Source organism: Bidens hawaiensis, unplaced genomic scaffold (assembly GCF_021521415.1).
Source record: "Bidens hawaiensis isolate Kalapana, Puna unplaced genomic scaffold, B.hawaiensis_p1.1 tig00032772_1, whole genome shotgun sequence".
NCBI lineage: Eukaryota > Viridiplantae > Streptophyta > Magnoliopsida > Asterales > Asteraceae > Bidens > Bidens hawaiensis.
In genome coordinates, this window is record NW_027495593.1 from 51,304 (window position 1) to 123,392 (window position 72,089).

The 72,089-nt window shown below is 36.5% G+C and overlaps 3 protein-coding genes and 4 pseudogenes across 5 annotated transcripts; 3 read left to right on the forward strand and 4 right to left on the reverse strand.

Annotated features, from left to right (window-relative positions):
• Positions 1-18,128: 18,128 nt before the first annotated feature.
• Positions 18,129-24,429, forward strand: LOC143584028 (signal peptide peptidase-like 4). Of its 2 annotated transcripts, XM_077066180.1 has the most exons (14): positions 18,129-18,340; positions 19,810-19,968; positions 20,461-20,572; positions 20,685-20,804; positions 20,892-21,043; positions 21,160-21,342; positions 21,717-21,751; positions 22,035-22,197; positions 22,282-22,335; positions 22,454-22,546; positions 22,644-22,786; positions 23,806-23,876; positions 23,964-24,047; positions 24,142-24,424. In XM_077066180.1, exons 1-14 carry the CDS (start codon positions 18,185-18,187, stop codon positions 24,249-24,251), a joined length of 1,635 nt encoding a protein of 544 aa, XP_076922295.1. In that variant the 5' UTR covers positions 18,129-18,184; the 3' UTR covers positions 24,252-24,424. The 2 variants fall into 2 exon arrangements, with proteins under 2 accessions (XP_076922295.1, XP_076922296.1); XM_077066181.1 differs by lacking the exon at positions 18,129-18,340 and having other exon boundaries at positions 19,836-19,968; positions 20,429-20,572; positions 24,142-24,429.
• A 2,157-nt stretch (positions 24,430-26,586) lies between these two features.
• Positions 26,587-29,541, forward strand: LOC143584022 (putative glycerol-3-phosphate acyltransferase 8 pseudogene; annotated as a pseudogene). The gene is made up of 3 exons (XR_013144281.1): positions 26,587-27,042; positions 27,809-27,991; positions 29,146-29,541. The product of XR_013144281.1 is annotated as a putative glycerol-3-phosphate acyltransferase 8 pseudogene (transcript).
• A 1,516-nt stretch (positions 29,542-31,057) lies between these two features.
• On the reverse strand, positions 31,058-32,189 carry LOC143584030 (protein transport protein SEC13 homolog B pseudogene; annotated as a pseudogene).
• Positions 32,190-36,716: 4,527 nt separating this feature from the next.
• Positions 36,717-39,270, reverse strand: LOC143584031 (equilibrative nucleotide transporter 3-like). Its single transcript, XM_077066182.1, has 9 exons — positions 39,214-39,270; positions 39,010-39,114; positions 38,514-38,669; positions 38,311-38,454; positions 38,108-38,213; positions 37,852-38,027; positions 37,586-37,746; positions 36,889-37,147; positions 36,717-36,794 (listed from the first exon to the last, which is right to left on the reverse strand). The coding sequence occupies exons 1-9, from the start codon at positions 39,268-39,270 to the stop codon at positions 36,717-36,719; spliced, it is 1,242 nt and encodes a 413-aa protein (XP_076922297.1).
• A 648-nt stretch (positions 39,271-39,918) lies between these two features.
• On the reverse strand, positions 39,919-41,611 carry LOC143584023 (equilibrative nucleotide transporter 3-like; annotated as a pseudogene).
• A 4,822-nt stretch (positions 41,612-46,433) lies between these two features.
• On the reverse strand, positions 46,434-49,535 carry LOC143584024 (uncharacterized). The gene is made up of 3 exons (XM_077066178.1): positions 49,191-49,535; positions 47,870-47,998; positions 46,434-46,698 (listed from the first exon to the last, which is right to left on the reverse strand). The coding sequence occupies exons 1-3, from the start codon at positions 49,533-49,535 to the stop codon at positions 46,528-46,530; spliced, it is 645 nt and encodes a 214-aa protein (XP_076922293.1). The 3' UTR covers positions 46,434-46,527.
• Positions 49,536-69,886: 20,351 nt separating this feature from the next.
• LOC143584025 (ATP-dependent helicase BRM-like) overlaps positions 69,887-72,089 on the forward strand; it is an 8,711-nt pseudogene continuing 6,508 nt past the window's right edge.

Consider the following 72,089-nt stretch of genomic DNA (forward strand, 5'->3'; position numbering starts at 1 on the left):
GTTCTGATCGAAATAAACCTAAACCGACTGATTGTACGAACATACTAAGCATCAATACTCATAGATTAACATCAAAACAATTACAATTAGTTGTTCTAGTACATGAGAAATAAACTAAAAGATTACAAACTATACATCCCGGGTATGACTCGAAGGGTCTAGCCGCGTCTTGGCATCTCTCGGTCTTCGATTCGGATGATTTGGATCATATATATGGCCTTGAGATGAATAGGAATGAAGGTTTTCTCCTCTTGCTGCTCTAGAAACTGCTTGAAACTGAATGGGGGCATCTAAGGTCGTCAAAACAAGATATAACATCAAACCCTAACTTTCCCGTCGGTGGGGACCATCACGTAGCGCGATGGTCACCCTGATGGTCCAAGACAACTTCATATTTAGATTCCTCTCGTTGAGAAACCCAAAATTCATATATTATGGGTTCTGTAACTCATTTTCTAGCCCAGGATATGCTCGTTTTACTTCCTGGTCGCTTTTTGTGAACCCATCTTGTTCAGTTTTAGCATCGGCTTTAGGTTTCTCATCCAAACTCTTCCCGAATCCTTATAACACTTCCTAAGACTTCAATTTATGCTTCGGTCTTCCCGAGATATCATTCCATGCTTGTACAAGTCTCCAATTTAGCATCTTTAACGATCAATGATCTGAAATATAAAAGCACGTATGAAGTACCAAAGTTCTAACAATATACTAAACAAAACTACATAATTAACACACTAATATATATACAAAATACCCGAACATCACATCCCCACACTTATCTTTTGATTGCCCTCAAGCAAAACTCTAAAGCAAACATCAACCGCCATCATAGTTTAATCAATTATCACCATTAATACTAGCAAGGTAAAGTCATACCCAGTTTCCCAGACTGATACTTTCTAGATTGACAACCCACAAATAAAGTTAATGCTACCATAAAACTATAGAATCGCCCAGACAAGTATACTTTGTTTCCGGTTAGGGCATACATGTTCATACCCTTGACACTATCAACACTCCACTCGGTTCAATATCTGGACTAGCAAAAGATGTGCCCGTATATGTCTCTGCCCTCAATAAACCTAATATGAGTTAAAACTTAATATGCTTGCAGGTTAGTCTTATCTCCACCCATTAACCACCGGTTGCATAAAGACTCGGACTAGGGTTTTGCTGAGGCTTAGGTTTGGGTGCGGATTAGGCTTATTTAGTGACTCAGGTGGATGAAACCCAGTTAAACAAACCAATATACAGACTCACGAATGCAAACGAACTAATTACATAATCAACTGCTATTTACAACTGAAATACTAACTGAAACTTCTTTTTGTCTTTTTCCTGATTTTTCAATTTTTTTTTTTGCATCAATACTAACTGAAATGACTGATAATTATAACTCAGAACTTAACAACTTTACAACTCGTCTGACTAAGTACAACTCGATAACGAACTGGATTTCATCACACGGGTAAAAATAAAATAAAGGTCAAGGCTGAAATGGTATGTAATGTTCAGTTTAACAAACGAAAAAGGAATATGGTCCAAACGGGCTTTTAGGGGATAATGTCGGGTAAGGAATTTATTTAGTGAGGAAAATATGTCTGGAATGGGTTTTCTAAAGTCCTAATCTCCATACAGGTGGTGGTATTAAGATCTCGAAAAGCATGTGACAAGCAAGTTCTAATTCTGTAAAACCTACCGGTTTCCCACTCAATAAATGGTAAGACATGTTTTATATCTATTATATAATATGTGTATTAAGTATAGGGGCCAATCTCACAATATGTCTAGAAATATGGGCTACCGATATGAAACATGTATACCCGTCCCCTTAACTCGTTATCCCGGCCTAAACGATTCCATTTTCCAACTTCTCATTTTAAAAACATTTGTCGGGAAAACTATCGAGAAGCTGAAAAACCAACCATGACCAAAAACCTCTAACTTGGCATTAATAACAATAAGTGACAGTTAATAACTTAAGTTTCTGAATACTATTCGAGGTACTATCGGGCTAAAAATTTCAATTTTCCCCCATCCTCACACTTGAGATTGACATTGTCCTCAATGTTAAAATAATAAAACAATTAATAATCATTTGGGGGACGGGGTTGAACTGACAATTTGACCACTTAAAAACTCGGGGAACAAATGTGATGAACTAAAGCAAAATATACAATTACATTTCTACCAACTAAACTAAAAAAATAAAAAATACAACTACAAAATAGTTTATGAAACCGAAATCACCTGATAATAATGACAATGCAATGCTAACTCGGCCCACAACTCTCAACACACTCGTGACACACGTCTCCACCACTGACCAATTCTGTGTAACCAAATCTGCATAAATCTCGAGACATGTATAAGTAACCACTCACAAGTATAAGACTAAGGTCTTTCGAGAGTTAATATTATTATTATATTATAAAAATCATTACCGAGCTGAGTTAGTCAATTTCATAAAAAATTTTGTTAATTAATTAAAAATAATAAAAGACCTAGCTCACTTTTGTAGGAATCACGGTTGCATTTAGCATATGCAACAAGCCCTTTAAACCCCCCGGTAGCCCGGGTGGACGAGTGAGCTCTTGTGAGGGTTTATAGTGAACACATCCACAAAGTTCCAAAAGAAACGCAAACAAATATACAGATCAAATACAGCAGACAAAGTGGGAGGGTTGTTATATATAAATATTATTATATTATTATTACTTATTTATTTTAAATACTTTTTTTTTTGTATTTTTTAAGAGATTTGTGGACCCATCGCGTAGCGCGATGGGTCAGGTAAGCACATGTCGCGCTACGCGACCCAATTAATTCAAATTAGGGTTTGGACCCCATCGTATAGCGCGATGGGGTTGGTCTTGGCGTCATCGCGCTACGCGATGACGTCAGATGTCTGGGAAGTCCCAGCCACCATCGTGTAGCGCGATGGTGAGCTGTCCAGGGCCATCGTGTAGCGCGATGGTCCCCGGTGAATAGAAAATTTTTGCCGAATTGGGGTCGGGCATTTTCCGACCCAGTCACTTTTCGACATCCCGACAACACCCTGAACATACTTTCGAAGTCGGAATTTGCAATACTTACCTGGAAAGCCGTGAAATTAACCAATTACTTACCGAACCTCCAAGACGCACACTGCATCAAAAGCCTCCCCACACTTGAGATATGTTGCACAGAACTCGAGACCAAAGTCAAACAACGACACAACGAAAAGAAAAAAAAATGGAACAAACTTACAAACCCCGGTTGCCTCCCGGTCACCGCTGAATTATGTGTCTACAGCTCGACAATGCCTCGAATGCCTCAAAGTATTTTCATAAGCAGATGAGGTCACCATGGAACTCATCAATTCCTTTTCTCTCCTTCCCTTCCTTGTTGTCGGTTTCTCACAATCTTTCATTTTAATGACTCTCTCATTCCATCCTTTTCTCTTCATGCTACTTTTCAGCTCGTTCCTGTCAGTTACAAAACATCCCTCTTTTGTATGATTTGTGCATGATGGTACGCACTTGTCAACAAGAGGGTTAGTAACATTTTCAAACAATAATAACCGCTTAACACGGTTCCCACACTTAATGCCCAAAAATCCCTCAGCACAATCAATTACCGCATGTGTTGTTGCAAGGAATGGCCTACCCAGTATGACTTCAGATTGTTTAATATTACCCTTAGCATAATCAAGTACAAGGAAGTCAACTAGGTAACTAAATTCATCCACTTGAACCATTACATTAGTGACCATGCCCCGGGCTTGTGTATGAGTTTGATTCGCCAACACCACGGTGGTGTTTACACTTTCTAACGTGCCAAACTCATACTGATCATATAAACTGCCAGGCATGACACTAACACAAGCTCTAAGATCTAGAAGTGCCCGATCAGTTTTAAAATCACCAATTTGAATTGATAAAAATGACACTCCCGGGTCTTGGAGTTTACTTGAAGTGGTATTATCCTCCACCTCCTCATTTCTCGTATTAGTCAATTTGACATTTAAACATTTTTCACAAGTGTAGTTTTCACAAAAAATTAATTCATCTGTTTTTAATTTCACTTCATTTTGGAAAACTATTTCATTTTGACCAACACCTTCATTCTCATCACTAACATCATTCACCACTGCTTCAACAAACTGCGGTGGCGACTCAACTTCAACACAAGTAATTTCAAAATGAGGTAATGTAACACCCCGGCTTAAGCGGAAACGCCCGAGTGTGACGTACAGATTGCTCAAACACACGTGGCACTATTAAGTGACCATAATAACATTAATTCATTTAATAAGCCAAGTAACACAAGTTCGAAAGTAACAATACAAGTTCAAACCAAAACATAACCATAACAATAGTTCTTTTATTGAAATACCCTAAGTAATCTAAGTGTCTTCAATACTTCAACCTCTAATCACGGTACCTGTAACATATGTATAAAATATGGTCAGCTATAAATGTAGCTGGTGAGTTTCCACAGTTTAAATACGTACATAAAAACCATACAAATAGACATGTGATAAACGAGCAAGTAAGTCCTTTCCAGTTGGTACAACCAACGTACTTGGATAATCGCGCAAGTAAGGTCCTTTCCAATTGGTAACAACCAACGTACTTGGATAATGAGGCCCTTTTCCACTCGATACAAACGGACCAGAGTGCAAAGGGGGGCGTATGATCATACTTAATGAGGCTTCCCAATCGTGCAAGTAATATTCGTTCAAGTAATACAAGTAACACACAAGTCCATGTTCGAATTGTAGTTTTATAATAGAAGAAATAATACTTGAATCTTTATAAGGATACATATGCTACCCCAAAACATTAAAACATTAAAAGGGGGTGGTGAAAAACTCACCTTAGTAGTTGTAGTGAAAAAGGAATAAGAATAACTTGAAGGCATCAAAGGAAACCGAAGCGATCAATCCGTACGAACTATAAATAAGAATAAACACGACTTTTAACGGCTATTCTAACGGGATTCTAAAGTTGATTAATTGCACGAATAATTTTTAGAATTTAGTTATTATTTTATAATTTTATTACGAATCTTATGGCTCTTAGATTATTATATTATTATTTATGTTTTAACGACGACTTGGTTATTAATACAATTTAAGCACTTTAATGGCGAGAAAACAAAGTTTATATGTTCGAAAAGCTTGAGCTATTGTTTACAAGTCGAAAATATAATTGTTGCTTTAACAAAACGATTTTTAGAGAATTAAAGTTTACTTTGCGATTATTAAATGATTTTTAATAGCGGCTTATGAAAACGAGAAACTTGGTTTTTAAGGGTGAGATGGTGAGTTATATTTTATAGTTAATTTACGTAATTTTTATTTAATTTAAAAAGACTTTTATGATTTATTTATGATTTTTAATTGATTAAGAATTAATTAATATTAATAAACTGAATTTAATTAATACAAAAAAAAACATGACTGACCCGGGTTTCGAACCCGGGTCTTGGAGTTATAATCCTTGTTTTCAATCAGCTGCTCTAGACTGCATATTCGTTTATGGTTTAGTTCATAATATATAAATATAATGACTGTTTCAAAGGAATTTTATTAATAATAATATTAACAGGGCCAGTTTATTAAACAAAAAAAAATGAGCTTGACCCGGATTTCGAACCCGGGTGTCATCGTTGCGAGGAATTGAGTTTAACCGGTTGAACTAAAAGGATATTCGTTTAAGAGTTAAGAATCATTATATATATAATACTTCAGGTTCATCTTCTTCACATGAAGAACATAAACCCTAATAATTCAATCTCAGTTTCTGTTTCATGTGTGTTTAAATTAGTATAGGGTTTTTGTTTATTGGATCAAAACTAATCAAAAACATGTTACAATTACCTCAAAAGGTGTTGATTTGGTGAAGAACAAGAACTCGCCGGAGCCGAAGCTTTGCCGGATTATTACGACTATTGTAGAGAGAATTAGAGGGAAAGAAGGTTATGAGCGAGTTGTAACAAGGCTTAGGTTCCTACTTATACAACTAATCGGAGCGTATACGCGTCAATGCATTAATGTGATTTACCCGGATTTTCCGGCGATGATTACGTGGTGATTTACGGATGTTAAACGCAATTAAATAGTTGGTTAATGTTTTAGTGTTGACGGCAAATCGTTTTTATATATTTAATTTGGAAAAAAAATGTGTTTTAAGGGGGTGGCGGCCACCTCCGGCGCCGGATTCCGGTGGCCGGAGGCCCCGCCGGAAAAACGAACAAGGAGGGGGGGGGGGGCGGCTAGGGTTGGGTATATTAATAATATAATTTGAATTATTTTCATTTCTGGTCCCTCAAGTTTCAATAAACATTTAAAAGATAATTTAAGTTCTTTTAAGTTTTAAATAAGTATTTGAAGTTTACATTTTTAACCCAAACTTTATAATTAAATTATAAAGTTTTCGGTTTTGGATTATTTACGCGTTTTACTCACGCGGCTTGATTAACGCTAAGGTTCGGAAATTTATAAACAACGAACAACGAATAATGAACATTAAATGTCGGGAATCACTTTATTAAAATATATTTAATACATCGAAACGACCCAACGGGTCGGGTTTACAATATGAACACCAATCGAAAATTGACGAATGTCACAGCATTCCCTACTTTTGAAAATTTCGTCCCGAAATTAGGTTAAAGAATCCATATCAAACAAACGGGGATACTTAGTTCGCATTTGGTCTTCCCGCTCCCAAGTAAATTCAGCGCCTCGTTTAGATTCCCAACGAACCTTTACCAAAAGTATACGGCTACGTTTGGTCTCTTTGTCCATGCGGTCCATGATTTCCACCGGCTTCTCAACAAAGTGCATAGATTCATCGATGCGCACTTCGTCAAGTGGTATGTGGAGATTTTCCTCGGCTAAGCATTTCTTAAGGTTCGACACATGGAACGTCGGATGAATATTCGCGAGTTCTTGCGGAAGTTCAAGAGTATAGGCCACGCTACCAACACGATTGAGAATTTTGAAAGGTCCAACATATCGAGGAGACAGTTTTCCCTTCTTACCGAAACGAACAACACCCTTCCAAGGAGATACCTTGAGAAGAACACGATCACCAACATTAAACTGGAGAGGTCATCGACGATTATCCGCGTAGCTCTTTTGGCGACTACGAGCGGCTAAGAGATTTTGTCGAATTTGTGCGATTCGATCAGTGGTCTATTGGACAAGTTCGGGACCGGTGATTTGGGTTTCACCAATCTCGTTCCAACAAATCGGAGAACGACACTTACGACCATAGAGTGCTTCGAATGGAGCCATACCGATGCTCGTATGAAAACTGTTATTGTAGGAGAAATCAACCAAATGAAGATGAGAATCCCAGTTTCCACCAAAATCCAAAACACAAGACCTAAGCATATCCTCAAGCGTTTGAATCGTCCGCTCGGATTGCCCATCGGTTTGAGGGTGATAGGCGGTACTAAGGTTCAAACGAGTTCCCAACGCGGTTTGCAAAGATGACCAAAAGTGAGAAGTAAAACGACTATCACCATCGGAAATAATACGCAAGGGTACACCATGACGACACACGATACGTTGAACATAGATTTGAGCGAGTTGATCAACCGAGAATTTTTCATTGATCGGAATGAAGTGCGCGGACTTAGTCAAATGGTCAACAATAACCCAAATTCCATCGTGGCGGTTTCGAGTGGTTGGAAGTTTAAACACGAAATCCATGGTCACATCTTCCCATTTCCAAATCGGGATGTGCGGTTGCACGAGTAAACCAGATGGTCGCTTATGCTCGTCCTTAACTTTAGCGCAAGTAAGGCACCTTGCGACGTACAATGCAATGTCTTTCTTCATACCGGGCCACCAAAATGTGGACCGTAAGTCGAAATACATCTTATCCGCACCGGGATGAATAGAATATCGCGACTTATGAGCTTCGTCCATGATGAAAGTACGAAGATCGTCACGATTGGGAACCCACAAACGATTAAGGTAATACAACAAACCATTGCGCTTAGTTTCGAGTTGAAGCTCAGCGCCACAAGACATTTCGTCGTGCATATTACCCTCGGTGACCGAGACATGTTGAGCTTCAAAGATTCGGAGTTGGAGATCGGTTAGGACGGTCACACTATGAAGCAAGATAGATTTGACATGTGTTTTTCGGCTAAGGGCATCGGCTTCAACATTCGCTTTACCGGGGTAGTAGCGAATTTCGTAGTCGTAATCACTAAGTAATTCGGCCTATCGACGTTGCCGCATGTTTAAATCCTTTTGGTCAAAAATTTGTTGAAGACTCTTGTGGTCGGTGAATACCACACATTTTGTGCTATAAAGGTAATGTCTCCAAATTTTTAACGCAAAAACCACAGCACCAAGCTCGAGATCATGCGTCGTGTAATTTCTTTCATGAACTTTGAGTTGCCGTGAAGCGTAGGCGATGACTTTACCTCCAAGCTCCAAGCTTACCAAGCCTACTTGGATAATGAGGCCCCTTTGCACTCTGGTCCATTTGTATCGAGTGGAAAAGGGCCTCATTATCCAAGTACGTTGGTTGTTACCAATTGGAAAGGACCTTACTTGCGCGATTATCCAAGTACGTTGGTTGTACCAACTGGAAAGGACTTACTTGCTCGTTTATCACATGTCTATGAATTGTATGGTTTTTATGTACGTATTTAAACTGTGGAAACTCACCAGCTATATTTATACATGACCATATTTTATACATATGTTACAGGTACCGTGATTAGAGGTTGAAGTATTGAAGACACTTAGATTACTTAGGGTATTTCAATAAAAGAACTATTGTTATGGTTATGTTTTGGTTTGAACTTGTATTGTTACTTTCGAACTTGTGTTACTTGGCTTATTAAATGAATTAATGTTATTATGGTCACTTAATAGTGCCACGTGTGTTTGAGCAATCTGTACGTCACACTCGGGCGTCTCCGCTTAAGCCGGGGTGTTATAGGTAAAAGACTTACCGTGTTTATGTGCACATTATTTCCTTTCTTAGAGCTTGAGCTAGCATGTTGTGGGTTTACTGTGGTATCGCTTGGTAGTTGACCCGCGTTCTTCTGAAATCTTGCCACGTCTGCTGCGAGCTGACCAATCTGCTTTGACATTGCTTCTGTTGACTTGTCTTTCAACTCGAACTGTCTCTGAGTTTCCTTCTGATTATCTGTCACAAGCTTCAACAATGCATCAAGTTTTGAATGAACTGACTCGTCTGAATTTCCCGAACTACCCTTCTACTGGTCCTGATTCTGATAACTCGACGAACTGTTACCCCGGTAACCATCTCTGTTATATCCCCAACTGTTATACTGACTGTTCAAACCACCCTGACGGTAGCTGTTTTGCTGTCGGTTCTGACTGGTTCGACGCGTTCCCGTATTTGAAATTCGGGTGATTCCTTAGGCCCGGGTGATAAGTGTTCGAATTAAACCCTTGGCCCTTGGACTCCCCGTACGCGTAACTGACTTCCTCCTCATCGGTATACTCGTCATCGTCGAACCCGGGGAAATCTTCAACCTTATGCCCCAATCCACCACAATCTGAACAAACCGGGAATTTCACCCCGAGTTTACCAACCTCCTTCTTTTTCTCTTTTCGATAACCCGTGAGTTCCCGTTCCAACTCTGCAATTCTGTTTGACTCGCTCGATGCTGATTTAACTGTTCGGGTGACCCTGACTTTTCGTCTTCGTTTAGCTGCTGCTTCTGACTTGGAATCCTCACTCATAAACTCAAGGAAATCCCAATCATCTTCCTCGGGTTGGTTTAACAGTTAACCATTACATGATGCCTTCAAATACTTCCTATCCTCGTAAGTCAACCCGTCAACGAAACATTTCACTAACTCCCACAACTCAATCTGGTTCTGCGGGCATTTCCTGATCATCTCCTTATAACGAATAAATGCCTCATGAAATAACTCACCCGGTGACTGTGAAAAATGTCGAATCTCCATTCGGGCTTCGTTAGTCTTCGTCTGCGAATAATACTCGTTAAGGAAAACCTGCTGCATCTAGGCCCAGCTCTCAATATTATGCATCGATAGCGAGTTGAACCAGTGTTTTGCCTTGTCTTTTAATGAAAACTGGAACAACCGCAACCAAACCACATCCTGATCATAAGTACCATCACCAATAGACCCGCAAATAGCTGAAAAATCTGACAAGTGTGAATACGGGTCTTCTGATCCCAGTCCGTGAAAATGGGGAACTATGTTGATGTAAGACGGACGAGATTTAAATGTCGGTTGTCCCTGAACACGCACCTGTGGGACAATCGGTGATGCACCATCTGAAATAGCCGGTCTGAACCGACTGTTAACACCCTGAACCGGAGGCCTATAATTCCTTTGTCTAGCCCTCGGTTCCTCAAAACCTCCCCGATTAACCTGAATCGGTTGTCTCTGTTCCTCCCGATACCTGCCTATACCACCTCGATCAAGATTTCTGTTCCTCCACCTGTTACCTCTCACCCTAACCGGTTCCTCAACCTCATCAACCTCTTCAACACGCAAACCCGCATTTTCATTTCTCGGGCCAAATTCCTCCTCATCTCCCTCTTCTTCATCATCAGTGTGAATACTGACATGGTCAAACTCTTGAATAATCGTTTGTCGGTGACGAGGGGTATTGTTCGGGGCTGATGGCCCGGGTCTGTCATGGTTTCGGTTTTGGTTTTTGGAGTGTCGGGCTGAATTTTGGGGTTGTTGATTGGTGTTTATTGGTGGTGGTGGATCATTGTTTGGTGGATTCAGTTTGGGTTGGAAAACGTTAATTTCGGGTAGTGGGTCTTGATTTTGGTTTTGATTCTGACCTTCCATATCTGGCTATCTGATCTGAGCTCGGTTCTGCCGAGCTAACCGTTCGATTTCTGGCTCGTAAATCAGTGGAGAATTTCTTCCTGAATAGCGGGTGTGCATAAACCTGTTACCTGCACAAATAACACACCCCGCGTAAAATGGGAAAATAAAACTAAACTAAAATAAAAATAAAAATAACAAATAAATTAAACTAAGAAATCAATTAACATAAAAACACTAAGCGCACTAACTCCCCGGCAACGGCGCCATTTTGATGCTAAACTGTCGCTATCTAGTCAAAAACAAATAAATCAAGATCCTAATCATCTAAGCTAGCTAGGGTAAGTAGGGTGTCGAACCACGAGGAGTATGTGATCAGTGTACAGTGAAATCGATTCCTAACATTATGAAGTGAATTCTATCAAAGTGCTGATCACACTAGCAATCAATTTAATTGTATAAGAAACGAACAAGTACTCAAGATTCAGTCAATCAAATAAAGCAAATCACACCCGGGAATCCAAGTAAGCAATCAAACAGCCATCTCATGCAACTTAACAGATTAACTATTTTGTGTCAACTACAGACTGACTAACCGGTTAAACCTTAGGCATCCACGCTCGCTAACACACGGCACTGGTTATCAAACGGTCCCTACCAGTGTGACTCAACTAAGGGCAAACGTATGCTTTATTGCAATTAACAGGTCAAACAACCTATGAGCAATTATTATAGCAATCGACAAACTAATCGTTCTGATCGAAATAAACTTAAACCGACTGATTGTACGAACATACTAAACATCAATACTCATAGATTAACATCAAAACAATTACAATTAGTTGTTCTAGTACATGAGAAATAAACTGAAAGATTACAAACTATACATCCCGGATATGACTCGAAGGGTCTAGCCGCGTCTTGGCATCTCTCGGTCTTCGATTCGGATGATTTGGATCATATATATGGCCTTGAGATGAATAGGAATGAAGGTTTTCTCCTCTTGCTGCTCTAGAAACTGCTTGAAACTGAATGGGGGCGTCTAAGGTCGTCAAAACAAGATATAACATCAAACCCTAACTTTCCATACAACTTCATATTTAGATTCCTCTCGTCGAGAAACCCAAAATTCATATATTATGGGTTCTGTAACTCATTTTCTAGCCCAGGATATGCTCGTTTTACTTCCTGGTCGCTTTTTGTGAACCCATCTTGTTCAGGTATAGCATCGGCTTTAGGTTTCTCATCCAAACTCTTCCCGAATCCTTATAACACTTCCTAAGACTTCAATTTATGCTTCGGTCTTCCCGAGATATCATTCCATGCTTGTACAAGTCTCCAATTTAGCATCTTTAACGATCAATGATCTGAAATACAAAAGCACGTATGAAGTACCAAAGTTCTAACAATATACTAAACAAAACTACATAATTAACACACTAATATATATATACAAAATACCCGAACATCAGCTATCAAAAAGGTAAGTTTTTTTTAACTAACCATGTTTACATAATACTCTTTATTCAAACGCTTTCTTATTACAGGAGCTTGGGCTTGAAACTGATGACAAAACAGCACTCACTGGTAAGTATTTATTAGTTGATAGTCTTTTGTTATTTATTAATGTATAGGTATCGACAATCAGTTTATTATTTGGTGCAGATAAATTTAGACAGAGAATTAATCCAAATAAGGAGAAAATACCACATCATGTTCTACAAGTTATTGAAGAAGAACCGAAAAAACTGCAACTTTTAGAAGCCAGTTCAAGTAAATTTAATGTTACACGTAACTATCTTGATTGGTTGACTGCTTTACCAGGGGGTAATTATAGGTATGCTAAAATGAGTTTAACTAAATGAGTGTTGTATTGTTATAAACTAAAAGGTTTAAGTAAAAAAATTTGTTAACTTAACTTCAGTGATGAAAACTTTGATGTTATACGGGCTCAACAAATTCTTGACGAGGATCATTATGGTTTGTCTGATGTTAAAGAAAGGATTCTTGAATTTATTGCTGTGGGAAACCTCAGAGGAACATCACAAGGTTATAATTTGTATTTTTCTTGCATATTTTTTGCATATGAGTTGGGAATTAAATGAGCTTTAATAGTTTATACAACAATCTAACGGGTGACAATTCCAACTTTCAGTTTTGGTCAGCCGGTTTCTAAATATATGAACAAAGAAGATGATGAGTTTATAGGTTTCAATGTATGACCACTTAGGAAGTGTACACACACATATATATATATATATATATATATATGGAGAGAATCAAGAGAAAACTCACATTTAGAGAGAAAACTAAAAAACTCCTAAAGATTTATTTTTAATTAAAAATAAAGAAATATTTTCAAAATTCTGTTTTAGCCATTATTCTTATATTTTCTTATATTTCACTCGAAAAATATAAAAAAAATAAAAAAAAACCCACTGTAATGCACATACGTATTACTGTGCGATACCGTTGTATTACACATGTGTATTACTATGTATTTTTGAGTTTAATAGTGTTTTATTGCATATATTCAATATTTGTGTATTGTATATGTGTAGTAGTGTTGTATTATATGGAAAAAAAATAATAATAAAATAAAAATCGATGTGGTGCACATGTGCGTTAATGTTGTATTACACATACGTACTAATATGTATTCGATGTGTGTATTAGTCTTATATTGCATATATACAATAGTGTGTATCAAATATGTGCAATGGTGTTGTATTCTATGCAATATAAACACTTTTGCATATATGCAATGCACACTATTACACATGCGCACTATACCGACAAGTTTTTTTTTTTGAACCAATAACAACTTATAAGAATAATGGTAAAAAAAGAAAATTCAAAAAAAAAAAATTTTAAAAGTTAAAAATAGTTTTTTTGAAGTTTTTATGAGTTTTTAAGTTTTCTCTTTAAGATGAGTTTTCACTATGACCCACCTCTATATATATATAATGAGGAAGCAGACCAAAGTCTTAAAAATATGTAGGAAGCAGACCAAATATGAAAAAATGTTGATGGAAAAGTTTAATTTTTTTCAAAATATTAATGGAGCATGCCATATCATTTCTTAACCTTTCTTCTCAAAATACAGTCTCCCAAGACTGTTTTTTTATGTTTCCTACCTGGGTTGTACATATTTTCAAATTCTAGGAAAATAAGCTTTTTAAAATTCGTCTTAGGAGACACATTTAAGGTATTTTCTCCTTGTTTGGATTATTTCTCTGTCTAAATTTATCCGCACCAAATAATAAAATGATTGTCGATTCATATACAATAATAAATAGCAAAAGACTATCAACTAATAAATACTTACTAGTGAGTGCCGTTTTGTCATCAGTTTCAAGCCCAAGCTCCTGTAGCAAGAAAGCGTTTGAATAAAGAGTATTATGTAAACATGGTTAGTTAAAGAAAACTTACCTTTTTGATAGCTTTATACTGCTCGTTTAACAAGTAGCGCCATTGTTCGGTACTTATCCGGGAATATTTATTTAAATTATGATACTTCTGTTTATCATCCTCTTCTTCATCTTCTTCTTCACATTAGTCGATTTACATGTAATCAAAGCTTTCTTCTTCATCAGATCTCATATAGGCTTTGCATGTTGCCCAATATAGACTTCGCTGAGCTTTGTCTTTCAATATAATAAGGAAAGAAAGTTATCAATTTAAATCTTGCCAGCGTAGACGGATAATAGTTAAATCATGTCGGTGTAGACGGAATTTATATAAATATTGCCGGAGTGGACGGAATTAAAATAAATCCAACTTATAAGAAGAAATATAATAATTGCATCTCCTAAGAACAAATGTCTCTTAAATGTGTCTCCTGAGACGAATTTTAAAAAGCCCATTTTTCTAGAATTTGAAAATATGTACGACCCAGGTAGGAAACATAAAAAAACAGTCTTGGGAGACTGTATTTTGAGAAGAAAAGTTAAGAAATAATACGGCCTGCTCCATTAATATTTTGAAAAAATTTGGACTTTTCTATCAACATTTTTTCATATTTGGTCTGCTCCCTACATATTTTTAAGACTTTGGCCTGCTTCCTTATAATTTATATATTCTCCCAATGTGTCTCCAAGTACAAATTTTTGAAAATAATCAACAATTTTGGGACTTCTCTCTCTAAAAGGGGCTATTTTGGGAATCCCCCCCCCCCTTTTAATAGTTTCGTATTCGAAACGTGACCGGGAGTATTTTCATACATTGATGGGTTTTCTTATTGATTATGTTTTTGGATGGTCAGACAAATTAAGTATGGATGATTGGCATCCCTTCTTTAGAAGGCTCAAGTTATTCTACAAAGAGAGACAAAAATGAGAAGGATGATTGTTTTTCCGGTGACTGTTTTTCGACGACTTTTTCGGTGAATTTTCCGACGAAATTTCTCTGGGATTGTTTTCCGGTGACTTTCCGACGACTTTTCCGATGGAATTTTCTGGGGAAATTTCCAGAGACTTTTCCGGCGAGGTGGTGGCGGTGGGTGACGCTTGTGGCGGCGGTGAGTAGTGGAGTGGTGGTGATTGTAGGAGATAAGTGAAGATGTAAGTTGGTTTTATGTAAGTGGATTTTGAGATTAAAGTAAGCGATGTTTAATATTAAAGTAGAAAACTAAAATACATTCATTTTTAGTTTTCTTAGAAAAATCAAACTTATTATTGAACCTAACCCAGATTTATATATAACTATAAAGAAAACTTTCAAATGCTTTCTTAATTTAGTCCCAAAATGTTAAGAAAATAATTATTTTTCTTATACATTTTATTTTCCTAAATAAAGTTATGCTTTCAAAATGGCATGATACCAAAGGGCATTTGGTCTAGCGGTATCAAGTAGGGATTAGATCGGTACCGAATATCAACAAAACTGAGTATAAAATTTATTGGTACGAGTCTTGACATGATACCTTTTTTTTTCTTTTTTGTCAAATTTCAAATAAATTTGGTACCTTTAATAGTAACAAACAAGCAATCGGTACGGGCACGGGATGAGTACCAAATTTGCAAATTAGTATGGAAAGCCAACTTGATCTAACTAACATAAAAATACGCAAGGCTAGACCTATTTTAAAGTCATTAAATGTTGAGACTTCTTACTAAAACCTCTATATAATCCAAACGGATATCAAATAATGAAATACCAAAAAAATATCTATACCTGCAACTACTGAATACAAAAATGTTAAAATCTCTGTCCGATACTAGGGATGAAAACGATACATCAACAAAAATGAGTGTCGGACGTACCAAATTGATTGGTACGGTACCCACTTTGTTTTGTTTTTTTTTTCTATTATAACTCCAATGATCTTGATACCGGTACCTGTACAAATAACAAATAAGTTAAACCGATACGAGTACCGGTACTTGATGAGTATCAGATGGCTAAATTGATACCACATTGAAATCGTTCTGATAGACTGATACTAGGGATGAGATTTGAAAAATTAAATAGTAGTGATCTATTCGGTATAAGTCCGATTATATATATAGAAAGTTTAAACGTAGGACGCAACGATTGTTGGGTGGGGAAATAGTAGTTTTGACAGTTTCCTAATTCTTTTAAATATTCAAATTCTCGTCAACGTATCATAAGAAAACCAAATGCATATTAAAAACACAAGTAAACATGATTTTTTAATGATTATTTGGGTCTTGATCTAATAATTCACCCTTAGTAGAAAACCAGTTATATGTAAGAAAACTCTAATAACTTCATTGTCCAACCAAAAGCCCCATAATTATTCATTATTTTTAGTCACGAATGAAACTTGAACCCAATATCTCTTCTTTATTAACATAAGGTCGTTAGGTGTCTCACCTCAACTAATTAAACCGTGGATTGTTGGCAACAAGTAAACATATTTTAATCATTAGTTCATCACCAGCCTCTTCATTTTCCATTAATCCCGTCAACAAACATAAAATATAAAAAACCAGCAACGATTTTAGAAGCGCGCTTACAAACCACGCGTTGCATGCGCGTGGACCAAAACCCAATAAAAGAAGCCAACAACACTAAATGCCGGTATCGAATATCAACAAAAATGAGTACCGGATACCGTATCGAATTTATTGGTAGGGTATGGTACCCGTTTTGTTTTATTTTTTTCATATCTTCAATGATCTTGATACAAGTACCTGCACAAGTAACAAATATGTAGATTGATATGAGCATCTGTACGGGAGAGCATCGAGTTGGCTAATATGATACGATTACCTGATCGAAATCATTCCGATGGACTGATACTACTGATCTGTTTGATATAAGTCCGATTATAGAAAACTTTAAATGTGGTAGTTTTGAGTTTTGACATTTCCTTATTCTTTAAATTTTCAAAATCACGTCAACGTATATAAGAACCAAATGCTTATTAAAAACACCAACTGAGCATATAATATTTAATTTAAAACCATTTAAAAAGCAATATTTTTTTAAATAGTGATAAGAGGTCTGCCCTTTCAATATGGTGACGCAGGTTCAATTTCCACTTGGGCTAGTTCGAAAGACATCTGGGTGAATGAATGAGCCAGAGCTTTAATCCTGGGTTCGAACCCAACAGGGGGCGAGGGTTTACAGATTCCATCCGGTTCCAGCATATCAGGAGGTACGGTCTCACGACGGTTGAGAAATCGACCTTGGACATAGCCCCAAGAAATAGGTTTACACGTGAGATTATCAAAAACAAATATTTTTTAATCATGAGTTCATCACCGACCACTTTATCTCCCGTTAAAATGGAGACGTAGGTTCGATTCCCACTGGGGCTAGTTCGAAAGACATCTGGGTGAATGGACGAGTCAGAGCTTTAATCATTGGTTCGAACCCGACAGGGAGCGAGGGTTTACAGATTCCATCCGGTTCCAATACAACATGGGGTACGGTCTTATGACGATTAAGAAGTCGACTTTGAACATAGCCCCAAAAGAATATGTTTACATGTTAAATTGTCTACGGTTAAAAAAAAATATTGTTAAAAACAGTATTTTTTATTGATGAGTTCATCACCGACCTCTTCATATCCCGTTAAAATATTAGCAACTAGCAACGACTTTCGAAGCGCGTTACACCCCACGCGCTGTACTCCGCGCGTGGTCCAAGAAGGCAGCAGCAGCACTAAATACCAAGTAAAGCAAGTTAAAAAATCACACCTATACATACACGCTTCCTGTACGTATACATTATTATTTCTTTCTTATTTCGTACCATGTTCATCTCCACCATCATCTAAGCACTACGATAACGAACAAACCAAACCAAACCAAACAATAAACAAAACCCTAATTTTGACTTTTCTTCCAACTCATTCTCTTATCGCCTACTAATAACCGTTTTTTTGCATCAAAATTATTCAATAATTATTCAATGCTTGCAGCAGTAACTAACCGAAGCAGAGCCGTGGTGATTCAGGTAGCTCTGTTTGCCATAATTTGCAGCTTTCCGGTGGTGTTCGCCGGAGATATAGTTCATCAGGATGACGTGGCACCTAAACGGCCTGGATGTGAGAACAATTTCGTTCTGGTATAGTTTAATTGAATCAATTTCACTGTTTTCAGCTTGATTTTAGATCATTATTATTAGGTTCTTAGGTTTCTATGTGTAGGTAGGTATTTGTGCACGAATAAACTTTGATTTGTTAGCTATGTGTTATTGTTTTTTTTTTGCTAGTTGAATTTTGAATTGAATTTTGTTGTCAGTTTGCTAGACTAGGATGTGTGGTTAGAAGTGTTGATTTATTATTAATATTTTTTGACGTTTTGGCGGTTAATTGACATTGAGATTTGTGAATTTTGTATTTATAGTTGAATTTGGTAATAAAAGTGAGGATTATTAGGTTGTGATCTGCTGATCTGTGAGGGTTGATTTTAGGAAATAGAATTTAGACTGGGATATGCGGTTAGAAGTGTTCATTTTTTGACGTTTTGGCGGTTAAATGAGGTTGAGATTTCTTGATTTTGTATTTGTAGTTGAATTTGGTAACAAGTCTACTGATCTATAACTTGGGGTTGATTTTAAGTTACAGAGTTTAGGCCATGATATGTGGTTAGAACTTAGAAGTATCAGTTTATGATTCATTTTTTGACGTTTAGCAGTTAAATGACATTGAAATTTGTTCACTTTGTGTTTACAGTTGATTTTAGTAACAGAGGTGAGGATTATTAGGTTGTGATCTACTGATGTATGATTTAGGGCTGAATTTAGGTTGTAGAGTTTGGTGAAGTATGATCTGACATGCTCTGTGATGAAATTGTGTATTCAACGCAGATTCTGTGTGTGTGTATCTTGTAGAGATTTTGCAATATGTAAACTTGATTTTCTGATGTAAATGCTATTTTAGCATTGTAGTCAAGGACTCAAGGTTTTCTTGTTCTGTGCTGATTTGTTGGAGAATAGGTCAAAGTTCCCACATGTTATTATTTTTTGCAAGTTGAAATTTTCAATTCAATTTTGTTGTTAGTTTGCTAGACTAGGATATGTGGTTTGAAGAATTAATCTATTATTATTATTATTATTATTATTATTATTTTAATGTTTTAGCGGTTAAATGACATTGAAATTAGTTGATTTGTATTTACAGCTGATTTTAGTAACAAAAATGAGGATTATATGTCTGTGATCTACTGATCTAGATTTAGGGTTGATTTTAGGTTATAGAGTTTGGTGAAGTATGATCTAGAAATTCATTTTTAGGCGCGTTAGCGTTTAAATGACATTGTAATTTGTTGATTTTATATATACAAATTGATTTTAGTAACAAAAATGAAGATTATTAGGTTAAAATATAAGATTTAGGCGTGATTTTAGGTTATAGAGTTTGGTGAAGTGTAATCTGGAAATTCTCTGTGATGGAAGCTGCTTATTCAATGTAGATGATGTATGTGTATCTTGTAGAGGCTATTGCAATATGAAAACTTGATTTTCTGATGTAAATGTTATTTCATCATTGTAGTCAAGGTTTTCTTGTTCTGTGCTGACTTGTTGCATAACAGGTCAAAGTTCCTACCTGGATTGGTGATAATGAAGAAGAAGAATTTGTAGGTGTTGGTGCCCGGTTTGGTCCTACTTTGGAATCAAAGGAGAAGGATGCTAATAAAAGCAGAGTCGCTCTTGCAGACCCTCCGGACTGTTGTAGTACGCCTAAAAACAAGGTTCACGTCTCCCTCTCTCTCTCTCTCTCTCTCTCTCTCTCTCACACACACACACACACACACACAGTTAGAGCATTCTCAACCCATCCCTTATAATTATGTGAGGGAAATTTGTAAATTATAAGGTGGGATTGTGAGTGTAAATTATAGGGTGGAAAGAGAAAAAGTAATGATTTTTTGTAAATTTGGGGATACTCTGTTTGCCCTTATTTATTTTTTAATATTTGTTGAAGTGGTTGGGAGTATAGGAGAGAGAAAACTGTAATGATAAAGGTATAAAAAGTATTATTTAATTGAACAGGAGAGAGAAATATAGTGTTATTTAGCGTAATTAATTAATTATAGAGATGGGGATGAGGGACGGGCTGGGAATGCTTTAACACATGTAAGTCGAATACATGTCAATGGTAAGTGCGAGGATTGCTATTTGATAGCCTTTTGAGTTTGCTACTTATATCAGAACTCAGCATTCGGAGGTCTTATTGTCTGTAGCTTACCGGTGAAGTTATCTTGGTGCACCGAGGCAACTGCAGTTTTACTGCCAAGGCACATGTTGCTGAAGCTGCAGGCGCTTCAGCAATCCTTATTGTTAACAACCAAACAGGTACATGCTTTTACTTATTGTCTTTTCCTAATGGCTCCTTTTACTTATTGCATATCTATATATTTCAATAAAATCTTTCTTATCATGTGAACCTAACATGATATTTCTACAGAACTTTTCAAGATGGTGTGTGAACCAGATGAAACTGATGTGCAAATTGGCATCCCTGCAGTCATGCTTCCCCAAGATGCTGGTACAAGCTTGGAAACGGATGTACAGAATAAGTTAAATGGTATTTGAAACAATTCTGTATGTGCAATATTACCTAATTGTTCAATTTATTTATTTTTCGTTGAAGATATGCTTTTTTCCCCCTCAGTTTATGTTCAGCTATACTCTCCAAAGCGCCCTCTGGTTGATGTTGCTGAGGTGTTTTTGTGGCTTATGGCTGTTGGTACCATATTATGTGCATCTTACTGGTCTGCATGGACTGCACGAGAAGCAGCCATTGAACAGGACAAAATATTAAAGGTAATCCTAAGCTTATATACATCTATTGGACTGACTTTTAAAAGGTTTTTATGATTTACAAAGGATAAATACTGAAAAGAGTTACTGGGCTTTAATAATAACAATATTCTTGCCAGGACGCTTCTGATGAATACCTGAATACAGAATCTTCTCGATCAACTGGTGTGGTGGACATCAACACAACATCCGCAGTTCTGTTTGTTGTGATTGCATCATGTTTCTTAGTCATGCTTTACAAGTTGATGTCATACTGGTTTATTGAGGTCCTTGTTGTCTTGTTTGCCATTGGTGGTGTTGAGGTGCATTTTCTAGTCATATAATAATAATAATATGGGATAATGTAAGTGGAGGCCAACCTTATACTGAAGCTACTTTATGGACCACCCAAGTAGTTATCAAACGTGCTTAATGGGGAAAATGCCTTTAAATTTTTTGAAAAGACAAAAACAACCTTGTATCGATCTGTCAAAAAGCGAATTAATGTAATAAAACTCTGGCGTTTTGGTATTTTACAATGATTCAGCATATTTTTGCTGGATTTACTATAAACGAAACCGGATACGTATTTGGGGCCCTACTATCCTCTACATACTTTATTCCTAACTATTTCATATTTGATTGCTTTGATTATCAAGTTACTGATAGCTGAGTTTTCGCTCTTCTCAATTTTCAGGGTCTGCAAACTTGTTTGGTGGCTCTGTTATCATGGTATTCAAGTTCCTTTTTCTTAGTTATTACTCGTGTATGCAAATTTCTAACTTTATCGAGATACATAGTATTAGTAAACCGTTAATTAGATCACAATATTCACACAAAGTTTATGTAAATGGAAGACATGTAACAATAAACCATTATCAGTTATAGTTTTAATGGAGGTTGTGGTAGCTATAACTGGGCTGATAATAGTGACTGCTGCATTGGCAATATTATTACTTAATGATAGATATGGCCAAATAAGTCAACAGTCTAAGCTAACAATCAAATATTGCAGTTTCAGATGGTTTGAACATTCTTCACAAACATTCGTCAAGGTTCCATTTTTAGGTGCTGTGTCATATTTGACCATCGGCGTCTCTCCATTCTGTATAGCATTTGCTGTTGTATGGGCTGTTTATCGCAGAATTTCCTTTGCTTGGATTGGTCAAGATATACTTGTAAGATCATTTTTTTATACAATACATCAATAATACAGTTAAGTGAAAAAACGGCAAACTCATTTTGTATTCATCTTAAACCAGGGTATCGCGCTGATAATCACAGTTATCCAGATAATACGAGTGCCTAATCTCAAGGTACTTATATCAATTCATTGTCAGCTGATTGGTTAACCTGATATATTGTGTGATGGGCTTCAATTATTATTATTATTATTATTATTATTATTTATTTATTTATTTTTAATCAAATTAGGTGGGAACAGTTCTCCTCTGCTGTGCATTCTTGTATGACATTTTCTGGGTGTTTGTTTCCAAATGGTGGTTTGATGAAAGTGTGATGATAATGGTGAGGTTTTAATGTTTTATGGTTGTTGGTTGATCACCATTATAAATTTATTTGTTTTTGCTACAAATGATTATTTGCTTATTCCTTTTACGTACAGGTGGCACGCGGTGATAACAGTGGAGAAGATGGCATCCCGATGTTGCTGAAAATCCCACGAATGTTCGATCCTTGGGGTGGCTATAGCATCATTGGGTTTGGTGACATTATATTACCAGGGCTATTAGTGGCTTTTTCTTTAAGGTTTAAACACTTGGTACCTTTTATTAACTTGTCAAAACGGGTGTTTTTAGGTACGAGTCAAAATTGGTCCAGGTGGGTTGACCCGAAACACTTTCTACTAAAAAGTTTCAACGTTTTTTAATTAATAATTGGTCTGTCAAATATGATTACAAAAATTTATATTCTTTCAAAGATAAGTTATTTTTTTTTTTGAATAAAATGCTTTAGGAGGTTTTATGCGTTGAATATGAGCTTTGGGAGACTTTTGACTCGTTTGACTTTTTTCCTATCAAGCTATATAGTTTTTATTTTAGCTGGTAGATATAAAACATAGCCTGTAAATAGAGGTGTTATGGTTCGGGTTCGCAGGTTGGCAGGTCAAACCCGACATGGACCCATAAATTTTACATAAACGTGCACCCAAATAGGATACAAGATTTCATGGGTTGGCATGAGCATGGCTCGTTTAACGTGAAATTTTATTTTATCTTTTTGCATATACATATTTTAAATTTACAAATGTTAAATAAAAACTACAAATGTAAATAAAGTGATTACATTTAAACTATAAACTGGATTCTTGTTTCTATTTTATCTTGTAAATGTTGGCATAAAGTATAAGCTACCTGATCAATTTAAGTTATGGCATAAAACACATTTATTTAAAGCTAAGCGAGTCAAACTTGCAAACCCGCACGTCACACGACCCGTTTAGCTAAACACGTTTGCGGGATTCAACCCAAAACTGACCCAGACTTGTTTAGACTAAGCCTAAACCTATGAATTTCATGTTAGGTTCAAGTCGTTTCAAAAATTGACACCCATATACGTAAATAGGCCAACAGTACCAGCTCTAGTTAAATGTCCAAACTCCCTTCTTGAAGACAAACAAAATATCACGTGGGCCCGTTCAATAGCATGAGTCATAACAAATGTATTGAGTGATAGATATCTGTAACATGAAAGCTTTGAAAAAAGAAAATGTGGCAGTTTCGTTGTACAGTTTATACTGATTATCTATTTTCTAATTGATTTTTTAGGTACGACTGGTTATCAAACAAGAGCCTGCGAGCCGGATACTTCTTATGGGCAATGATTGCTTACGGACTAGGTACGGGACCCAAAAACATGTTGTGTGCACGGTTTTCATTGTGTATCTTGGTACATTTGTGTCAATATCTTTGCTTTCTGTTCACAGGTCTGCTAATTACATATGTAGCTCTGAACTTGATGGACGGGCATGGTCAACCTGCTTTGCTTTACATTGTTCCTTTCACAGTCGGTATGATTTTCCGTTTAGTGGATAATTTAAAAACAATAATGACAGAAATGAGAAACACATGCTAACAGTTTAAAATTACGGTTTGAATTTGCAGGCACGATGCTGACGTTAGGGAAGCGACGAGGAGACCTGAGAAACTTGTGGTATAAAGGAGAACCAGACCGGATTTGTTCTCATGTTCAACTACAATCTTCTGAACAATAAAGTAATTAATGTAAGGGACAATGCCCATAGTTTGAAAATAATTTGTCCCAGTAGAGATATGCTACTTCCTGATAGGTTTGAGAAACAACATAGTTAGATTAGACGACTTTGGGCTTCTATATTATCACGATAACTTCTTCACACGCCACTTCGTATATTCATGCACCAATCTAATGTGTTTTTCTATCTAATGTAACCCCCAAGAAGATAGATACCATAATAGTAATTCCTTAGGAACTCTAGCAAGTTTGAAGATTAGATCTGGTATATGATATTGATCAAGGATCAATGTGTAGTCAATAATCAGAACCATGGAAATTGGACCTCTTATTGATCCATAATTGCAGTCAAATGTTTATCCACAGTTTCAAATCATATTCATGCGTATAGTCATCATTAATGTGAACAAATAATCATGTATCCATTTTTGTTGCGTACGTTGCTAAAATCACAGTAAAAACATATTTTATATAACTGTAGTTATAATGAAGAAAATCTTATGAGCAAAATTCGTGTGTATCAGTTTAGGCTCGCGTACTGAATTAATTATTGATGTCCACTTTGGCACTTGTTCATAGTTAAATTCGCATGCAAATGACATTGGAGAAAATCACACATGTAACCACATTCATGTATCACCTTCCACTCATGTATTGCAAATTTACGTGATAATACATTGTTGGAGATATGAAAATCATTTCATCTTTCGAATATCTACTCTTTTTGTACGATGAAGTGATTTAAGAGGCACAATAACTACATCAAGAAACGAATGTTGGTTTGGATTGCTAGGCAAGTCTGAGACCATGCATGTTTGCTGATTTTTTTACAAAACTAATATTGTTTAAGAAATTCTTTTCACAACTAAGCATGGGTCTGAAAAATTTTCAAAATTAATGCAATCTCTATTAGTAATGGCAACTTGAAGAAACCCTATAGGGTTAGTCAGGGAATGTAAGACTTAAATTATTGGGAATGTATAAGTTGTCGTTACTAACGGTAACTTCCGCCATGTTTTTGTCAAGTTGCCATTACTAATGGCAACTTCTAAAAAGTTGTCATTAGCAATGGAAACTTATGACAGGTTGCCGTTAACAATGAAAACTTCGGACAATGTGCCGTTAGTAATGGCAACTTCTGATGTCACTTCGTTGCTTTAATTCACGGTTGTTTGTTTGAAACAATAAATAAGATGAATGTCATAATATATACCATGCATACATTTGTTTTACCAATAAAGTTAAAACCATCAAACACTCAATATAAGTAGGTAAGGTGGGGGGACCAATTTATCATAAACTCACCATTATAACATTGTATCATAACTTTCTTTAAACACTAAAAAGTGTTTTGCATTAAACACTAAACTCACCATTTAAGTAGTTTTGTCGGAGAAGACGGCGGCGGTGGCTGCTGGAGAACTTGGTGGTGGCCGGAAAGCTTGGCTATGGAGGAAGAAGAAGAAGGGGGAGAAGAGAGAGAGAGAGTATAATTATATATTTAATTTTTTATTGTTTTTGTTTATTTATTAAAATATTATTTTAATTTAATAGGTAAAATGACCAATTTGCCCTCATGTGCAAGGCATATGACCTGACTTAACGAGAAAAATTAACTGGGTTAGGTGAAAAGCACAAACGCTGTTGGATTTTGAAACGTAAAGGACAAAAAAGATCAATTTTGAAGATCAGGGACAACGAGTGAAATTTGGGTGAAAGATAAAGGACAATTTCTGTAATTCTGTCTAAAAGAAAATGTAGAAGCTTAGGTGTCAATCCTACATTTCTTCTAATTTCTAATTTCTTATCTTATTCATTCTAGTTATTCATAGGTCATGAGTCAAAATCATTTTGTCAAGCGGGTTATAACATAGTGTGGATTTTATAACATATTGTCATTTTCATACCTAACGTTTAACCAACTACGCAACTTTAGCACATTTTTTAAATTTCTTGCAAATCCACACCCGAAGTTTCCAAACCATGCTATTTTAATAATTTTCGTTAACCTGTTTGTTTTTCCTTTAAGTCTACATTAAATTAATTCATAAGTATTTGGAGAATCACAATTGAAATAAATGACTCTTTTTTTATCATTTGATAAATCTTGTGTAATACACGGGTTCAAAAGGTAGTATAACAAATATAAAACTATATATTCATGTCAGTTGGGCTGACGGGTTAACATTTTTAAAATATAAAATATTAAGAAATAAGTTAGCAATTCATGATATTAATTATTTGTACAAATAATATTATGCACACGTAACTAGCAACCTACAACTCACAATTAAAACCTGAACCTTAAAAATCTCTCTAGAGATAAAAAAAAATATATGTTGTCACCGGAGATTCAACATGACCGGAAAACGTTTCCTCTTATATCGGAATGCAACTTATCCTCCATCAGCCACCGCTCGATTGCCGCGGACCTCGACGGGACCTTACTCAAAGCCAAACTCTCTTTTCCATACTACATACTTGTCGCAATCGAGGCGGGCAGCCTCCTACGTGGCCTTATTGTGTTACTATCCATTCCTATCATTTCTCTACTCTACATTTTTGTGTCCGATGATCTTGCCGCGAAGATGCTGATATTCGTATCGTTTGCGGGGATCAAAATACGTGATATAGAGGCTGCTGCGCGATTCGTCCTGCCACGGTTTTATGCGGCGGATGTGAGGAGAGATAGTTTTGAAGTGTTTGATAAGTGTATGAGGAAGGTGACTGTGACGGCGAATCCGATCGTGATGGTGGATACGTTTTCGAAGGAGGTTTTGGGAGCGGAGAAGGTGTGTTAACCGAGTTTATCACTTACATTCATTACTAGCTTAGAATCTGTATACTACATGCGTTGGAAAATATCATATGTAAAATTTATAAATATTTATGCACTAATAGGTTATAATTAAGATGTAAAAATATATTACATAAAATTATATAATTTGATTTAAAGTTTTATAAGCTTTCTTAAAATAAAGAATAATTTAAAATAAATTAAATGATTTTTATTTAGTATACTTGGTATTTTATTAGAAACAAATCATTACTAGAAAAAGAGATTTATTTAATTAGAGAGAATGAAAATGTGAGGAGAGACAGAGAGAGGACACATGAGATGAGAGATTCCTTTTTTATAGATTATTTTTAATGATAAATTTCTGTCATTAGAGAAACATAAACCTAAGACCTAATCACTTGGTGTTTTAAAGATTTTGTATGTGTTAACAAACCATCAACCTCATTGGTCTTATTTATTAGATAAAGATAATAACATAGTTTACATTTATTATTATTATTTATTTATAAATTTCTTAGTTAAGTCACTTATCATTCTACTTGTCAAAAAGGTTTTATAGTATACATATATTATCAAGACGTGATACAGGGGGTCATTTTCAAATTGTTTGAGCACAAAAAAGTAAGATCTAAAAGTAAATTTAGTTGGTGTGTAAATTAGCATTCACATCTGGTTTTTATTTCTTAGATACATAAAAAAAAATACAATTCACAAATATTCTTTTGTTATTTTTGTTATTTGTTCCTATTTTTTTAAAGGTGCTTGGAACGGAGATCGAGGTGAATCCGAGGACGGAGAGAGCTACCGGATTTGTGACGTGGCCTGGCATTTTGGTCGGTAAGTGGAAAAGGCTCGCGGTTATGAAGGAGTTTGGTGAAGATTTGCCGGATATTGGAATTGGTGACCGGAAATCCGATCACGATTTCATTTCCATTTGCAAGGTTAGCCTTAGATAGGACTTTTGAGTTGATGTAAATATTTGCAAGGTTAGCCTTAGATAGGACTTTTGAGTTGATGTAAATAACACGCAAGGTAAATTATGGTTTTGGTTCCCGTTTTATGTCCTTTTTAATTAAGTTTAGTCTTCAACATTTAAGAGGCGTGCCCTTTTTGTGAATTTATTATGGTTTTGTTATATTTGTAAGAGATATGGGCCACTAGATTAGAGTGTTAAAGTTGAGATTAAATCTAGTTAAAAACATGATGTGTTATTATTTTACGAAAAAAAAGTATAATGTGTTTTATCATATTTTCTAGAAAACACTAACTTCTTATTTTAAAACTAGTTTGTAAATAAAATATGTGAACTCAAAAATATATAAAAGTTGTGCATAAACATAAACTTTTATTTTTTTAAGGTTTATTGGATTTTAATAATCCCTATTGACTGGTATTGGCCGATAATAATCCTTATTCATTTTATTACCGCTAGCGGTTCCAAATTTTAAAAAGTTGGCCCCCAATGATCCCCAGTTAAAAATGTCTTAACGGCGTTATACTTTTTTTCCGAATTTCAAACTAATGTTTTAGAGTTTTTGATAGGAAGGAGGATACGAGTCGATTGATGTAAAGCTTCATTCGAAATGGTGCTCCAAAACGATGAAACAATGCTTCAATTCGGTTGTTTGAACTTACAATTAACAAAAATTAAATTGTTTGAATCACCGTTTCGAGCTAAGTTTTACATCAATCGACTCGTTTCCTTTTTCTGAACAAAAGCCCTAAAACAATAGTTTGAAATTCAGAAAAAAGTATAACGCCGTTAAGTCATCTTTAACAAGGGACCATTGGGGGGCCAACTTTTTTAAATTTGAGACCGCCAGCGGTAATAAAATGAATAGGGATTATTATCGGCCAATACCAGTTAATAGGGATTATTAAAATCCAATAAACCTTTTTTTAAAATATTATTTAAATAATACAGTCTTTAATCATATCAATACTATATAAAATAATTCATGATTCTCTAATTAAAATTAATTGTATATTAAAAACCTCAGAAAATAAAACAAGCTAACCTATCTAACTCGACTAGATTACTCAGTTGATTGTGATTTATGTCTGCTTACAAGTTGCCATATTTGTGCTTTTGTAGGAGGGTTACATGGTACCAAAAGACCATTTTGCAAGCTTGGTATCACCACAATGCCTGAAAACACAATCACATTTCCAAGATGGCTACATAGAGCGACAACCGAGCTCCATTATCCGCTATATTTGGCTGCCATTCAGAATCCTTCTATACCCTTTACGCGCTTACTTCAATATCTCACTTATCGAGGGAATTTTTAAATGCGCCTATCGTAAAATGTGGTAATTCCCGTTAAGACGAGATGAATATTAATGAAACTTATCTTAGGACCTACAAAATAACCATCAAAGCTTCATCCAAAGACTCCTAACCCGCAATACAAGCTCTTGTCTACATCTCAAAGTGGGAGCCACATTCAGCCTATTTGAGCTTATAAATCATACAATAACGATGTATTGTTTAGGGGTGTGCATGTGTCAGTTTAGGTCGGCTTTTTGCTCAAAGAGAACCAAAAAAGCATAAAACTCGGTTTTCAAGCTGTTAAAATTGTTCACTTTCTGCTTTCTCAGTTTTCAATTTGGGTTTGATCCAGTTTCAGGTTTTTAGTTTTACCATTTGGGCTTGAATTTTTTAAGCATGAAAACCTTAAAAAAATTTGGCCCAAGATAATATTTTGGGCCAAAATCTTTTTGTTAGTTAAAAATTAATTGATTATTATATATTTAGACTAAAACATTTGGTTAATACTATTTATTAAATTCTGAAAGATTACTCAAATATCAAAATTGAAAACCAAAACCCACAAACTCACAGTTTGGTTTGGTCTTATCAGTTTTAATTACATGCAAAACAAAAACTTAACTGAAAGTATGATTTATATGAAAACATAAAACCAAACCACCGGTTTTTTTGGGTTCGGTTATTATGGTTTGGTTTTTCCAATTCCATGTACACCATAAGATGCTTATGCACCCATAATACTCACTAAATTAAACCATGACATACGGTATGTAAATATCTAAACCATGTTTACGCAAAATTGCAAACTCCTAAGGGCAAATATACTCGCATAATCATCAAACATATACACTTGGTTTCTACTCGATTTTATTCACATGGAGGTATGAGTGAAATGAGAAACTTATCTTCCTTGTGTGGGATATCGAGTAGTTACACTGAGTACAAATATGTAGTGGCTATGTGATTGGGATTTGTCCTTGGTAACTAAACAAAAGTTACGAGTGTCACTGGTAAAATTGTCGGTATGACTTATTATCGACGAGTCATGGTATAGATTTTTAAGACCTCGTATTCCTCTTTATATGGTAAACTTGCATTCATTTTTTGTACCATGAGAAACCAATCACTGAAAATTTCACAACATTCATCAACACACTGTTAACCAAATACTCAGTTATATCACAACCAGACATGTAGCCTTAATAACCATAGATTTTCCAATGTATCATCTCATAAAGATTAATAAATTTGCATCTTATTGTATACTGGTAATTTAAATTGGACGTTTTCAATCACACACTTACTTATTTGGGTTTCCTCCTAAGGACGGAATGGAGATGATCGGGCAGCTCAGTGGCTCGTTAGTGACAGGGCCGGCTCAACTTATTTGGAAGACTAAAGCTATCTAAAATGTTGAGGCCTTTTTTTATGCTTAGCTTATGGCCCATCACTTAGTTACTAATTCTAAGAAAAATCTACGTTCAAAAACCCAAAATACATAGCACCTATTTTAGATGAAGGTACTATAAAACTGGAAGCCTAAAGCCGTGGCCTGATTTGGCTTACCCACAAGACGACCCTGATTAGTGATCCAAAAGGCCATTAAAAAAAACCAACTTATTACTATTTTCTTAATACCAAACGAATCACGTACGAGAAGTTCTCACCCAGCATCTCGGTCTCTAGGAATTAAAACTAGACATATTCTAATGTTACTTGCACAGCATAAAAACTAGGCATTCTGCAACCTCAAATTGCTTAACCCAAATTCAGAATACTTCAAAACAAAAATATAAAGACAAATCTAAAATGGAAAGGAATAACACGAACGGAGTATAAAAACAACACGAACACGATGAAAAGCTAATCAACAGTGGTCACCTGTTGCCATTCTCCATCAACTGCTTCTTTCCATAAAGTCACATTATTATCACCAGCAGCAACCGCCAAAAGATTACCAGTTAATGACCAAGATACCCTCCAAACCGGGACCTTGAAATCACACAACACCTTACCATTCCAGTTATCGCCTTCTTTCCCGACAGTCCATATCACAACAGTCCCATCCTCAGAAGCACTTGCAATTGTTGACTTTGGAAGTCCCAGATTCGGGGCCCACGCAACCGCACGAACCCAATCCGTATGCATTTGTAAAGCAGGAAAACAGTCCATTTTCCATATCCCGTTAGACAGTTTCCATACTTTAACTGTATTATCACACCCACCAGAAGCCAGCTTTTGCACAGGCTCAAATGCCCCGGATCCAACCAGAGCTCCAGGAGCCATCGATGGGGCCCATGTAACGGACTTGACCCCAATCGGGTGAGCCTGGTCGATCCGTGTGGTGTCCCACCCACCATCTGACCTGTAGGTGTGAACCGAGATGTTTCCATCAGAAGAGCCACAAGCCAAACACAAGCCAAGCTCATGTGGGGCCCATGCGATAGAGTTGACTGAAGACTTATGATCAGTAAAAGTATGGAACTGGGTCCACTCGTTTGGGTTACCTTCTTTCCAAACTATGACGGTTGCATCGTATGAACAAGAGGCTAAAAAGGACCCGAATTTCGGGTGGGCCCAGGCAACCTGCCAGACTGGACCGTTGTGACCGGTCAAAGTGGCTAAGTGCTGGGAAGTGGTAGTGTTGCTTACGCCGACAATTTTGATGGTGGAATCTGAGGATGCGGATGCAACTCGTTTTCCATAATAATCCATGCTTACATCATGGACTGTGTCGGTATGACCTGTTTCAATCTTTTGGGCAGGCATGTTTCTTTATGTTAAAAAGTAACTGAAATCCTGCAAAACCAAAAAATTCGACAAAGTGGGAACGCAAAGGTTAAAAAAGATATGTAAATGACAATCAGAACTCAAAAGGGTCACTTTCAACACAATTATCTGACTTTTTATGATGTTGATGAAATACAAAATGAACTAACTATTTTCTCCAAGATGTTAATGAAAAGGTGAGACAAACGTACATAAATCAACCGAGAACACAATTTATAATTCACAAGTTGGTTTAATTAAGGTCAGTTTCATCATATCGTAACAAAACATGTCAACAAGACGTAATGCACAAACAACTAGCATCTACTTGCTCATACTATTAGGTGATAGAATTAACGATGCATCCCCTGAATTGGGCTTAAAGTTTGGCTTGAGCCTAGGTAAGTTCGGACCACTGCGCTTGATCCAACCCACATCCCCCTCCTTAACAAAGAACAGGTGTCCCTGGCCCACTTAGTGTATAAATATACAAAATATAAACCATAATATATTAAACCCCATACAGATATCAGTATTTTGGGATTTTGGTTAGATGGAGTTCGTATATTAATAACTGCACACCAATTTCATTAGACATAGGGTTTTTGTGGATAGTTGCAATGTGCAACAATAAATTTGTATGTGCAGTAACTTCAGTGGTTGGCTACAATAATAAAATATACCATCCTGAATTTTTCTAGTTTTTAGCATCATCTTCTATCCATATTGGGCATACAGTAGTAAAATATTTTTAATATATATGAGTAAATGCCTAGAATGCTGTGACTGAAAATGGGTTCATTTGTTAATAGCTTATTATTGACTTGTTGAAGTCAACCAAAATGCTATGTTAGAAATTGCAGTCCACAGTTAATGATTTGTTGTAAACGGACCCAGGTGTAGTAATTGGAATTAAGAAAAGTGTTCACTGTTATACACTCTAGCAGCACCCTTAACTACATTGATAAGATGATTAAGCTAAGGCTTGGGTTACATGGATTAGAGGCAACCAGCCGCATAGTGTTTATCAGGCACCTCTTAACAGCCATCTAAAGTAATCATTATAAATATATATACAAAGTATCCACAACCAGCGTCTGCATACAAGTAATTCAGAAGTACCGTAATTCATCAACAAGTCTGGAGGTGCAAACGAACCAAGCAGTTTGCGAGCTACTCAAGATCGGGCCGATAAAAAGCTCGAAATGAGCCGAGCTTTTTTGAGTCTTAACGAGCCTTGTGTGTTTTTAAGTTTTACCTCTCATGGACTTTTATGTACTAATTTCACACTGCACAGCCGAGCATTGGCCTGTTTAAGGTACTACACGAGCATGAGCCTTGTACGGAAAGCTTGCTTAGGCTAGTTGAGCATTAACGAGCCTTGTGTGTTTTAAGTATACCTCTTTTGGACTTTTGTGTACTAATTTCACACTGCACAGCCGAGATTGAACCGAGCATTGGCTTGTTTAAGGCACTACACGAGCTCGAGCTGAGCTTAGGCTCATTAAGATTTTTCTCATAATATATAAAATAACTAAAAACGTATATAAATTAATTAATAAAATAAACTATAAATGATCCGAGCTCGATCTTTAGAAAAAGTGCTTGAAACGAGCCACTCGTAAGTCGAAACTGCCCTCGGCTCGTTTACAAAATCAATATCATCCTGATTGTGTTTTCTGATGGATAATCAAATTTAAGATTGCAGAAACGTAAGAAACCAAACAATTACTCAATCCTGAACAAATTAAACCGGATCAAATAAGGGCATTAAACGGATCACAATTGTTCCGATTGCAGACATGAACGGTTCAATTGAAGTCATGAATAGATGATTACAACCTAATTAATCGGCTGATAAACAAAGCGAATTATAGATGAGAATAAATAGGCGTACCTTTAAGATCTCGTAATTAAGCCACCGGTGAAAACAACTCCGGCAACCAACGACGGTGAAGAGTCAAAATTAATTGTTGAAAACCAAATACATAAACGTTGGGCCCAGGATACCAAGCCCAACAAGAAGCTAATAAGCTGATTTGGTCCGGGTTATAAACCGGCATAGGAAGAAAAAAAGATATTTATTTATTTATTTTTGAAGATCGGGTTGGACTATTAAACCGGTTTAAGTCTTTGAAGTGCGAAGTGGTATCAAACCACCGTCCAGGTCAGGCTGGATCTCTGGTCCAAAGCATGATTACAAAGTGAACTCCTATTTTGCAAAATGACCAAGATAGCGTTTGGTATTCATGAATGACAAGCGAAATTAAATAGACTATTAGACAGTTCTTTGTAGAGGGGCTTCGTCGCCCCTCAACGTCATCGCCACGTAGGAAACATGGCTTCGAAACCCCTCTCTATAACGACCCGCTGTAGCTCAAACCTCCTATGCCGCCACATTATACACACACATGTATGTGTGTGTGTGTGTGAGAGAGAGAGAGAGAGAGAGAAAAGTGTGATGGCCCCATCAAAATCCTTAGGCGATCCGTCTTTACATTACCTCTTAAGTCAAATAATAAAAAAATAAATAAAATAGGCTGTATTAAAAAAAATCCAAGTGTTAGTTCTTAATTTTTTTAATATTTTTTATATGTATTATATATTTATAATTGCAGTTAAAGTTAACTTAACTATGTTCAAATAAACACTAGCCTGTCTAGTAGCAAAGTATATGACCTTCAACTAAATGGTTGTGGATTATAATCTCACTTATTTAAGGAACTATGTACACTTTAATTGATTAAAATTTTTTAGGTACATGAAAAAAGTTAAACGAGTCGTAAAAAAACGTTTTAAAAATTAAATTTTAATAGAAGTTTTAACTGTCACATCAAAGTTCAGTTTTTTAAAAATACATCTTGATAACTATGTGTTAACATATTACATTATATTTTTTTCAATTCGTGCCATATATGGGGTTATTCAACCCATGTAACATAGGGATTTATCATCCCATGCAGTACACGTGTTTTCTATAGACATAACTTTTGTTACTAAGTATATAAGTGATACATACCCGACCCACGAGACCTGTGTACCGCTCGTTTATTAATGTGAAGACCAAGTAAAAAATATCCACTAAGTTGCACGTTTATTTTGCATTTAGGAGTTAATCATCCCAAGTTTCCATTAGTCTCTTCATGTAGCACTAGTCCCTTTAATTTAGGCCCAAGCATCATTACAGTTATTCAGTTGGTGCAGTACACTTCACATTTGTAGACAAGACTATCCAGGAGAGCACTATGAATAAACAAAGAACCAAGAAATAAAAACCAAACCATGCTGAAGACAAGATTGGTCATGGAAGACTCTAAGGATAGGTAAAGAGACCATAGTACAACACCCAAGGGATACAATACTGAAAAGTCCTTTTTGTATGACTGATGGTCCCCTTATGTTGGCCCCTTCCTTTACACAGATAACCTTTGACATTCAGAACTCTCTTTGTATGACTTTGTCCCCATAAATTACACTTTTGTCCACCAATTTCATTATTTCTCCACTCACAAAGACAATGACCATATTCCATAAATAATTCATAAAGACAATGACCAGGACTAAGCATATTGTATGGGGTTGAATTTAGAAATGCTTGGTTTTTATCTTATCCCACGGCTCACTCACCATTTATTACGTAGAAATGGGACTTCTTGCTTCTACCACGGTAGATTTAAACCATTAAGAGAGTCAGGTCAAGAGCCACTCCAAAAATATCACAGCATAACAAGAAATTTGGGTTCAAGACCAGGGAGATCAAACATTACTGGCTTTAACTAAGGTTTTATCTTATCACTTGAAATATTAAAGGTTTAGCCACTAGAACAATTTTGGATATTCCGGTCACATCATACTTAGCGCCAATGTTAAAAGAAGAACTCGTCGAAATCAATAATTGGGCCCGAGAGGCAAAGCGAACGGGCCTATTAATATTAAGGATGCGAAGGATGGGTCGGGAGTAGTCCATTATCTTTATCATAAATAATAAGAACAATAGACCAGGGGACTTAAAAGAGGTTATCCCCTGTATGGGCCTCCAGGTAAGTAAAGGAGCTGACCCAACAACAAGGAAAACCTAGATGAATGGAAGAGACGCTAACTAGAAGCATTTACAGCACAAAGAGATGTATAATATGGTTTCTCAAGAAATGAAAGTATGTATGTATATATTAAGTTTTATGCTCCTGACAAAAGGAAGGTCAAAACCAACCACGGGCCCTAGCCAAGGACACTTCACATTTGCAGAGAAAACTATCCTGGAGAGCACCATGGATAAAACATAGAAATAAAGACCAAGCCATGTTAAAGACAAGACTAGTCATGGAAGACTCAAAGGATAGGTAAAGAGACCATAGTATAACACCCAATAGATACAAGACTGAGAAGTCCTTTTGTGTAAACATGGATCTCCTCCCTATCCAAATTCCAATAGAGGGGTTCTTTTTATGTAATTTTTACTGAAAATAACAATGCATTTGGTCATTTGTTAGAGCACCATTCCAATCCTTACAGTTTCTTCAACCACTTCATTCAAGGTTCCAACATTAACTAAACAAAAACAAAAGAAGACCACCAAAATAACACTATTTCTAATAACACTGTTATTCAAAAGCTTCCATTACCAATTATCCACAACCAATCACAAAAATTCCTCCGACAAGAAATACCATCAAAATGTTTCCTAAAGCATTTGCCTCTGGACCCTAAAAGAATCATGCCAAACACACAATATCGAGTCAAGAAACTTTACTAAATATTTTCATGGAAAGATGAAAGCTTCTTGTAATATGAACTCACCTTGTAACCTTTAGGAGCTGCAGTCATAACACATACAGTGAGATAACCACAAGTTAATCCAAGAAAAGATGTAAGCATGAGCATCCAACCCTGATCACCGTATTTTGCAGTGAAATAGAAAGCGGGAATGAACAAGACACGAGATAGTACAGCGATCATTGACCCTTTACGTGATTCAATCTTAATAGATTTAATTAGAGGAATGTATCTTCCGATGAGATCCCACACACTATACATTGCAACTAGAACGAGTGGGTACCTGTTCAAAATACCATCATTAGATATGACAACTAATTAAAAGTAGGGGTGTAAACGAGCCGAGTTCGAGCCTAGTTGAGCTCGGGCTCGGCTAGTTTCAAGCTCTTTTTCCAAAGCTCGAGCTTGACTTGTAACTTATTTTTTTTCAAACTCGGGCTCGGCTTGTTTACTATAAATGTTTTTATTTATTGTTATATATTTTGAGAAAAACTTTAAACGAGACCAGCTCGGCACCATAAACAAGCCAGAGCTCGATGTGCAATGTAAATTAACATATAGACGTCCAAAAGAGGTAAAACTTATAAATACAAAAGGCTCGATGAGCCTAGACGATCATCCCATACAAGGCTCGAGCTCGGGCTCGATAACTAACACATTTGACATCTAAAAACAACCCGAATCAAACAGTTTATAAATAGTTAGTTTTATGAGAACTTACCACGAGCCCAACTGATGATTTCCTGTATTTTCATACAAGAAGCCAGGGAAAATGGAGAGAGAAAGGACATATATCAAGAACAAATCCAACGCGTAATCGATGTTTTTGTACAACAGTTCTTTATTGCTTAATCGCGTAGTAAGCTTAGCATCAATATGATCCTGCAAAAAAATACAAAAAAACAAACATTTTTCTTAAAACACTTTGCAACAATTTCTAAACTTCAAAAGTTATAACATCTCCAAGAAAAAAATTAAAAAAATTACTGTTCCATTATGCTCAGTTTGGATGCCTGCTGCAGCAAGATCAGATGCAACAGTTTTTGACCCTTCTCGTGCTGCTTTAGCGCGATAATGCTTCACAATCGGTAATTTAGCAAACACAATGGCGTAGAGCAAAATACATAAAAACTCGAAGAATGCAGCTATTGCAAGGAATAACACTGCAAAAGTTATAATAAATAATCAACCAAGAATAAACATTGAAAATACTAATTTAAATAGCTGAACAACGAACACTTACTAGCCCCTTTTCGTAAACCATGAGAAGATTTTTCAAACGCGGCTCTTGTAATAAGTCTTAATCCAGAGGTTAGAACACCTGATGCTGCTAAACCAGCACAAAAAGACTGCAGGTAAAGAAACAATTGCATTTTTTGAAGGGTTAGATTCACATGTGAAATTGTGAATATGCACATTATGAAAATTTTAGGGGTACAATCTCACTTGGATGAATTCTGGATGCATGAAGGCCAAATCTCCAACCATTCCGCCTTGAACATGAGCATCGGCCACACCAAAAGCGGCCACAAAAACACATATTGCAATGTAGTTTCCGATCCCGCCTTTCCCGGATGAGGCTAAATCTATCTGTAAACATGTTTAGAACAATGTTTTGTTGGAATAATGTATAGAAGTGATCTTGTTACCACAAGGAGGGCTAGAGTGCATAGAAAGAATAATGTGTATCCTGTAATGTTACGTTTCCTAGTTTTGACTTTTGATTCGTTATACGCAAGTATCGCCATTGTTCCTAAAGAGAACGGTTGGTAGACGAGAGTTTGTACCCTTGATGGATGGTAATCCTACACATGAGAAAAACAATGTGTTTTAGTGATGAGCAGAAAAGCTGAATAGGTGAAACATAACCAGAATAGCCTAATCCAACTAATAGTTATATTTTATCTTTCTTCTATAACTGAGTTTTGTAGTTTAGACTTTAGATATGTTCAAATAACTGAATATATTATGAGAGAACCATCATTAAAATCAGACCTTATATTTCTTATTCTTATACCATTAAAAAGTTCAAAACCAGACTATCTCATAATTAATTTTTATTAATTATTAATGGTACACAAATATCAAAATGAATAAATAAATAAACTTTATGAAATTTAAATTGATTGAAGGCTTTTGACTTACAGGAAATATTGCATAATAGTAGTCTCCAATAGTTAACAAACTATTCAATGCTAACAAAGATCCGAAACCGAGAATCCAACACACTAAAACTGCAATCCCCTTCCCCTAAAAAAATGAAGATGTATATTATTAAAAACATTAAAAATTTAGATTTGATGTTATATAATTGCAGGGCAAATTCAAATTAATTAAGGAGATTTAAGCACAAATCTTAACCTTCACTGGAGTTTGATAAGAACCCACAATATCCATGGCTTCCATACTGCATAAACAAAAAAAAAATAAAAAAGAACATAAGTTTCTTGGAATTTTTTACATATATAAAATAAAAAAGATAAATTTTTAGCTCAAAATGAAACTTTTAAGAACCCCCGAGGTTTAAGTTTGATTGCAGTTTTAGCCCTTCAGACTAACTTCTAGGCTTGTAAACGAACCGAATGGTCATGAACCGTTCGTGACTTGTTCGGCAAGAAGTTCGTTTACTTAATAAACAAGCGAACATGAACGACAATTTTTTCATTCATTTGGTTAAACGAATGAGCACGAGCACACGTTTTTTCGTTCATGAATGTATGTTATGTACATTTAAATATTAATAAATACACATTTTTCTTTTTTTGCAAAGCCAAAGATATTATATAAAAATATAGAGCATGAACTCTGGTGAGTAACCAAAGAGGCCCAAGTACAAATTGTCCAGCTAGTTTGTTTGGATGTTTGTAGTTTGTTGTACTAGCATCTTGCTAGTTTGTGGATAATGAATTTCGCCTTTCAAAAAATATATATATATACATATATCTATATAAAGGGGCTCATTTAACTTATATGACTTGGTTATGTTCAGTTTTTAATATTTAACATACATTTTTCTCAAAAAACATACATTATTCTTAAAAATTTAACATTTTTTTAATATTTAAAAGTTATAACATGTCCAAGAAAATTATGTTCAGTTTGGATGCCTGCTGCAGCAAGATCAGATGCATCAGTTTTTGACCCTTATCATGCTGCTTTAGCGCGATAATGCTTCACAATTGGTAATTTAGCAAACACAATGGTGTAGAGCAAAGTGCATAGAATCTCTAAGAATGCAGTTATTGCAAGGAATAACACTGGAAAAGATATAATAAATAAATAAATAAATAATCAACCAAGATTAAACATTGAAAACACTAATTTAAATAACCGAACAATGAACACTTACTAGCCTTTTTTCGTAAGCCATGAGAAGATTTTTCAAGTGCGACTCTTGTAATAAGTCTTAATCCAAAGGTTAGAAGATATGATGCTGCTAAACCAGCAAAAAAAGACTGCAAGTACAGAAATAATGGTATTTTTAATAATTTTAAAGAGTTTGATTCACATGTGAAATTGTGAATATGCACATTATGAATGTTTTAAGGTAAACCATTCCGCCTTGTACATGAGCATCGGCCATGCCAAAACCGGGCACGAAGACGCATATTGCAATGTGGTTTCCGATCCCGCCTTTCCCAGATGAGGCTAAATCTATCTGTAAACATGTTTAGAATATAGGACCCAAGAGATCACGATTAAACCAACAATCAAGAACATAACAAAGAAGAAGAACACAAAAAACAATGGATTAACCCGAAACACGAACTTGTATTATATGAACAACGTTGTTACAAGACCTTACAACGATGCCCTATTTATAACCAACCGAAATAGCGGTTATATAACTACTTGTTAGTTATATAACTAACTTATAACCGCCAATAGCTGCCTAATATTTACATCAAGACCCCCTAACTTACAGATATTGCATAAAGCACCCTAAACTATACTTTATACTAATTACAAATTTGGCCCGCAACACTGTATCAAACTTAGTCACACAATTAAGGCCAACGTAGAACAATGTTTTGTTGGATTAATGTATAGAAGTCATGTTATTAAAAAGGTCAAAGTTTGACTTACCACAAGGAGGGCTAGAGTGCATAGAAGAATAATGTGTATCCTGCAATGTTACGTTTTCTAGTATTGACTTTTGATTCGTTATAATACGCAAGTATGCCATTGTTCCTAAAGCGAACAGTTGGTAGACGAGGGTAAGTACCCTCGATGGATGGCAATCCTACACATGAGAAAAATAGCGCATTTTAGTGATTATCAGAAAAGCGAATATGTGAAACATAACCAGTATAGTCGAATACAACATATGGTTACATTTGATCTTTTTTCTATTACTGAGTTTTGTTGTTTAGATGTGTTCAAATATACCATTCAATAACTTATCAATTAGAAGATAAAGAAATATCAAAATGAGTAAATTATTAAACAAACTTTTTGAAATTTAAATTGATGTATGTTGAAGACTTGTGACTTACAAGAAATATTGCATAATAATAATCACCAATAGTTAACAAACTATTCAATGCTAACAAAGATCCGAAACCGAGAATCCAACATACTAAAACTGCAATACCCTTCCCCTAAAAATTCAAGATATCATCAAAACATTAAATATTTAGATTTGATAATTAATGAAAATGCCTCAGAATTAAATTAAGGTAATTTGAGCACAATTCTTAACCTGCACTGGAGTTTCATAAGCACCTGCAACATTCAAGGCTTCCATGCTGTATGAAAAAAAGAGCATAAGTTTCCCGAATCTTTCACATATAAAAGATCAAAAAGGATAATTTTTAGCTCAAAATGAAACAATGAATCTCTTATGTTTACATATGATTGCGGTTTTAGCCATTTAGACCAACTTCTATGCCTGTAAATAAACCGAACGTTCATTAACCGTTTGTGACTTGCTTGGCAGAAGTTCGTTTAGGTCTTAATAAACAAACAAACATGAACATTTTTTTTATTCATTTAACTAAATGAACACGAACACACGTTTTGTCGTTCATTTATGTTAATTGTTAACGTCCGTTTATGTTTGTTTATATTTTAATAAATACGCAAGTAGTTATATTTATATAAATAAAGATACAAGGGGCTCGTTTAAAATACATGTGTGTGTACACACACACACTTGGTTATGTTTGGTCAATTATGTTCATTTGCATGCGCTTATGTTTGTTCTATTATGCTCGTTTAAGTTTGTTTGTTTTTCTTCATTTGCGTTCGTTTATGCTTGTGAACTGTTCGTTTAGGTTTGGAACGAACAAAGATGAATGAACACGAACATGCCCATATTCTTAATGAACGAACATGAACACAAAAATGTGGTCCGTTATATGTTCGTGTTCGGTTAAAGTCGAACAAACACCAACATGCCCATCAGCACATGTCCACATTCAGTTCATGTGCAGGCCTACTAACTTCATCCATTATCTCCCGTTGCGGATCCAGTATTTTGATATCTGGAAATTTCTTTTACATGCATGTGTTGATTTTAATAAACCCTTACTTAGCCTATGAAAGACCCGATTTTAAGCTAACACTTGCAAGTGTAAAAGGTCAGCCTTGGTCTCAATTTCTTTTAATTAATTCATGTGTTTATTTGCTTTGAGTTCATTTTTCGTTTGATACCCGCTTCAATGTGCGAGTTTGATATCGTTTCAATGCTACGTAACAAAAAAAAAACATTGAAGCGAATATGTTTCGATACATAGGGGCGCGGCTACCCATATGGATTCGGGTTCGCCTAAACCCAATCTATTTTCGGTTTTATTTAGAGCTTATAGTAGCGTATAAACGAATGAACTCGTTCATTTTGGGTCAACGGGCCCATAAATTAAGAGACGAAAAGTGAAAAACATACCGGAATTGTTTCCGGTGGACGGAAGGAACATTAATGGCGGAATTGCTGGTTAAGATTATGTGATGAAGAAGAAACAAAGTAGGTGATCCGTAGTTATTTTATGTTAAGCAGGCTTTAAAGGTACTCAGTATATCTATAGACTATATATTGGCAATTTCGAATGATGTTCCTTGAAGTGCAAGGCAAGTAACTTGGCGAGCAAGACACAAGTTATTTAAAGAATATATATGGATTCTAATACTTCCTAATACATGTCGGTTTAGGTTGTTAGGTTTATTTAATTGTTTTAATTAAATTACCTGTTGTTTAGGAATCCTAGTTAGGCTCAAACGTGTCTAGGTTTGGTCTATATAAACCATGTAGGGTTTCATTATTGTAATTGAGTTTTGAGTGAGTTTCTCAATAAAAATTTTTGGGTGTTTAGCAAAATACGTGTTCCGTTCATCGTTACCAGGTACCAATTCTCTTTACTATATGCATCATTCAAGCACTTACACAGTTTTAAAAAAGTTTTCTAATTTAGTTTTACTTTATTTTGAGAGATAATATAGTAGGCTTACGCTTATATTTTTCATATATTATTGGTATGATAGTTTTTATTTTATTTAATCGTTACTGTGTTTAATTTAAATATTTATTAGTTTATGTGATTTTAGCTAGAGTTTTTATCGTTCTTTTCGCAAAATTTATAACACCCATCGTTGTGGGGCATTAAGAAGAGTGGCAAAATGACATGGCAGAGCTTTAAAGCCCCCAACATCGTGCCGTGCTAGTAATGGATGGGCAGTAAAGGAGGTAGCTTCAAGGCACTAACGTCTAGGAAAGGAAGAAGTGCTGATAAGTGGTGGGGCCCAAATCTAAAGAGGTGATGCTTTAAACCACAATGGGACTTTAAGGTTAAAGCCCCACTGCGTACATATCTGTGACGTGACACTTTAACATGGGAATTAGAGCCCCTCCACAACACATACCCGATGAATAGCTTTTACTATTCATACTCAAATTTGTTTAAGGGGGTGTTTGGGATTCTTTATTTTACTTCCTTATAACTTTTCATTAAGTTAATAAGTTACAACATGTAACTTATGAAACTTTTCCACTCACAATATAAGCAATCTCAAACACTTTATTACTTTTCAAAAAGTTAATGAGTTATAAGTTGGTGAAAATAAGCAATCCCAAACACCCCCTAACAAATTTAACTTCTTCTAAAGTTCTTTTTATCCTTTTAACAATATACCTAACTGAAGAATGTTTTTTATTATTATGGACATCTTATCTGAAAAATACTTTGTAAAAATATATCAAACCAAGTTATTGATAAAATGCCCGGGCTAGATAAGATTATTAGCTAATAATTGTTTTTGTGTTTACTGAGTTTTAGTTACGGCATAAAAAAATTTATATAGTAACACCCAAATAAAGGTTATGGTTCCACAATAAATATATGTTATGTGACATGACCGTCTGATCCAAACCAAAAATTTTGGCACCGGATAATAACAAATTTGAAGAGGTAGGTCCCAGCAGAGCCCAGTTGAACCCGCAGGACTCACCTTAAACAGGGACGTCTGCGCAGAAACCAACAGGATCCGCAGGACCAACCATGCTCAGAGACGTGACGTCCTTACGCGCAGTACGCAAGCTGTTCCCGCAGGAAATGCCTCCCATGGTGAAGGACTCCGCCTGTTCCCGCAGCCTCGGATACAAGCCATGAGGGAAGGCCACCCGCGCAGCAAGGCTACACGCACAAGGCACTTAGCTCTCACTCAGTGTCACCTGAAGGAATGAGCGAAGCCGGGAACAATCCCGCACAAGGGCGGGAGGGGGAATACTCCCGCCCAAATAAGCCAGTCCGTACGATACAGGAAGATCTTCTGTACTGTACCTGACGAGGTATGGGAAAAAGATCTGACTAAAGATACGACAGCTTATGGACAACAGTATGGCGAGCAGCATGCTCCTACACTGTTTGTCACTGTTAGCCGCTGCCTACTCACCAACTCTTGTCATACCACGTGCGTAGCTGGCAGTTGGTGGAAAAGGAATAGTATACAGCAGGTCTGGTCACCATCAGCCGCTACCTACCCACCAACTACCAGCAGGACACGTGCGTAGGCTACTGTTGGTGGAACAGGAACACTGTTGCAGCCGGCCATACCTCCTTGGAAACCTACCTTCGGCTATAAATACCACAAATGGTATGACCATCTCATCTTATCACATTACCATCATATCTTATCTTATATCATCATATTATACCTGATATCTGCTCTAGCAATCTCTTAATATACTTTTAATTTAAAGAGCAATCTAGTCTGATTCTCACGCCGGAGGGTGGTCACAAGGAGGAACCCCCCCCCCCCCTTCTCAGTGACGAGCTCACGGTGTCTGTTTTGCAGGTTATCAGAAGAACCATCTTCCAAGGGTCTAACCCCTCGTGGGAAACATCTCTCCAACCCCCAGGTTACCAGTAATCTGCTCGGGGTCCGGTTAGTGTTTCTTCAAAATTAAATCTTCAAAAAATAGTGAAAACACACCAAAATAATAATCATAGCTCCGTCACTGTCATGCATATAAGGTTAAATATATGGAAAAGTATAAAAATAAAAAGTTTTGAAAAGGTTAGATAAAAATTGAGGGTTTGCAATAAATACAAGGAAAGATGTAGAAAACTGTCACCTTTTGCTTTCAAAAACTATAATAAAGTTTTCTGTTGTGAAGTCTTATTAGAAGCACACAATTTAAACACGTAATATCTTGTACATCTTTTCTTGGAAAATTTTGTTTGTCGAAGTAAAGAATTCTGCACGGCTAAATAACCATAAAGTTCTACATTAAACCATGGTTTGCAATTTGTCTTTTATTAAAATAAAATTGAGCATAAGGAACATAATTTCAAATAAGCAAGTTCTGGTTACATTGAAAATGAAGGCAAACGGGTAACAAAACTAGATCACCCAAGCATATATCAACGTCGCATTAACTAGGGTAAAATTAGCAAGACTCGGGGAAAATCTATAGCAAATGAAAATTTTACAACACTTTTGGTTTTCTCGCGCCTGAAGCTGTGACGTTACTTACCCGTGTTCAACGGGCCATGCATAGTAATGTTATAACTTCAAGATCAGCAAATTTAGTTTTTAAAAGATTGGGTTTTGCAATTCAAAGAGAGGTAGTGGCACAGCTTGTTGCCCGCTTGCCTTCTGTTTCGATGTAAAAATCGTTAAGAAGAGTTATTTGCGTAATAATTGGAAATCGGACCGAAATCTTATTTGATCATATGTAGATTCAATTCGATCATATTAACACCAACACTTGTTTATGAACCATGGACTCCAAGGTTTTGGGCTTTCTCAATTTGTTTTTAAAAGTTTATTTCTAAACATTATTTAATTGTTTATATTGAGTTTTTAGTTCTTTATATTGCTCCTTAACAAAACTTGAGATTTTAATTCAACCAAAATAAATTAAAATTGGTAGCATGCCAAACAAGTCGGCTTGCGATCGACTCAAAGTGTTAAGCACTCATGGAGCTTGACGATAGTAACCACCCCCCCCCCCCCACCCCCACCCAAAAAAAAAAAAAAACTTCTAACCACTGTATTATAATATCGCTTTGAACGTTGTACCTTTATGTGCGCGTGTGTGTTAATTAGCACTAAAAATAACCTTTGGGCTCATGAAAGTGAAAAACTGGAGTAATATCAGATGCTTACAAAGATATCTAGCAATGATGTCAAAAGGAAGACTAAAATGTAATAAAGGGGATTTGATTACAATTCCTCATGAGTCTGACCTTCACCATTCTTGTTTTTGTGATTGTAGTCATTGGCATGAAGCTCTGCAAACACATCATCAAACGAAGGATCTCCTGGTCGTCTGAAAAGCTGATCCCCGATCTTAACCTCATACGCTTCTGGTTGGCTTAGTATAAACTCTTTCAACTGAACCATCAAAATGCAAAGTAATCCATCAAGATGCCCAAATTAACAAAGTTTATACACATTGTCATGGCCTTCGGTGCCACATTGCCACGTGCTCCTCATGTACAAACTAGGGGTGTTCATGTTTCAGTCTCAAACCGTGAAACCATCCAAACCGGTCATCGATTTGGTTTCACGGTCGGTTTTTTTCTCTAACTTTTGGTCGGTTGGTTTCAAAATTCCAAACCGTAACGAACGGTTTGGTTTACAGTTTATATAAAAAACCGAGTGTACAAAACCGGACCGGACCGGACCGTAAGGTAAAATAATATAATTTAGTTGTTTTCTTATTTTATAGTATATATATACACACACACACAACTTATTCAAAATTTTATACTACAAAGCACTTTCCTTATGTTTGGGACACTCAGACTATGCTTTTATAAACTTGTAGACAACTTTTAAACTTCTTTTGTGTCTTTTGTGCAAATCACTTATATATATTGTGCAAATCACTTATATATATTGTGCTCATCACTTGTATATAGATTGTTTGAACCATAAACAACTTTTTTCATTCAACTTCTTTTATGTATTTCACAACTTCTGTTAAACATGTATTTTGCAAAAGCAATTGTTCTTGTTCTCTTATGTATTGTAGTAGCATGTTTTAAGCTTATGATTGAATTCCAGAAGACTGATAGTTTGATAACTTTATTTGATATCATACATTTTATGTAAAGGCCCAAGCCCAAACCGTGAAACAAAACCGGAACCAAACCGTTAGTAGCGGTTCAGTTTGGTTCGGTTTTAAATCTCAACGGTTCGGTTTTGATTTTCGATAATAAAAACCGTTACTAACGGTTTGGTTACTGTTTAACCAAAAAACTGTCAAAAACAGACCGTGAACACCCCTGGTACAAGTTACACCACATGGCATTAAGTCAACAATCATTCAATATTGAGTGTTTTGTTTTAATCATTTGTAAGTTGCAAAAGAAAATTATTAATTTGTAAAGTCAATGACTTCACACAAACAGTAGGCATATAGTCAATCACTGGCTCGTGTATTTATACTCAAATTGCGGTTAGCATTTTTTGTTTGCGTGCATCAAAAGTGGTTTTAGACCGTTGTGAGAGGGTAAATAAGTAAATGTGACAAGAATTTGAAGAGCTATTTGGAACAAACCTCTAAAGTGTCTTGGCCTTTTTCTAGAGTAAACATGATTGTGCTGACATCAACACCCATAAATTTGACCTCAATGGATCCTGTTCTTGCCACTTTGCTCCATTTCATTGCCAAATCTGTTATCATATCCTGCAGAAAAAATTACAAAAACACACTTTTTTTAGTTAAGTTCCCAAAAACAATGTTATGAAATGGAGCTATTACCTATTAAGACACTACCAGTGTCCATAACCAAACTTGGAAATTAGAATCTTAACTCATAGTACATTTCCTAGTTTATTACCATAATTTGTCTTTTGTGTCTCTTCAAAAAGATTATTGGGACTTAAATTACCAGATTCGATTAATTACCTGATTAAACTTTCAGCCATCCCTTTGATATGCATCTTCTAATTTAGTAATTCCAAGCCCTAATAACTTAATCTATGGAGGAAAATGTTTGTACAGCACAAGCAGTGCATTATGCATAGTGCACTAACTATGTATTATTTTGGTTGGCAACATCCATTTTTCGATAATTTTGAGTCACGCACTAAGGGCGTAAATGAGCTGATCCCTAGCCCGGCTCGTTTTGACTTATGAGAGCTCGAGCTCTAACTCGGTTCGTGAGTGGTTTTTTCAAGCTCAAGCTCAGCTAGTTTATTATTTATTAGTCTATATACAGCTTTAAATATTTTTATATATTAAACCTTAACCGAAAGAGCCTAAGCACCGCTCGAGATCGTGTGCAGTGCCTTACGCGAGCCAAAGCTCAGCTCGAACTCATCGTGAAATTAAATCATAGAAGTCCAAAAGAGTTAGAACTTCAAAAAAAAAAAAAAACAAGGCTCGTTAAGGATCGGTGATAGTGCTGTAAACGAACCGAACGTCCAGCGAACCGTTCGGAGGGAAGTTCATTTATGTTCCTCCGTCTAATAAATAAGCGAACATGAAAAGAAAAATCCGTTCGGTAAGCTTAACGAACGAACATGAACAGAGGCCGCATTCGTTCAATAGAGTTCTTTTACGTCCGTTTATGTGTGCCTGGTTTATGTGTATCCGGTTAGGTTCATGTTTTAATATTTTACTATTAATACTTTTATTTATTTGTTTTACTAAACAAGCTATATTTGACACTCAGGCTCAGATCAAGCTCGATAAGGCTCCACTCGGCTCGTTCTAAGCTTTTTATCGATCCGATCTCAGTAGCTCAGCTCGTTTCGTTTATTTAACCTTTTAAACTAATTGTAATGTAATTAGCTACTAATCATAAAATTGACATATATTAACTAATTAACTTAAAACCTAAATGCAGCAGCTAGCAAATAACCGAATTAGTTACCGTAGTTCGTCGAACGCCTAACCGCAGCTTAACGAACCCGAACGACGGTCCGTAGTGTCGTTTCATCATCTCCTCCTGCATCTGCGTCAAATCCATCTCATTAAAATCCGACGGCGGCGGATCAAACACGTCATCATCCGTCACTTTATTATTCTTCTTCTTCTTTCCCCATTCCTTCCACTCGTCATCCACCACGTCATCTAGTTCGTCAGGTATGTGATATCGACCGCTTTTCCCGCCAATTACGGTGCTGGTTTGGAGTACGGTTAGGATCAGGATGACGAGTAGTAGGAGTCGGAGGTGAATTGACGAAGAGAATGTGTACACTGCCATTTGATTCGCCATTGATGTCGGTTGAAGGTTATAGGTTATATATGTATATACGGCTCTGTGTGTGTTGTTGGCTAACAGCTTTTTTTAAACGTGAAGAGAACATGTGCGCACCTTGGGCGCAGAATCAGGTCACGTTGTGTGAGTAATGGACGCTTAGGTGAGTGTACGCAAATTAATGAGTGATGATTTTATATCGCATTTATTGGATAATATATTGCGGGTTAAATTTCTCACACTACATGAAAACACGACAGATATTCATCACTTGTGGCTTACCAGTATGAGGTTTGGGTTTTTTAAACGGAGATTCAAGAATCCTCATTTGTCTTTTTTTTATGGATTATGAGTCTATGGTAATGAAGAATTTTAGTTGGGCCTTGTGCAAGATTGTCCGTGTGAATCCCGAGACCATCTGGGTTTCGTCCCACCGTGTGTTACACCAGAGAGTTCTGCTCTTGTGTCGGCACAACGACTGTTAATTGGCAGCGGACGGTATGGTTTCTCGGGGTGGGGTAATGGCCAAGCCAGATTTCACCTAAGTGCATATTCTTCTTATGTATTGCTCGTACACCTCATTTGACCTTTCATCCCTCTAAATTCCACCTAAGTACATATTCTTCTTACCATTAAATGATTCTTAGCTTATGGTGGTAGGTTGAACCAGTCTGCTTCAACCCGGTTTAAATTGTCTTCATTATGCTTGAGATGGGGGTAAGCAGATATGTAGCTCTTTATGTGTGAGACCCATGGGTTTATTGATATCACTTGAATTAATCGTTAAATAAGGCGGGGGGGGGGGGGTGTAAGTCCCGAATCTGGATCACTACAATTATGATATCAACAATCTAGGTGTTGGTGCGGAATTCCAACACTAGATGATTCAAGAACACAAGTAAACACAAACACGTAGAACACAAGAATGGCTTCAAAACACACGTATTATTATACGTCGGGTGCTTAAGCACTATCAATACAAAACTCGTCTAGAACAACCCTTAGACGGCCAAAACACAAGTGAATGAACAACCTAGAACCCTATACAATGCATTCTATATATAGGGTTGTGATACCACACGCTAGCCCAACAAAGACCAAAAGCCCACCGAGATCCAAAGGGATCTCGGTTTACATACGCAGCCCAAACAAAACAAACAAACTAAGTACAAACCAAATAACTAGGCCCAACAATCTCCCCTGTGGTTTGTAGCTTGGTTCTCAATCATGCTCCATATAATCGATGTGAGCGTCTTTCAAACTACCTGCCCAAAATTTGCATCTGATAATAGAAGCCACCATGCTTGTATATTCTTTTGTAGCCATTTCAAAAATCGGGTCGGCAATATCTGAAATGCACTGAGTGTCTTGATGTCTTTTTCTCCTAGCTTTAGCAAATCTCTTGGATCAACAAATCTGTACTGCCCTTTGCCCTTCTGCAAACGTATAACAACGGTGGCAGTCTCACTATCATACATCCAGAATCTTATGTTATCTTAAGTACCATCTGGAATAGCTTTAGGCACAGGAATATGAGTGGCCTTCTCTGTAGCAGGCCACATAACGTTAACCATTGTCTTTCCTGTCTTTGGATCCACGGCCCCCTTTGCTTTCTTCAAGAACGATTTTGCAGTTGACATTTTCGGAAAGCCTTGATCAACTTGATTCTCAGAAAGTTCCAGAAATCTCTACCACGACAATCATTAGTTGGGTTGTGGAATGGAGAGTTTATCAAATCACTGAGATCCACTTTAGTCCAAGAACCAAAGTCTTTCATCTTATTATATACTCAGTGGTACCGGACTTCCGTTTAACCCACCACATGTTCTTTTCAACATCAAAACCCCATGACACAACTCCAGAACGATCTCCATATTTATCCGAAAAACCCTTTTGAAAGGTGACAACGAACCTGTCTGGGTGATCGGATGATTCAACATTTTGATTGGAGTTTTTCATTACCAGTAGCTTCCTCTGAACTCTGTCTGACTTTTCTTTGGTAACTGGAGGTGCAGACATGTACTGCTTCAGCGTCTCTGATTCATCTATGTTTTCAAATGAACGAACAGTAGAGCTACCCCCTTGATCAACGTTTGGCATCTTTGAAGTCACATCACTACTGCTCTTGAATTCATCTCCAAACTTCTGAACGAGTTTTTGTTGGAGGTCTAGGTAAATGGCAGTTAATTCTCCCATGTTGGACTGAAGCTCTTTTATCTTGAAGTCTTTATCGGAGTTACTGGCTTCCAGCTCTTGAATCCGTACGTCTTTTACGACAGAATGTTGTTCAAGTTCAAAGACTCTACGTTGAAGAGCTTGTACATCAACAAGAGCATCTTCAAGTACGACTCCTTTGCCTTTTTCTTGCAGATATCTTTCTTGCATAGCCAAAATCTGAGCAACCTTTTCGAAAACATTAGAGCTTGACTGACCCAGATTGGATGGGCCACAAGGAACATCAGAGAATGGTATGTAATCTTCATCAGTTTGTGGAATGTCTGCCTCAAAATCAAAATCACGAGCAATGTCATCAAGTATCTGATCTTGAGTATGAGGCTCGGCAGATGATGGGTTGGGATCAACATGAGTCTCAGGAGCAGTCAACTCAAGCTGATGTGATTCTTGTTGTGGGCTGGATGTTGTTGACGGTGTGGTTGTTTCATCTTCATTAACCAGCACGCCAGATCTCGAATCTGTCTTCCTTCGTTTGCGTGGAATGAGATCGTCGGCTGGTTCCTCAGGGATAACTTCACTATCTTCATTTACAGCAAATGCTTGAGAAGGCTTCAAAGCAGATAACTGTAGAGTTTCTTTAAACATGTCAAAATCTCTTAGTTGCCCAGCAGTTGGAGTACTATCGGTGTCATGGTGTTCTGTCTCTTTATCTTCATCATCAGAAATCTCAAAAACTGCAGCACGCCTTTGAACTGGTGCCACATGTTCATCGGCAACTTGAGCGATAACTGGCTCAGCTTCTGTCTCAGCAAATCTCCCAAATTTTACCAGAGCATTGAGGCCCTGATGGACGACCTTGGAGCCTTTCCTGGATTGTTTCATTAACCCAAAGGTGTTGGGTCCCATTGACTTCATATCTAATGTATCAACAGATCTGACAAGGTCGGTGTAGAGTGAGTCAAAGATCATCTGTAGAAATCTTGGATACGTAAGGAACAACTCTTTTTTCTTCCCTTTCAGATTGCTCATCATCTCATTGAAAATAAACTTGGAATAGTTGTAATTCCAATCCATGATCAGAGCAACGATAGCAGACATCTGAGTATGGCTTATCTCATCTGATCCTCCCTTTCTTCCCGACACACATGAGAAGAACGTGTGTATCAAAAACCTCCAGTATGGGTGAAATAACTTCTTGATTGCTGGAGGATAAGTACCCTCATAACCCATCCTGGTGGGAATCTCAGAGACATATGTAGAAGAGAATTCCGTCGGATAATCAGGTTGATCACCAAACAGAAGTACCTCCCTTATAATAGCCTCTGTGATGACGACCGGCTTCTTCTGCACTTTGGAGTCTATCAACACAACTCCATCTGGCCCTCGTGGATTGATTGAGGCATTATACCAAAAATCGGTGATCATCTTCCTGCATATGACAGGGTTTTCTCGTAATGCGTGAGAAATCCTGAAAGTATTGAGGCCGACAATCATAGACTTGAACTCCTTGCGGGCCAGTGGTGGATCAAATAAGTGTCCAGCAATATTATGTGTATCCACAAACTTTAACGGAAACTGATCAGCCATTACTGCACCAAAAGTCAAGTTAGTAAGTGTAAGCTTGATCATAATTATATTTTAAGCATTTTAGTTCAAGTTTCAAAACATGAGGGGCCAACGATGACAAAAACAAATTAGGTGGACTACAAAGAAAAATAATAACAATAAAATAATTGTTTTCGGTCCACAAAGAGTTTTCTGTCCACATGAGATTTCGGTCAAAGAGGGGTTTTCGGTCAAAGGCAAGTGTTCTCTGTCAAGATTAACCGAGAACATGAGTTCTTGGTCAATTCCAGCTTTTTCGGTCAACGAAATTCAACCGAGAACATGATTTCTCGGTCAAGGCTAGGAGATCTCGGTCAACGAAAGTCAACCGAGAGCTCTTTGACAGCTGGGGACAGAGAACTCTTTGGGTGTCGTCTTCTCCAAGGCACCGAGATATCCATTAATCCTGCAACAAGTCCATCTTAATTTCCAACAATTAACCCTAAACCATCCAATCGAAATCATCAATCACTAATCCTAACACCCCTTGACACCTCGTTCGTCTGTGCAATCCATCTACTCATCTGTCAATACTTTAAGAACACAATTCTCACAAAACAATTAGCTTTAGCCTTGGCTCATTTACCTGTGAATCAACAAACACGAACGATAATAATAACTTAATGTGATTCGTTTATGCAAGGAACAACTTTCGGCTGGATATATTGAGAGAAAGGAGAGAATTGAGTTTTAAATGTAATGAAAATAGTAATTGAGGAGGGGGTTACTTATACCCCAACTGATATGTGCCAAGAACCCCTAAACAAGCCCAAGCCAATTGATCAGCCCATAAACATGTTGACACATAACTGACAATCCAGTGTAAGGCCCAAAACAATTTAAACACATTGAAAACGACCCAGTTAAGTCACGCATTTCGAGGAGAGTGATTTCAAGATAAAACAAATGAAACAAAACAAAAAAAACAAAAAACATAAATAATAACAATCATAATAACGAACATAACACACAAGATAACCCTTTTTAAATTTTGCAGATTGGGATCAAATTTCAGTTTTGTAAAATCGCCGCCTCTCACAAAAAGATCCGAACATGAAATCATATTGTTTAAGATGCTGTCACAAGGATTCATGTTCAGCGTTAGTATGATATCAAGAGACAGGTTGATTGCAGGTATAACGAGCTTAGCATGACTTTCATTGCATCGGTGATATGAATTAGGTTCAGTTCGGCATAAAGCTTAGATGGACATCACTCATGGACCTGTGATGCTTCCTATCTCTTCTCAAAGCGTATTGGGCTTTCCCCAGATCACCCCAATTTGACTCCAACCCCATAGTGCTTGATCAAAATTTTTATAGATAATTAAACAAAATTTTAAGCTTTAAGGTTGAACGTTGGACTTACAGGCCATCAAGACTTACAGGCCTTTCATTCGAGACATGACAGGACTTACTTTTATGCCCCCATCTCTGTAGTTCTAGTTTGACCCTTTAAGCTTTTGAAAAACGAATTTTTAATAACACAATAATCAACCCAAAAATTATTTTTTTTATTTTTTTTAAGTAATAATTTAGAAACATAATATTTGGTGATCAAGCCACAAACGGGCTCGTGTATGACTGGGTAATTACTTTTCTGCCTATCATTCGGAGAGATGTATATGGAGACATGCGCATTTCTTCAAAATGACTCTCCACAGTAAGTTTAGCAAATTTAGTTTATATCACTTCAACTTTTACGCATCATGGAAAGCTACCATACAAATCAATGACTATTCTAGAGCCTTTTAAGCTTAATAACTTCACCCGTTAGGCACACAAAAGCAATTTATCTATCATTTTCCAAAGGTTGGATCAATTTTCATTTGAAAATATTTGAAGCTTCTAAAAGCTGTTAACTAAATAATAATATCATTTTCCGAAAGACAGTTTAAAACTCCGTCACCCCGGTCACTCTTAGGTTTCAGGTAAATGGCTATCCCTTATGTCCACAAGTGGTTAACAGGACCAAACACATATGAAATTACATGTCCTTCCAACTTAGAGTTACCGACATAATTTTAAGTGAAAGAATTCAAAACACAAAAAAAACATATCACAATATCACCCCAGATGCTTCCAGTCTTTAGATAAATGGCTATCCTGTGATTCTACAAGTAGATCACCGGACCAAACATATACAGGTACATGTTCTTCAAACTTGAGCAACCGACATAATTTTAAGCAAGAGTGATTTTTACACACACATACTATTTTTGGCTTTTTGATTTTTCACGCACACACACTATTTTTGGCTTTTTGATTACACACATACACTATTTTTGGCTTTTAAGCGAGAGTGATTTTTACACACACATACTATTTTTGGCTTTTTGATTTTTCACGCACACGCACTATTTTTGGCTTTTTGATTACACACACACACTATTTTTGGCTTTTTGATTTTTCTCCCCCTAAAATTGTACAAATTAAGAAAATATGTACAAGTTTACACTCAAAAAGACTCAATCCTCGAAACGAATTATTTTAAGAAAACTCACAAGCACATTAAATTTGGCTGTTCCGACAGGTTTTGTAAATAAGTCCGCCACATTATTATCGATGTGAACTTGTTCAAGGTGAATCAATTTTCGGTCATAACAGTCACGAATAAAATGAATTTTAATATCGATGTGCTTGGTTTTAGAATGTTGAACTGGATTCTTAATAATTGCAATGGCAGCATCTTTATCACAAAAGATAGGAGTATCAAGAAATTCCAAACCGTAATCCAGCAGCTGGTTTTGCATCCAGATAACCTGAGAACAGCAAGCTGATGCAACAACATACTCCGCCTCGGCGATCGAGGTGGACACCGTTTGTTGTTTCTTACACTGCCATGAAATAAGACGGTCTCCTAAGAACTGGCATCCGGCAGATGTGGATTTCCTGTCAATATCATCTCCACCATAATTGCTATCAGCAAAAGCATAAAGATCAAATTCTGATTGTTTGGGATACCAAAGACCTAACTTCGGTTGTCCCTTCAGATATCTAAAAATACGTTTAACAGCAATTAAATGAGAGAGTTTAGGATTAGCCTGGAAACGAGCACACTGACAGACTGCAAACATGATATCGGTTCGGCTGGCGGTGAGGTACATTAGAGACCCGATCATTGATCGATAGTATGTTTGATCTACGGGACTCCCTTCCGGATTAGATGACAGTAAAGGCCTTTCCGCCATGGGAGTGTTAGCACTCTTGGAGTCTTGAAACTCAAACTTTATGAGCATATCCTCAACATACTTTCCTTGATGCAGCAAAATTCCCGCCAAACTTTGGCGAACCTGTAACCCCAAAAATGTTGTCATCTCAGCCAACGAACTTATCTCAAATCTTTTCTTCATAACTTCTTCAAATTCTGCACACAATTCAGCACTGGTGGATCCAAAAATAATGTCGTCTACATAGATCTGGACTAGAATCAAATCTTTTCTGACAGTTTTGCGGAACAAGGTTTGATCAATGGTTCCTCGCTTGTAGCCATGATGTAGAATATGTGCTGTCAATGTAGCATACCATGCTCGAGGAGCATGATGAAGCCCATACAATGCCTTGTCTAACCTGTAGACGTGATTTGGTTTCTTGGAGTCAACAAAACCCGGTGGCTGTTCCACATAGATCTCTTCTTTGACTTCGCCATACAGAAACGTGGTCTTAACATCCATCTGATACACCGTGAACCCCATGAAGGAAGCGTACGCCAGAAAAATTCTGATGGCCTCAAGTCTAGCCACTGGAGCATAGACTTCAATGTAATCCAACCATTCAACTTGACGAAAGCCACGGACTATCAATCGTGCTTTGTTTCGAACAATAACCCCGGTGTCATCTTGCTTGTTTCGGAATACCCATCTAGTATCAAGTGCTTTCTTTCCTTCCGGTAACTCAACCAATCTCCAAACTTTCAACTTATCAAACTGATTTAATTCCTCATGCATAGCATCTAACCAACTCGGTTCCTGGAGGGCCATGTCCACCGTCTTTGGCTCAATCTGAGAGATGAAACAGGAAAACAAACAACTGTTTATGTGTCCTGTCTGACTTCTGGTGGACACGCCCGCTTCAAGAGAACCAATGACATTCTCAATTGGATGATTTTTCTGAATCCTCGAAGGAACTAATTGATCAGAAACATCACCGGTAGAGTGCAAGTTTGACAGATTTACATCAGCATCAGCATCAGCATCAGCAAGAGGGTTCTTCCATCCCGAGGTCGCTGTACTATGTAAGTACGAGGTGCTGACGACATATTCATTTGGAATGGCATCGGGAAAAAGTGTGCTCCCGAAAATTTGACGAATATAATTCTCCCCCTCAACTGCCGCAACGTTATCAGACGAATTTTGCGAGAATTCAGTTATGGAACATCTTTCGGTTGAGTGATGGGTGCAGGTGTGTCGTCATTAAGTGGTTTTGTGACATCATCATCCAGAGGTGGAGAGATGTGAGATACTGCATGTGAGTCCCCCTTTTCAGCATCCACTGTAGCACTGCTCGATGGTTCAGTGTTGATGACCATAAGCACATTGAATGGTTTGAAAAGTTTATTGTAATCAAATAACCAGTCCGGACCAACACGAGCATCAGTCTCGTTTTCTTCCAACCAACGAACATCATAGGACTCGAGAATCTGTTTGGTGGACTTATTGTAGACCCTGTAGGCGGTGTGGCCCGCATAACCGACAAAGTAACAATCATCATCTTTGGCCCCGAATTTCGGAGTGGACTCGAGGTTCAGTAAAGTACACGGATAACCAAAAGCTCTGAAATGCGCAACAGTAGGCTTATGACTATAGACAATCTCATATGGAGTTTTCATCTGTGACTTGTTGATTATCACCCGATTCTGAACATAATAGGCCGTGTTGATAGCTTCTGGGCAGAAGAATAATGGCAGTTTAGAGTCACACAACATAGTCCTTGCCGCCTCGATAAGAGTTCTATTTCTCCTTTCAGCCACACCATTCTGTTGTGGTGTCCGGGCTGAACTGTACTGACGTAACACCCCCCTCTCTGAACAGAAATAATTCGAAGATGCATTCTTGAATTCCGTACCGTTATCACAACGAATTCCTTTCAGCTTCAAATTCAGTTGATTTTCCATAAGCACAATAAACTTCTTAATCAAATCTGCCGTTTCACTCTTATTTGACAAGAAAAACACCCAAGTAAAACGTGAGTAGTCATCAATAATAACAAGACAATAAGAGCTGCCTGAAAGACTCAAAACGTGAACTGGACCGAAAAGATCCATATGAAGCAATTGAAAAACTGATGAAATGGTGTTAATTAATTTAGGTTTATGAGTTTTTCGATGATGTTTACCTAAAGCACAAGCACACATTTTTCAATAGTAACAAAATATTTAATGGGTAAGCCACGTACCAAATCATTTTTGGCAAGACGATTCAAATTTTTAGTATTAGCATGACTAAGACGACGATGCCATAGCATGGCATTATGTTCCGACACTTTTGAAAACAAAAATGTTATTTCATCAGGAACATTTTTTTTCATGTCGATCACATAAGCATTATTTTTTTGTTGTGGTCGAACAAGAATCCAGTCTTCTGGTATAATGATACCAGGTTTTAAAATCAAGCACTCCTTTTTAGTAAAATGAGTTGAAAATTCTTTATCACAGATTTGCGACACACTCAGCAAACTGTGCTTCAACTCTGGAACAAAATTAACATTTTCAAATTTCAGACCACCGTTACTTACAGTACCCTTCTGTGTAATCTTCCCTTTCTCTCCTCCCGCAAAGGACACATATCCACAATTAAATGTTTGAATGTTATGTAGTTGGGAAATGTCTCCTGTCATGTGCTTGGAACAGCCACTATCAACATACCAAGGTCTGATGATATTCCTCCATAGCTGTCCCTGCACAAAATGCGAGATTAGTTAGATTTTGGTACCCAGTCCATAGTTACACTGGGTGACCCTGACTCATCTAAAGTTGTCACGGGTTGCCATGACATGTCTTTTTGATCATCAAACGTAGATTTTTCAGATTCCTTTGCCAGAGATTTAGGCAACCATTTGTGTCTACCATTGTATGATTTGGCATTATATGTACGAATGGTTGTTGTAACCTCTGGTGTTTTGGGGTTGGAAGAAGACGAGTTTGTCTATTCCACCCGTTTTGGCTTAGAATTTGTGTTCGTTTTTGAAACCGAAGCACCTTTTGTAACCCTTTTTCGAAACATGTTAGGCTTGGTCTAATGAGAACTAAACCTGCCAGATTTGTTTCGGTTCCAATCATCGTCAGAGGGATTAGCTGGATGATGCCTGAATCTTTTCCTGTATGAATTGTGAGGCATATAGGGCATATTCCTTTGATATAATCCATAATGTGGAACATATAGACGATGTGGACAATTTCTGGCAATATGACCGGGAGTTCCACAATTAAAACACGTTTGTCGTTTTATGTAAAAATCATTTTGGGCAACTCCTTGTCTGGACTGGTTGTGTGGACCATCTGGTTTAAAATTGCGAGAACCATGTTTCACATTGTTAAACTTATCACCTTGTTTGTCATTAGAGCATCCCTCTTTAACAAATTTAGGTGGAAAATATTTGTTGAATTTTTTAGTTTTTTTAATTTTATTTGAAATCACATTATCAGAATTCAAAGTTTCAACTGAATCAACCACATAAGAATCCTTGCTCTTTAAAACAGAGCCCACACAAACAGTCAGAATAACATAATTCAAAACAGGTAGTTTTAAAGAAACATCGGAAACAATGTCAGTATTAAATTCAAAACAAGGGTCGTCGTCCTCATCAGTCCATTCCTTCACAATTAATTTTTCTGCACATGAAGTAAACACGTTAGAATCGTTCACTTCTGAAGTAGACACATTAGCATTCACAAGACTAGATTCATCATGTTTATCTTGTTTACCATACTTCATGCCTTTTATCTTTTCTTCATGTTCTTTGGTAACAGGAGTACCAACATAATTGTGATTGTAAGGTGGCGGAACATTACTATAACCTATGCCTTCACCTTCGTTTTCTTTCCACCATAATTGATTTTCGATCATTGAGTCAACCATTCTACTGGAACCCTCGAATTTTTTAAAATCTAATTCAGCTCTTTCAAATTTACTAGTTAGATTCAAAATTTTCAATTTAGAGGCTTCCAGCTTAGCAGTTAATTCAACAATTTCCTGTTTGGCATCTAGATAATGACAACATTTTAGACTAAATTCAGACTTCAGCTTAGAGAAATCCTTTTTATTTGCTTCTATTTTATCTAGAAAACCTTTTTCGTTTTTCTTGAGTTTAAAGTTTTCAGATTTAACTCTTTCCATGTCTCTAATTAAGTTATCATTGTGGAGCCTATATAATTCTATCTTATCAACACAATCTTGAGAACATGGTTGAAAACTTACCTCAGATGAGTCAGGAGAAGTGAACGCCTATATGCAAACTGAAGTTCCTTGATTTGCTCCTCAACAGCGTTTTCCTCTTCAATGTCTTCAACATTTGCAAAATTTGCGGTCTGATTTCCAATGTTGAGAGCAGCCATCTGATCCTCCCAAGAAAACTGTTGAGCAAGCAATCCCTTTTCACCATTTCCCAAACTATCACCAACATCTCCCCTAGCATTACCCACTGGAACCAGCGCCCTTTCTGTGTTTCCTTCCTTCGCTGGGTTAGTACATTCACGAGCAAAATGACCCGGCTCGTGACAGTTATAGCATCTCAGAGTGTCCTTGTTAAAATCCACCTTCTGATTATTAGGCATGTTCCAATTGTTTCTACCAGTCCTTTTAGTGAATTTCTTGGCACGAAATACCGTCATGGCGATTTGCCAAGAGATATCCATTTCTTCAACATCATCAGGGTGAATCTGATCGAGGTCAGCAGCCACAACAGGTTGAACCAAGTCTCCAGCTAGAAATGCATTATAGCAGTTCATGAATCCTGCCATTAGAGCTATGTTCTCCTGAGTCTCTTTCGGAATGGAGGGAATCTGACTTGAGTTCTGACCTTAAGCAGCACCAGCAGATGAAGGTTAAGCAGATGAAGATTGAGCAGACTTGGTGAAGAAAACTGGAGCTGGTTGAGGCGGAGTGGAGGATGACTGGCCTTGAGTGGACTTAAACATCTGAAAGTTTCCTTGGGTTGGAGGTTGCTGAGTGGCCTTGAACATAGAGAAACTATCTTAAGAAATAAGAGCATTGTTGGAAGCAACGTTGTACCCAGCTGCACTGTAAGAATTCGCATGGTTTATTGCACGTTGCTTGTCGTCCATATCACATGCCTTGATAGTAGCCATCATATCAGAGATAGACATTCTGTTGAGATCTTTAGTCTTCTTGATAACAGCAACATTCATATCCCAATTCTTTGGCAATGAGTTCACCAGTTTGTTGTTTATCTCTGAAGTTGCTAGATAAATACTTGCAGATCTCATTTCAGTCACTAGAGATATGAACCTTTGGAGTTGAGTTTCCAACGACTCCCCCAGAACATAGTTAAACATGTTGAACTTTTGTCGCAGCAAGTCTTGGCGACTCCTTTTCATGTCTTTGTTTCCTTCATACACCTCAGTTAATGCCTCCCATAGTTCCTTAGCAGATTGAAGTTCTCTAAAACCAAGGGCAATCTCAGGTGAAAGTGCTATGGTTAGAGTTGAAAGTGCCTTATCATCTTCCTCAACTTTAGCAAAATCATCATCATCATACAAGGCAACATGCTTTACAAGAAATTCAGTCGAGTTTTCACGTTGATAGGTAATTCTTTGAGGCCCCCTAAGAATACTTCTCCAAACTTTGGGATCCATCATCTTAACGTACTTCTCAAAACGAAATTTCCATTCACTAAACCCCTCAAGAGACAAGAGACGGGGTATACGAGTGGTGGTCCCCATTATAGAGTCGAGTTCTTGATGGAGTGAAGTGTTGGTTGACATTGTTGTTCGTTAACTGATCCATTTTAAATTAGTTTAAGATTAATTTTAGTCCAGAAAGTTTTATAGTCCAAGTATCAGGCCCAAATCAAACTAATCAGGCCCAAACATAGCCTACAGTTTACTGAGCCGAGAACCAAAAGTTGACGGAGAACTAATGGCAGCCGAGAAAAGATGCTGAGAACTACAAAAGTTGACCGAAAACCCAAAGCAACCGAGAACTGCCTTAGCCGAAAACTGGTAATAGCCGAGAACCAATTGTAGCCGATAACTAAGTGTAACCGAGAACTGATTGTGGCCGAACACTAGATGTAGCCGAGAATTGATTGTGGTCGAAAACTAGTAGCCGAGAACACTGATTCTCACCAAAAGTCAATCTGTAGCGTAACAAACTTCCGAGAAAGTTGGGATTTTGATTTGTTTCCAAACCAAAACCAATCTTTTCCCAAAAGTGACTCTCCTTCTTCTCTGATCACTTGTTCACTGGAAATACAAGCAAACCACCAATAAATCAAGATCATGAATCCTTGATATCACAATAACGAGCCTGAATAGGTCTAAGGCTCTGATACCAATTGTAAGTCCCGATTCTGGATCACTACAATTATGATATCAACAATCTAGGTGTTGGTGCGGAATTCCAACACTAAATGATTCAAGAACACAAGTAAACACAAACACGTAGAACACAAGAATGGCTTCAAAACACACGTATTATTATACGTCGGGTGCTTAAGCACTATCAATACAAAACTCGTCTAGAACAACCCTTAGACGGCCAAAACACAAGTGAATGAACAACCTAGAACCCTATACAATGCATTCTATATATAGGGTTGTGATACCACACGCTAGCCCAACAAAGACCAAAAGCCCACCGAGATCCAAAGGGATCTCGGTTTACATACGCAGCCCAAACAAAACAAACAAACTAAGTACAAACCAAATAACTAGGCCCAACAGGGGGCTTGATAGGTTGGTGGCTGGGTTGAAGTGGACAACAATATCGGCAATCGTTATTTTTGCGTTTATCTATTATTAATTAAAGTAACCTAAATGATCTGAAAATCATTTTCCAATTACCGATACGATTGCAAATTTCTTTTTTCGGGGACGAAAAAGATTTAAGGATGGGGATATTTTGGCCAGAGTGAGGATATTTGATTAAGCCAGCGTGGGGTAACGATTAAGACAACATATTTTGGCCAGAATGAGGCAACATGGCTCTCCAAATTTGGAAAACGCGGTAGCCTAAACACAAGAAAGTCGTCGTTCTAAATAAAATGAAAACACGACAGATTTAGTCTTAATATCTTCGAGTCAATTTTAGGTTGAACCTGTGAACGCGGTTAGTTAAATGGGTCATATACGTGTTAACTCGACAGGCTCACGAGTAGACTTGTTTGACCTGCATTTTTATTTTTTGATTATTCAACATGCTTTTAATGTAGTAACTTGGGGGTGTATGTACGAACTTTTCAAACTTGCTTATTTGATTTTTGAAAATCAAAAGCACTTTTAAAAAGCTCCATTTAGAAGCTTTTGGAGGGGTTTTATCAAACACATTTTGCTTTTCAAAAATCGAATAACCAAAATTTAAAAGCTCACCCAAACACCCCCTTAAAATATTGTAGGCTTTTTATACCAAAGTTTAAATAACAAAGAATATATATGCACACTAAAAGTTCACTCCTAGCAATTAACTATTTGTAAGACTGTGTGTTGTCATTGAATTCATTCAATAATATTGTATCATGTAGTGTTGACTAACACTCATTGAAGCTACTTCTAAAACCACTGCTGAAGCCACCTAAGCCTGTTGTGGTTCAGACGAACGGTGACTTTAGCGAATTTTTCGATTTTTTTTTAAATTTTAAAACAAGAATATAAATTAAAAGATAATTTTGAATAATAAAAGATAAAAATTATAATAAAACATGCATTATGTATAAAACATATAAAATGAAATAAAAAAATAAAATTGGCCCAAATCCAATAACCTTCGTAACAAAGCCCACCAAAAATTAGGTTTAAAAAAAAACTCGTGTCTTCTTCTTTATCTTCTTTCTTCTCTGCTTCTTCATCACAAATTTCACAAAAAAAAAGAGCAGCAGCACGTCAAATGGCACCTTTTCCAAAAAAATTCCCTTCAACAGGCGCTATCCGGCTCGCAAAAGCCCCGCCTGCCCTCCATCACGCCACCCTGTTGTGGTGTACACTACTGATGTCCCCCGTCATTCCCATTCCAAAAAAACGACGAAAGACACAATACCGAGAAAAAAAGACACAATGACGAAATTAACAAAAGACACAATTATAAATAAAAAGGACACAATAGATCGCAAAATATAGCACAATAGCAAACAAAATAAAACAGAATGTTGAGTAATATAGCATAATATCAAGAAAAAAAAACCCACAATCAATGACGAATATAAACAAAAAAACAAATGATAAATAAAAGACAATGATCTTTTTCTCTCAAAAACGTGTTTTTTTTAGAACGAGGAAGACAGTGGAAGCATTTTTTGTTTTTACTTTTTCGTTTTTTATTAAATTTTGAGTTATGATTTTTTATTATTACTTTTTTTGGCTACAAATCATTATCTTTTTTGTCCTAATTTGTAGAATAACCAGACCTGCGGCTAATATATCGCATTTAATGGATTTAATAATAATAATAATTTTTAACATTGATGTGAATTTCTAACCCACGTGTAAGGCATGAAACTAAACAAGATAAATAGATCTGGAATTAGTAAAAAATGAGTTTGTGTATGTTTCATTTAGTAATGAGCGGTGTTCGTGTTAATTTGATGGGCTTCTAGGTTAACTTATCTAAAATTAGACCAATTTTTTATGTTTTTACAATGTTTTTTGTGGTAACTTAAACTATTTAAGGATGTTTTTTATACCAGAGTCTAAATAACACACAAGAGTAGCGAGTAAAATCTTACTCATAACAATTAACTAGTAACGAGATCTTGAAAAAGGGTTAGAAAGAAAACCCTTCCTATAAGAAATAGATAGGTTGTTGCCATTGAGTTCCATCTATCTTAAAAAACTTCCTTTTTTCATGTGTTCTATAGCAATCCACATTACATGTGTTTAAGGTAATAAAAGCAACAACCAAACAAATAGTACAAATAAAGATAGTATTAAACCATCACTATCATAAAGTGGTGAGTAAACTATAGTGAGAACCAATAAAATAGCAAAGAACTAAGAAAATAAGTATCTCTATCTCCCTTTAAGGTACCTACAGGATATATACTCACTTAGAAAATCTACACACTAAGGTAGTGTTTGTTTTTTCTCTGAAGATCTTCATAGCCTTTTATGTCTGCACCACGCAGACCACGCGCAAATGTTATGGTCTGAAGACTGTTTGTTTTTCGGAAGACATTTCATTAAAAAACGTCTGCGCGCTCTCTTCATAAAGAAAACTTGGACCATCAGCTTCTAACATCTTCCCACATCTTCTCATCAAACCCTTCCATCAACCCTAGCAACTCCTCCACCCCTCTCTTATCTTCTCCAACATCGCCCCCTTTCCGGCCACCCCACACCTCCGCCGCCTCCTTTCCGGTCACCCCACACCTCCGCCGCCCCCCTTTCCGGCCACCCCACACTTCCGCCGCCACACCCCTGCTACCGCTATCCCCTATCCAGCCACCCTACACCTCCGTCGCCCCTCCCCTGCCTCCGCCGCCCTCTCTCCGACCACCCCATATCTCCACCGCCCTTCGACTGCCGCAGGTCCGCCGTCTCCGCTGCCTACTGCCACACATCCACAACTCCAGTCTGGGTATTATTGTTTTGTTGATTTGTGTACTTTACCTATATTTGTATGATTTGTGATGTAATCGGTTTGAATTTGTGTATTGGATTATACTATTGAAAGTTTATAAGATCGGAATTTATTGAAATCAGGTTTAATTGATGTTCGTCGAGTGATTATTGATGTCGTGTATATCAATTTAGGTTTATTTTGTGTAAACAAGCTTGAGCTTGGCTCGTTTTGACTTACGAGAGCTCGAGAGTTATTTTTCAATTATTGTTGAATTTTTATTAGTTTTTTTTAAAGAAATTGATTCGTGATTTGTTGAATTATTATTAGATTTTGTTCAATTATTAGTTTGTATAATTGTCCAATTATCATTAGTTTTTTCTTTAAAAAAGTTTGTAGAAAGTTTAGTTTTAATGAAGATCTTGTTACATTAGGTTTGCATAAAGTTTAAGTCGTTTGAAGACCTTTTTTATGTTTAAAATTCGGTTTATTTAAATTTTTGTTAATTTTAACAGTTTGCAGAATTGTTAAAAAACAAACAGTCTTCTTTTTACAGACTGCAGACGTTTGGTCCACCTCTTCTACTATAAATGTCTGCAGATGTGGTCCGCAGACTGCAGACATTTTACCTCTTAAAAAACAAACAGCACCTAAGACGGCCTTAATATAAAACTAAGGCTTAGATAACAAAAGTGTAGGAAGAACTAAGGTTCCGATACAAGTCTAAGTATCTATAACTTCTCCTAAAAGTCCAAAATATAATTTGATATCTCTAAGAAATCCTATTCCCCATGTATATACTAGGAGATGTGCAAGTCTAGCAAATTCTACCTAATCCGCCCATCCAAGCCGGCCATGGCCTATGGCAGGGTGGTCGACGGCCATAGGCCCGACTACCCGTTAGGCCCGAGATTTTTTTTTAAACATTTATATGTATTTTTAGAAAAAACTATATGTATACTTAATGTTTAAACTCAATTACATAACAACTAACTTGATCTAGTGGTAAAGGGGTATGACTTTCAACCAAAAGTTTGTGGGTTCTAGTCTCGTTTAAAACATGCTAAGCCTATTTTCATACATTAGATTTTTACATAACCCAAATCATAGCCAATTTAAAATTAAATTGTTTAAACCAAACAAAAACTTTTTATAACTTAAGGCCCAAAATATTTTTGCCTTCGGCCCAAAGTTTTTTTTCAATTCTCGGAGCCGGCCCTACGCCCATTGCATGCTGATTTGGATCTGGCTCTGCTCCTCATCCCCTCCAACATGATGGTTACCATGATTCTTGTGTCAATACCTGTCTCATCTTCATATGCTTAAAGTCATCTTAATCTTAACTCTCTTATCTTATCCAAGTTACAAGACGTGCCTAGTTTCTTATGACGAACTTAATTTATTATTTGGCCGACCAACCTATGTTCCACTACCTCAAACTTTCATCTATGCCAGATTTCGTTTCAGACACGTGTCTTCTTGATGTCCCAATGATCATTTATGTATAAGATACTCTGTGAGTTGTATCCATATAAATTTCTCTGGTTGAACTTCTTGGGTACATTTTGTCACATCATACTTATGTGCCCCACCACTAGCGCCAACATGCTTACACACATTTTTGCTATCATTTGTAGGCAAATGACCATAAATATTTGAACTGGGGAATCTGCAAGTATATTATGACTTCAATAGTAATTTGGTTGTCCTCCCCATCACATGTACCATTGAAGCTACAATAAAGGTACCTAGTAATAGATTGACTTATCTTTAAACCTTTTATGCTTTAAGAACTACAATCACTCCTTTAGTCTCTAATCCAGTCCCTGTTTACTTTCGTCTATTACCACAGCTAGCTTTAGAACCCGTGTGAAACACGGATGATTAAAAGAAATACAATTAATCTATAGAAATTTAATAATTAATTTAAAAAAAACCTATATTTTATTAAATTAAATGGTTTCATTAGTTCAAATTATATTTTTAATGGAATATTCATACGAATACATGGTATATTCTCACGCAATTTCTTAACAATCATGAAAATAAGCACCTAATGATTTTATAAGGTAAATTATATTTTTGGAATGAATGAATTCTAACAAAAGATGATAACATGTTTCATTATTAATGGCATAAAAAAATACCTTATAATAAATTAGCATGAATAACACAAGTTTTTGTATAACAATTTAAAAAGAGAGAGATGAAAACTCAATAGATCCATGGAGACTGAATAAATATGTGAGAATAAAATTGTTATTCATTCATAATTTTTACTTTACTTTATAATTTTAGACCTATAAATAACGTTCATTGAATTTTTTCGCATTCATTTCATACACTCAAAAGTGCATATAAATTGATTTAATAATAAAAAAAGGTAAATCTGATTTCATTAAAAATATAAATATTTTGATTTTGTTGACATAACTATCTGCAATCCCTATAATTTAGATAATTAGTTATCTAATTAAAGGATGGATTGATATGTTTTTATTACACTGATATAAATATGTTTTCATTAAAAATAGAAAAATAGTTTGAGCGGGAAATTTATGCTAGGAATGAATATCCAACTGACATGCGTCCGCAGTTATTTTCTTTTATTAGAATAAGTAGATATGATATGGGTACACCACGGGCTTTTCACCTGGATCAAGTTAGGTAAGCCATCCAAGACTATCGTAAAATAAAAATAAAAAGAGAAGAAAAAAAAAAGACTTAACATGGATCATTGGCGAAAGACCCACCTTTACAGGAAAGAAGTTCGTATCACCTATTGACACACGGACACTTGTTTTAAACCCATCATACATATCTAGTTACTTCTATATATTTCATGGAGCCATTTTCTCTCAAGGCTATCTAAAAATCACTTGACAGGGGCACACTATCGTAAAGATTTTCAAGGTTAATGAGCCCCTATATAAATCCCACCTTTCCCCTGTACATTTTCATTAATTTTCTTCCAATGCGTGTCACCTTGTAAACTGCCATGGCATATATCAAAATGGGTTCACTGTAAATCAAGTTCCCACATATTCATGATATGACTTAGGAGCTTAATCTCCATATAGTTCCACAACATTGAGAGTTCCATTTGTTCTTGTAAAGAGACTAAAGAAAACTATCAAAATTTATTTAAATGTTTAAATTATATTGGCATAGTTTAAACATAAATGCTTGAAAACACAATACTAAAAGTTCAAATTTTAAAGTGATCGTTGGTGGAAAATGTATTATTTAACTAATTCTAAATATATATGTGAAATCATATGTGAGATTTTTTTTAAACATAATAATTTTTAACTACAAATACACATTTTAATTAAAAGTATATGGATGGAGATTCTATTGTGACGTTCCAAGCCAAGTATAGTTTTGCTAGTATTTATTATTAAACTAATAATTATGTTTTTATTAAAAGTTTATCTAAAAATAGAAAATGAGGAAGAAAGTATAAAATTTGTAGAAATTATAATATTATTGTTATGGTTGTTGTCCTTATTATAAGTACAATAAATTAATTATAATGACTAAATTCCATCAAGTGTAACGGTTTTCTATTATAAGTTTATTATATATATATTATTAGTTTTAGACATGGGTGAGATTTTACAAATCTTGGCATATATAAACAGATATTCAAGTATGATATTAGGTGTGATATCTGACCCGATTACCTGAACACACCTGCTCATTTACCAACCTACATGCAAGAGTCATTAGTTCACTACTTTTTAGTTTTTACCTTTCTTACTTGCTATTTACTTAGATAATAAAATCAAAATAAAAACTCAAATAGCAAAAGTTGTATTTAGAAATCTTATCGAATATAGCCTCTACTCAACTCACCCACCTCAACTCTAATCATTCCTCCGTTAACTTCGGCCGATCGCCGTCATCAACATCTGGCCCCACACCGTCCGATTCGCACCAAAAAGTATTACAAATTCATCCGAAATTGTCGTTGTTAAGCTGATTGAACCACAACGGTTTTTAATTTTAAATATAGAAGGTTTATAAATGCAATCTGGCGGTGGAGGACCGCCGTCGGCGTCCGCATCGCCGTCGTCTTCGTCGGTTTGATCCGGTGAAGCATCAACAGCAGCAGCAGCAAATGCAGGTTAGGGTTTTGGAGTCACTGATATTATTATTGTTGTTGTTATTTATTATTACTATTATTATTATTATTATTCAGATTTAGTCAATTGGCCGCATAAATGAACTGCTGACAGCTCACATGACGTGTCAGTTTGTTGCAACTGAAAGTGATTTATTTATGTTAAGATTTGTTTACACTGAAAATGATTTTGAGTTTGACACGGGGACTATTAAGTGCTGTTTGTGTGCCTTTTGAATTAGGTTAAGTTTTGATGTGTGTGTGTGTATGCTGGTTATGCATTTATATCTTATTTGAAACAGTTGTGTTTTTCAGTTTTTGTGTTGAAGGTGTCAGTTGTTGCAACTTGTTTATTCATGTGTTAGATTTGTTTATACTTGCTGAATAGGGCTGTAAATGAACCGAACTGAAGCGAACGAGGCCTTGTTCATGTTCGTCCCTAAGCTTTCGCTTTCAACGGACAAGCAAACTGTTGTGTTTTTTTGAATGTTGATAACTTGATATTCATATGTTAATTTGCATATAAATTTGTTGACTTAATACTCGCATATATTTTTGTTTTATATGATAAAATCAGAAAAGTCATTTACAAACGTTATCGAACGTTAACGAACACTAAACAGACGTAAATGAGCATAAACAAACACATTATTGAGTGTTCACGAACACAATTGAATTAACGTCGCCTCTGTTCGTGTTCCCTCATTTAGTTAAATTGAACGAAGTTTTTTGTTAATGTTCGTTCATCTATCAACTGAACGAACATAAACAAACTTCCCTACTAATGGTTCACGAACAGTTCGTCGAATGTTTCACTCAGGACCATTAAGTCCTATTTGTATGTCTTTTCAGTATTCATCATTGGTTTTAATTCCATTCTTTTGAACTAGGTTAAGTTTTGATGTGTGTGTGTATGTTGGTTATGCAGTTATATCTTGTTTGAAACAGTTATGTGGTTCTGTTGAAAGTTTGAAAGTGAATTTTGTGTACATTGTTTATGCAGTTATTGCAACAACAGTTACTTAGAAACCCTGAAGGGAGAGAAGCTATGCTAGCGTATCAAGCTGGAATCAGGCAAGGAGTATCGGGATTGGGTTCAGGCTCTATGCAACAAATGCAGCAGCAGCATGGTCAAGATGGACAAAATACAAGGCATGGTTTTGATCAGCACATGAGCCCGATGCAACTGGCATATATGCAATATGCTCAACAAGCCCAACAAAAGTCATCACCGGGTATGCAAGCCCAGCAGGCGGTTTCTAGTCAAAGTCAAAATCAAATTCAGAAGCATTTTGGCATGCCAGCATCGTTTGGCCAGATGATACCAGGGAGTAATATGGGACAAATGCAAGTCTCACAAGGTCAACAGGGCATCAATAATATGGGAAACAGCCAGGCGGCAATGGCTGCCCAAATGCAGGCAATGCAGGCTTTGGCTCTCGAGCGTAACATTGATCTTTCACGTCCTGAAAATGCTAATTTGATGGCACAAATAATGCCGATTATGCAGTCTAGGATGTTTGGTCAACAAAAGGTCAATGAAAGCAACACGGGCCCACATTCTCCACAAGTGGCGAATGCAAGTTCTCCCCATAGTGACGTGTCGGGCCATTCGGGCTCTACAAAAGCAAGGCAGGCAATGTCACCTGGTCATCTGGGTTCAACCCAAAATTCCCCCTTGGTCAACACTTCTAGTGGTGGTCAAGGTCAACAGTTCCCTATTCAAGGGAGGGAGAATCAGATGGCACCTAGGCAATCTATGCCGCCCCCACAGTCACTTGCTAACATGAGCCAGAATTCAGATCATTTTAGCAAAAACATGGTAACTGCCCCAGAGTCGTTGCAAATACAGCCTGCTAGACAGCAAATGGATAACCCTTTAACATCTCAGAAAGTACAAAAACTACCCCCAGGCTTTACAAAACAGCAATTTCATGTT

Bases quoted from the DNA above. Each gene is read 5' to 3' on its own strand.
- LOC143584028 (XM_077066180.1), top strand. From the start codon at position 18,185: ATGCTTGCAGCAGTAACTAACCGAAGCAGAGCCGTGGTGATTCAGGTA. The intron at 18,341-19,809 runs GTATAGTTTAAT...GTTGCATAACAG, and splicing joins GTGAGAACAATTTCGTTCTG to GTCAAAGTTCCTACCTGGAT. The intron at 21,044-21,159 runs GTAATCCTAAGC...TATTCTTGCCAG, and splicing joins AACAGGACAAAATATTAAAG to GACGCTTCTGATGAATACCT.
- LOC143584031 (XM_077066182.1), bottom strand. From the start codon at position 39,270: ATGGAAGCCATGGATATTGTGGGTTCTTATCAAACTCCAGTGAAGGTT. The intron at 39,115-39,213 runs GCTTAAATCTCC...TCATTTTTTTAG, and splicing joins CAGTGAAGGTTAAGATTTGT to GGGAAGGGGATTGCAGTTTT. The intron at 37,148-37,585 runs GTAAGTTCTCAT...TATTTTGAACAG, and splicing joins AATCATCAGTTGGGCTCGTG to GTACCCACTCGTTCTAGTTG.
- LOC143584024 (XM_077066178.1), bottom strand. From the start codon at position 49,535: ATGGCGAATCAAATGGCAGTGTACACATTCTCTTCGTCAATTCACCTC. The intron at 47,999-49,190 runs GTAACTAATTCG...TTTTTTCTGCAG, and splicing joins TAGGCGTTCGACGAACTACG to GATATGATAACAGATTTGGC. The intron at 46,699-47,869 runs GTTTGTTCCAAA...TTGATGGTTCAG, and splicing joins AAGGCCAAGACACTTTAGAG to TTGAAAGAGTTTATACTAAG.